At 49.8% G+C, this 70,302-nt stretch overlaps 1 protein-coding gene across 26 annotated transcripts; it reads left to right on the plus strand.

The window, feature by feature from the left end:
- The first annotated feature begins 12,023 nt into the window (after positions 1-12,023).
- On the plus strand, positions 12,024-39,228 carry TPM1 (tropomyosin 1). 26 transcript variants are annotated; one of them, XM_062206068.1, is made up of 10 exons: positions 12,024-12,231; positions 12,890-13,015; positions 13,215-13,340; positions 25,877-26,010; positions 27,982-28,099; positions 29,154-29,224; positions 29,480-29,555; positions 30,520-30,582; positions 30,858-30,927; positions 32,318-32,400. In XM_062206068.1, exons 1-10 carry the CDS (start codon positions 12,118-12,120, stop codon positions 32,398-32,400), a joined length of 981 nt encoding a protein of 326 aa, XP_062062052.1. In that variant the 5' UTR covers positions 12,024-12,117. The 26 variants fall into 26 exon arrangements, with proteins under 26 accessions (XP_062062052.1, XP_062062060.1, XP_062062046.1 ...); XM_062206069.1 differs by lacking the exon at positions 29,480-29,555 and adding an exon at positions 30,004-30,079 and having other exon boundaries at positions 12,025-12,231; XM_062206067.1 differs by lacking the exons at positions 29,480-29,555; positions 32,318-32,400 and adding exons at positions 30,004-30,079; positions 38,367-39,228 and having other exon boundaries at positions 12,026-12,231.
- The last annotated feature ends 31,074 nt before the right edge of the window (positions 39,229-70,302 follow it).

Here is a 70,302-nt window from a genome sequence, read left to right on the forward strand (position 1 = left end):
CCACATGGGTGTGGGGGCCCAAGGACTTGGGCCATCTTCTACTGCTTTCCCAGGCCATAGCAGAGAGCTGGATCAGAAGTGGAGCAGCTGGGGCTAGAATGAACACCCATATGGGATGCCGGCACTGCAGGTGGCGACTTTACCCGCTACACCACAGTGCCGACCCCAGGAGTTTTTTCTTTATAACTATTATAAAACTAAAACATGCTTTTTTTTAAACTTTGGAAAATGCAGTAAGTATGTCCCAAAGTACTCATAATTCCATCATCAAAATAACTCGGAGCTGATGTTGTGGCATACTAGGTTAAGCCACTGCCTGCAACGCCAGCATCCCAGAGCATCTATTTAAACCCAGGCTGCTCTGCTTCTGATCCAGCTCCCTGCTAATGACCTGGGAAAGCAGTAGAAGATGGCCCAAGTGCTTGGGAGACCTGGATGGGGTTCTGGGCTCCTGGCTTGTGACTATCTGGGGAGTGAACCAGTGGATGGAAGATATTTCTCTGTCTCCCCCTGTCTCTCTCTGCCATTCAAAAAAAAAAAAAAAAAACTCTTAAAAAAAATTGCATTTGGGGCTGGAGCTGTGGCATAGTGGGTTAATGCCCTGACCTGAAACACCGGCATCCCATATGGGTGCTGGTTCAAGACTCGGCTGCTCCACTTCCGATCCAGCTCTCTTCTACGGCCTGGGAAAGCAGTAGAAGGTGGCCCAAGTCCTTGGGCCTCTGCACCCGGGTGAGAGACCTGGAAGAAGCTCTTGGCTCTTGGCTCTTGGCTTCAGATCAGCTCCGGCATTGCGGCCAATTGGGGAGTGAACCAGTGGATGGAAGACCTCTCTCTCTCTCTCTCTGCCTCTCCTCTCTCTGTGTAACTCTGATTTTCAAATAAATAAATATTACTAGTTAAAAAAAATGCAGTCAACATTCTGTTTTATGTTCTTTTATTTAAAACATCCCAGGAGTGTTTTGGAGCCTCTGTGCCTTTTAGAGTCTGTAGCACATTCTTTGGACTTTGCCGGCTGAGGCAGATCCTTCCACTTTGAAGGAAAGTGTCAGGACCCACCTGTGGCAAATTTGGAGCATGGTCAAGGTGGGGGCATGAGACACAAGTTGGTAGAGTCGAGAGACCAATTTTACGGATGGCTTGTGAAAGAGCACTAATGACTCCAGCGGGTAGTGTGGAATCTGAGCCCATCACAAGCAGTGACTTGAAAATCCAGGATCTCACGGGAGGCCAGATGCTGGGGTGCTCACTTGTAAATTTCTGAGGCTTAATTTTATGCTTGACAAATAGCGGGTACTTAAAAAACAGTTGGGTTTTCTGAAGGAAATTGACCACTTTATTTTTCAATGAAGTTTTAATTGCTATGAGGCTGTGATTAGGGTACATGTAGAAGTGGATTTTTTTTTTCCTTTAAGAGACTCAAGCAATTGTAAACCCTCCAGAATTTTCTGTAGTATACTCAAGAATGTATTTTTAAATAATGTTAAATGGAAAATAAATGATTGTTAATAGCTTAAGTATATGATTCATAAATATATTCTACTTAAAAAATTAAACATTAAAACAGGGATTTGGCACAGGTAAGCACTGCTTGGGATGCCCATATCCCATAACCGAATACTAGGGTTCAAGTCTTGGCTCTTCTCTCATTCCGGTTTCCTGCTAATGCACACCCTGGGAGGCAGCAGGTGATGGCTCAAATATTTGAGTCCTTGGGTCACTTCAGCCTGGCACAGCCCCAGCTGTTGCAGGCATTGCAGATGGGAGATCTCTATTTGTCTTTCTCTGCTTTTCAGATAAATTAATACGTGATTTTTAAACATGGCTACGCTCACTTTGATCACCATATCTGATCCCAGAAACCACTCCACCTACCTGAAGGAAATGAATTCAGTGATCAGATTGGTGAACAACCACCCAAATCTTTTTGAGAATATGTGTGCATATGTAATCATAAATCCACATGACATGTATTATTTTCAACTAAATTGTGTCACCAGTCGTATGATTTACTGCTTACATTTTTCACTCAACTGAGTGAAAACTGACCAATTTACAGGTAATAAAACCCACATCAATATTTAAGTTCTGATTCACTTCCTTTTTTTTTTTTAACTTAAAAGCAAGATTAATTTAAGTGAGAGACCTCCGAGTGGAGTGGCTCACTTCCTTTTAAAATAACATCTTGGCCGGCGCCGTGGCTTAACAGGCTAATCCTCCGCCTTGCGGCGCCGGCACACCAGGTTCTAGTCCTGGTCGGGGCGCCGGATTCTATCCCGGTTGCTCCTCTTCCAGGCCAGCTCTCTGCTATGGCCCGGGAAGGCAGTGGAGGATGGCCCAAGTGCTTGGGCCCTGCACCTGCATGGGAGCCCAGGAGAAGCACCTGGCTCCTGGCTTCGGATCAGCAAGATGCGCCGGCCGCAGCGGTCATTGGAGGGTGAACCAGTGGCAAAGAAGAAGACCTTTCTCTCTGCCTCTCTCTCTCACTATCCACTCTGCCTGTCAAAAATAAACAAATAAATAAATAACATCTTGACTTCCTACCAGGCCTTCCATGGATTTGAGAGAGTTAGAGTAACAGAGAAATGGAAGGAAGCACCCAGGAAGCTCCACTCTGGAAGTGATCAGCCCAGGACTGCACCCTGACAGCGACACCTGGGGTTGCTGTGGACTGGACGGGCTGCTGTCCAGCTCCAGGATGGCAGACATTCTCGTGACCCGTCATGACCCATAATGCATCTGTCTTCCTCTGACGCATCTGGCTTCCAGAGAACATGGTTCTATCTCTGGCTGGCACCATCTTTAGGGGATAATAAGCTCACTGAGCTCTGTCTGCGCTGAGAAAGAGGTTTGCATTCCCTTAATCACGATCTGATCTAAGACATCCCCTGGGCCTTGTCCATCATCTTCACATATTTTGCAGGATAACCAAAGAAGATTCTGCTTAAGAAAAGCGTGTGTAGACTTTGTCTTGTTGCCTCTATCTGACCTGAGCAGGAGAGGGCTGGACTGAAGCTGGGAGCCGAGGCTGGAATCCTAACAAGTCCAGCTGGCTGGCATCCAGGGAGACAGACCCAGTGGTTTTCTGTAGTCTCCCTACAGAGCAGATGTCACGCTGCTCAGCCAGGGCATGTAGTGGCCTCACTGTTGAGGCAGAAATAGGAAAAGCAAAGGAGAAATGAAATGACTCCCACAAGATTCACCTCCCTTGGGTGGTATTTTAGGACATGACTCAGGCTGCCTTGCCCTCAGCCGTGTCACTGGCATTTAAGTAGCCCCTTGGGTTACAGATCATGGCAGGTGCTGGGAAGTGAAGAAGGCCATGCTAAAAATACCAGCCTCTTCTGGAACTTGGCCGGCTGGCCCCGACCGAGCTCCCTCCTTAAGCAGCAGGATCTCAGGAAGAAGGGGACAAAGCGTTTCCTCAGCCTGCAGCAGGGAGAAAGGCCCGTCTCCCTCCATGTTCATTCCTGAGACGCAAATGGTCCCAGGAGAGAAACAACAAGGAAGTGTCTCTCCTGAGGAATAGCAGCTTCTACTAATGGAAGAAAAAGGGCTCTCTTCAGGAGAACCCAGGATCCCAGGAGGAAGTGCCGGGGTGGGGTGGGGAGATTTTGCCAGTCAGCCCAGAAAGGGTCTTAAAGACAACAAAAGCAAGTCCACTCTCACACTTTGTGACATAGGCACATCCATAGGCCCCTGCACCAAACCATCTCCACTAAAAATTCTCTTGCTGGTAGCAGGTCTGGCAAAGGCGTAGAAACAAAGCTAGAAGTCCTAGCCTTCCATGGCAATCATCTGGAGTTCGTGCGCCACAGCTGGAACAAGCAGAGAGAGAGGCCCCTGGGCTGCCTCCTCCACGGCTGATTTTCCATTGGTTTCACGGTCTGCAAAGTGAGAGTAGAGTCCCGTTCGCCATTCGAGAGGCTGCAAAGGTCACTTCCACACATGTTCCTGTTAAGGGCATCAGCGGAAACTTGAGAACCAAGTATAAAAATATAAAAGATGAACAGGTGGTGTTCAATATGAAAAGAATTCGGGGTTTGCTGAGAAGTCATGATTAAAACCATCCCAAAGCTTAGATGCAGCCCCGGGGCTGGCTCAAGTCTCAGGACTGCAATGCCTGTAGGCACTGTGATTTCTGCTTGGCTGTGGCTAGAGGAACCGCTAGATCCTGTCCTGACACAGATGCTGTCTTTGTTTTCTCCCAAATATACTGCCTCAATTAATTAGTGGTTCATTTCTTTGCCCACTCAAGGGTTTTGAGGGAAGCAAGTACTGATTTTTTTTTTTTTTTAGATTTATTTTATTTTTTGAAAGATAGAGTTACAGAGAGAGGTAGAGGCAGAGAGAGAGGTCTTCCATCTCTGGTTCACTCCCCAGATGGCCACAACGGCCAGAGCTGCGCCAATCCGAAACCAGGAGCCAGGAGCTTCTTCCCAGTCTCCCATGCGCGTGCAGGGGCCCAAGGACTTGGGCCATCTTCTACTGCTTTCCCAGGCCATAGTAGAGAGCTGGATCGGAAGAGGAGCAGCTGGGACTAGAACCGGCACCCATATGAGATGCCGGTACTTTAGGCCAAGGCATTAACCTGCTGCGCCACAGCGTCAGCCCCGCAAGTACCGATTTCTAATGATTAACCTCATATTCTTCTTGAAGTTCCTTGGAATAAAATGAACATATCCACCTTTCCATCTTAGTGACAATATTCTTATTATCCTATCTTGGGCCATAAACATGAGATTGGAAAAAGGGTTTCATTGATCAAACCACATCTTATCACCAGATTGTCCCATCTGCTCCAAGTGGGTGGGTGGGTATAGGAGGCCTGGCTGTAGTCCTGAGCTGGCTCACATGGGAGAAGGCGGCCCTGCAGTCTTGCCTCATTGGCATCATGTTTTAACCCTGTTCTGTATGTGGTCCCACTCCTTTTATCTTCACCTTACAATGTGTTGCTTCTAAAGAAGAAATCACACATGAATGCTAATAAAGGCATGGCAATGAGTGGATAAACAAGAATACTGTTGTGGGAGCTGGGGCATCTGTGACCTCGTCCTTGCACTGCCACTCTCTGTGGGATGGTCTTGTACCAGGGGCTGTCCTCGGATTTTTTGTTTTTTTAATCTGAAAGGCAAAAGAGACAGAGATCTTCCATCCACTGGTTTATTCCCCAAATGCCCATAACCACCAGGACTGCTCCAGGCCGAAGCCAGGAGCCAGGAGCTCAATTCAGGTTTCATATGCGGGTGGCAGAGTCCCAACCACTTGAGCCATCACCACTGCCTCCAAGTTACACATTAGCAGAGGCTGGAATCATGAGCAGACCAAGGACTCAAACCTCAGTATTGCGGTACAGGATGTAGGTGTCCCAAACAGCATCGTGTTTGCTTCGCCAAACATACCCACCTCCAACCCTTGGTATTCTAATGGACAGACTGGGAATTACAGCACTAGTCCTGCTGTTATCGGCAGGGGTTGCAAGAAGAAGGTAATGGACTTGAAAGTGCTTTTTAAACTTTAGGTACACAAGAAAATATTGCTGTTCTTGAGACAGCTAAATTCTACCACCAATCAGGCTTCATTAAGTCTACGCATAGATGCAGCTGTCAGATAGAAGCTAACGTGTAGGCAGGAAAGTGCCCGTGCTTTTCTTTTGCTTTGGGAGGATCATTCTGCCTGGGTAAAACTCTCCAGGTAGCTAGAGTACTCAGGAGCCTCTTTGCAGGATCAACAAAGAAGGCAGCATCCACAAAGGCCCAAGGTCATTTCACAGTGCTCCAAAGCCCCCTGGGGAAGCAGAACATATTTTCCGTGGGGCCTTGATGGTAGCACCAGAGCCCTTGGGAGACAGAGCTGCCTGGTGCATGAGAGAGCGTGCTGTGTCTTGTTCCATGGGACAATGAGCCGTGAGCATAACACGCTGCATTCCCAAACCCAGTGGAAGAAACCATTGTCTCTCAGTTTAATTATAGATTCTTCACTTTCCCTTAATTGCTTGAGTCAGCATTGTTGACTCTGGGGGAGTCACGGTACACAGGTAGAGTTATTGTTGTTAAACACAGTGTGACTATCAGGTAATGAGGATTTGGGCTTGGTCCTCTTAAACAAAACCCTGAGGTACACACTCACATGAATATTTCTATGAAAGGGGTCACATGAGGGACCTCCGCTTCTATTGACTCTCTTTTGTGAACAAATATTGGAAAATGTGGTATGGCAAGTGCAGGTGCTTCTATGGAAAGAAGGGAACAGTGTATTAAAGGTTAAATTCTCTTTAAGAAACTGAGCTATGCAGTCCTCACAACCTTGGGGGACCCCAAGGTAGCTACTTGGCAAAATAGCAACACAGTTGTAAATACACATTTAGAGACCCAGCCCCCAAAGCAGCCAGCATTATGGCACAGCAGGTTAAGCCTCTACTTGCAACACAAGCATCTCATATATATGAGTTCTGGTTCAAGTCCTGGATGCTCTTCTTCAGATCCAACTTATAGCTGATGTGGCTGGAAAGGCAGCAGAGAGTGGCCCCAAAAACTTGGGCCTCTGACACCCATGTGGAAGAAAAAGAGCCTGGAATTCCATCCCAGTCTCCCATGGGTGTCAGGGGCCCAAACACTTGGGCCATCTGCTGCTGCTTTCCCAGGCACATTAGCAGGGAGCTGGATTAGAAGCAGAGCAGCTGGGACTTCAACCAGCGTTCACAACATGCCAGCATTGCAGGGAGCAGCTTACCCGCTGCGCCACGATACCAGCTGCCAGCTTCTTTATTTTCAAGGAATGCAGATTCACTCACATAACCTCAGGAAATGAAGGGGGTTATCCTAGGGATCCTTGGAATTGCACTTTGGGCCGGCGCCGCAGCTCAATAGGCTAATCCTCCGCCTTGCAGCACCGGCACACCGGGTTCTAGTCCCGGTCAGGGCACCGGATTCTGTCCCGGTTGCCCCTCTTCCAGTCCAGCTCTCTGCTGTGGCCCGGGAGGGCAGTGCAGGATGCTTGGGCCCTACACCGCATGGGAGACCAGGAGAAGCACCTGGCTCCTGGCTTCGGATCAGCATGGTGCGCCGGTCACAGAGCGTCGGCCGCAGCAGCCATTGGAGGGTGAACCAATGGTAAAGGAAGACCTTTCTCTCTGTCTCTCTCTCTCTCACTGTCCACTCTACCTGTCAAAAAAAAAAAAAAGGAATTGCACTTTGGTCACATTCTCCCAATTTCTTTCTCTGAGTGGTGCTTCTGTTTATCTCAGTATGTCTGCTCCATTCTCCTTCCTCTTATAACCAGATGTATCTGCTCTCATGTACCTGAGCTGATGCATGGCCTGTTGGGTGGCATATTAGTCAGGAGAAGTTAGCTATGCTTCAGTAACAAACAACCCCTAGAGTTCAGTGGCCTAAGCAACAAAGGCTTATATCCTGCTCTTGCTACAGTAGCCCAGGAAGGGTTAGCTGAGGGTACGGGAAAGCCGCTGGGGAACCAGAATGGCAGAAGAGCCACAATCTTGAAATATGAACATGGTGAGGCACGCACTGTTAAATTAAGCGCCCACCATATAGGTCACACCTGCTCATATTTCCTTGGTCAAAGCCAGTCAAGTGACCACACCTCAGTTAATTGGATGGGGATGTGCTAGCCCACCAAGACCCTGACTGCAAAGAAAACCCAAATATTAATGAGTAAGCTTAATCACCCTCACACATGGCATTTTCACCCCAACACAGAAGCTCCTTTTCATTTCAGCAACCACAGCTAATAATTCATATTTTCCATGTCCCTCAGTTCTAATTGCAATAGAGAGAAGCCGAGTGTCCCAGTGCATCTCCTGGTTGGCCACTGGATCCATCCTTGAGTCATGGCCAGCCAGCTGGGGAAGAGGGATACACACTATGGCGCATCGCTGTCCACCCCTTCTGGTCCTCCGCAGATAGCAGGAGACCTGTCCAGGGCAGAAGAATTAGTTGTTCCACTTGAGCCACAATGGTTCCCTTGGCCTTGGTCTTGAAGACAGGAAGGTCATGGGTGCTGCAATCCAGGAAGCTGAGTTGGACCTGGATGGCTACCAAGGCATTGGGGGGGGGGGGGGGGGCTTGGTGCAGAATCCCAATAGGGATGAAATGAAAATTATTGAATTACAGAACCTGCCATGTTAACCTAGGGATCAACCTACAGATCAATGAAGTGGTACCAAGACATTTTAAAAGTTAGCTCTGGAAGCCGGAGTTGTAGCACAGTGGATTAAGCTACCACCTGTGACACTGACATCCTATGAAAGTGCTGGTTTGACTCCCAGATGCTTCATTTCTAATCCAACTCCCTGCTATTGTGCATGGCAAAGCAGTAGAAGATGGCCCAAGTGTTTGGGCCCCTGCCACCCACGTGGGAGACCTGGATGGAGTCCCAGGCTCCTGGCTTCAGCTTCACAGTCAGGCTGTGGCTGCCATTTGGGGACTGAACCAGCAGATGGAAGGTCTCTCTCTCTCTCTCTCTCTCTCTCTCTCTCTCTCTTTAACTCTGCCTTTAAATAAATTTTAAAAAAAAATTTTTTTGGAAAAAAATAACTAGGTAGCTCCATTTCCACACTTGGATACCACAGGCTCCAACCTCTGAATATAGCCCTTGGTGAGAGAGCCATGGAGGGGAAGACATGGAGAGAAGAAAAATCAATGACCTCACAATGAGGTCCTGGTCATCTGAACCTGGAATTCAAGGCCCTTTACCACACCTTGCCTGTCCAGTCTCATGTCCTGTCCACTCCCCAAAAACCACATCCAACCACCATCAAACATTCATGTTTCTTTCCTTAGCTCCTACAATGGCCATCCTCTCCAACTGCTTTTCCTTAAAATCAGCTTGGAAGCCACAACTTTTCTTAGAGCCCAGCTCATGCAAGACCCCTGGAGGACATGTGTACACCCAGAAGACAAGTTACTCAGTTTTGGTTTCCAGAGCCTAGTAGCTGCCTGATACACAGCTTGTGCTCAATAAATTAATGAATAACAAAGGATCTGGGGCCGGCACTGTGGCACAGTGGGTTTAGCCACAGTCTGCAGCACCAGCATCCCATATGAGCGCCAGAGACCCGGCTGCTCCACTTCCAATCCAGCTTCCTGCTAATGTGCCTGGGAAAGCTGCAGCAGAAGGCCGAGGTCCATGGGCCCCTGTACCCACTTGGGAGACCTGAAAGAAACTCCTGGCTCCTGGCTTCAGCCTGACCCAGCCCTGACCATTGCAGCCCTTTGGGGAGTGAACCAACAGATGGAAGATTGATCTGTTTCTTAATCTTTCTCTCTCTCTCTAATTCTGCCTTTCAAACAAATAAATAAATCTAAAATAACAATAATAATAAAGTGTCTGTAACATTGGGTTATTTAAGGGAGCCTAGCTGTAGTAGGTACAGCAAGGAAAGTCAGTAATACAAAGGCAATTCAAATGAAATTGAAAGAAAAGTTTATTCTTGGTGCAAGAAAAATTTTGAAACCCATGCATAATTTTTCCAAAATATGCATTTTCCATGATCTTTTAGAAGGCCTCTTTTATGTGGTCCCTCAAGGAATTTCTCTGGTTTTATCAATTTAAAAAAAAAATTATTTATTTGAAAGGCAGAGTTCCAGAGAGGCAGAGGCAGAGAGAGATATTCCATTCGCTGGGCCAATCTGAAGCCAGGAGCCTGGAGCCTCCTCTGTCTCCCATGCGGGTACAGGGGCCCAAGAATTTGGACCATCCTCCACTGCCTTCCCAGACTACAGCATAGAGCTAGATTAGAAGTGGAGCAGCCAGGACTCAAACCAGTGCCCATATGGGATGCTGGCACTGCAGACGGCAGCTTTACCCACCATGCCACAGTGCCAGCCCCTCCATCAATGGCTGAGGCCACATTGCAAGGAAATGGCCAGGTTAAGTTTGGAGCTCAGGGGCCGGTGCCGTGGCTCACTTGGTTAATCCTCCACCTGCGGTGCCGGCATCCCATATGGCCACCAGGTTCTAGTCCTGGTTGCTCCTCTTCCAGTCCAGCTCTCTGCTGTGGCCTGGGAAGGCAGTGGAGGATGGCCCAGGTGCTTGGGCCCCTGTGCCCGCATGGGAAACCAGGAGGACTTGGCTCCTGGCTTCGGATCGGCATAGCTCTGGCCCTAGTGGCCATTTGGGGGATGAACCAACAGAAGAAAGACCTTTCTCTCTGTCTCTCTCTCTCACTGTCTGACTCTATCTGTCAAATAAATAAATAAATAAAAAGTTTGGAGCTCAGGATCTAACTCCTGACTCCCTCTTCCTGCCCCTCCATTGAGCCCCTGGCTGGAGAGCAGCTCCATGTAATCCACATATTGTCTGTGTGTTGTCCACAGGCCCGGAACTTTGCAGTGTTCTGGCAGCTGGGTGTTCACACGGCACACAGGAGCTCTCTGGTGAATGTCTGTGCCATACAGCCCCTTTGCACACAGATCTCCTGTCCTGAACATTCCGTCCTTCCTGGGCAGTGGGCTTAGTGGAAAAAACCTGATAAAATCCCCGAGGGGAACCTGATCAAGCTCTGCAGGACTTACAAGTTGTTTGGCCTGTGCAATCTGCTCAGACGCTGTCCCGGGAATATGCAGTGTCCATGCAGTACAGGCTGTGAATTACTCCAGGGGGACTGTTAACAAGACCCTCACCGCCCCTGCCTCTGCTGGCCTCACTCAGGCTGAGCTGGGGTGGCCCCTCCCCTCCCACTGAAGCTCTGAAAAAGAGCAGGTTCCCCTCCCTCCCCCGCCTCTTGGGGATTGGAGTAGTGGAGTTAAAAATAAGAGGTGTAGGGAAGCCCTCCTGCCTCCAGGCAGGCTCCCAGTGCAGAACTGGGCCTCTTCCCTCCCCAGAGTACAGCTGCGGATACAGTGGCTTAGCCAAGATGATATTTAGCCCACGTTTTTGGCCACCCAGCATCGGAGCGCCTTGTCTTGCCAGGGAAGAGGCAGGCTTCCTACAATCAGTGCAAGAAAACTGATTTACAAACAGCTAGGTCTGGAGGGACCTCAGGGGTCCGCTTTCCCCTGAATTCAAAGATGAAGAAATTGCAGCAGGGGAAGAGTTACTTGTGAAGATCACACGCCTGCTGGTGACACAGTAGAGACCAAAGACCAAATGGCCCAAGTTTAAGCTCAATGTTCTCTCCCCTTAAGCTCCCATGGCCCAAGTTTAAACTCAATGTTCTCTCTCCTTAAGCTCCCAGGCACCCACCCTCCTTAAAACACCCCCCCACACACACACACACACACACAGAGAGAGAGAGAGAGAGAGAGAGAGAGAGAGAGAGAGAGAGAATTAAGCCAACAAGCTCCTGTGTCCCTAAAGTGCTTGATTGTCCCTCTTCTTGGGGGAAGCGCACACAGAAGACGGAGGTCCTGTGCCATCCTTGGGCTGCACCCTGCCTTTCTGACCGCACCAGCAGAGTCCCAGGAGAGACCCCTGGACCCTCCTCCCAGCTCTCCCTCCGCTCCTCTGGACTTTCTCAAGACCTGCGCGCTCTGGATGACACCTGGCAGCCCGGAGGCACTGAAGAGCGCCTAGAGCTTAAGAGCCCAGACTGGGGGCTGTGGGGGGTGGGCACAGGCTGCTAGGGAACCCCCGGTGTCCCGCCGAGCGTGCTGGGGTCCGGCGGCCCCAAGGGTTCGACGCGCACCGCCACCTGTCCCGGTTCCGGGAGCGCAGGGCGCGGGCTCTGGAAGGAGGGGCGCAGCGGGCAGGGGTTCGCCTCTCTGCCCCGGGGAGGCCTCAGCGCCTGCTCCCCGGCGCTCAGGTTTGGAAACAGGGCGGCCTCGCCCGGCCGCCGCCTCGCCGGCTCGGGTCCCCATATATAGTCATATCCACCGTCAACCCGGAGGCCGGCGGGCGGCAGCGAATGGGCGAGCGGCCCCCGCGGGAGGAGCGGGGAGGGGGCCCGGGCGGAGGGAGGAGGGGGAAGGGGGCAGGAGGAAAAAGCTTTTCCAAAAAAGTATTGGCTGTCTTGAGGAATGCGGTCGCCCCCTTGGGAAAGTACATATCTGGGAGCAGCAGGCGGCTTCGCGCTCGCACTCCGGCTCGGCAGCCCCAGCGCGCTCGCCTCTTCCCTCCGCTCCCGCCGCAGCCTCAGGGCCCCTCGCCGCCGCCACCATGGACGCCATCAAGAAGAAGATGCAGATGCTGAAGCTCGACAAGGAGAATGCCTTGGATCGAGCGGAGCAGGCCGAGGCCGATAAGAAGGCGGCGGAAGACAGGAGCAAGCAGGTCTGCACCTCCCCGGCCCTGCGAGCGCCCAGCGCCCGCGCTCCGTCGGCCCCGCGATCCCGGCCCCCAGCCGAGGCGGCCGGGGCGCGCGCCTGGGAGGGGAAGGGCACGCACCAGCCTGGGTCTTAGTCTCACTTTTCCGTCCCGTCCGGGGACGCCGGAGTCCCAGCTCGCGTTCCCGCAGCCCCCGAAGTCTGTTCGAGTCCTGAAGGCACTTGAGTCCCGGGACCGGGTGTCACTCTAGGCGGGCGGTGGGTGGGGGGCGTTTTAAGGGAGGGCGTCGAGGTCTTTGACCTTCCGACCGCGGAGAACCGAGCCTCAAACTCGGGCGGAGACTCTGGGGCGGAAGAAGGGAGTCCTGGAATTGTTTCCTAAGCGTCAGAAAGCACCCAAGGGCACACCGGGGCGCTGCTTTGCGCCCCCGGGGTTGGGGACCTGACAAGGCTGAGACCGTGGCCAAAGCCCCGTCCTGGGAGATGGGGAGGGGAGGCGCGGGCTCTGCCCCGCATTGGCTTCAGCTGGGCCCCCTGGAACCCCAGCTCCGCGGCGCCCCTAGCCGGAGGAGCCCCCAGCCAACGCGTGCCCCTGTGTTGTGTGTGTCTAACACCCGGTCCGTGCCGGCCGCCCGCCCGCGCCCGCCGCCGCCCCCCACCCCTAGCTGGAGGAGGACATCTCGGCCAAGGAGAAGCTGCTGCGGGTGTCGGAGGACGAGCGGGACCGGGTGCTGGAGGAGCTACACAAGGCGGAGGACAGCCTCCTGGCCGCCGACGAAGCCGCCGCCAAGGTACCCGGGCGCGCGGCGCGGCGCCCAGCACGACTGGCTAACTGTCTCTCTTCTCTCTCTCTCTCTCTCCCTCCCTGTCCTTCCCTCTCGCGCTCCCGCTGTCCCTGTCCTGGTTCTGTGCACCCACACCCCGCCCCTGCGGGATCACGCTGCCTGCTGCACCACCACCCCCTCCCCATACCCCGCGGCCAACTCCCAGCTGGAAGATGAGCTGGTGTCGCTACAAAAGAAACTCAAGGGCACTGAAGATGAACTGGACAAATACTCTGAGGCTCTCAAAGATGCCCAGGAGAAGCTGGAGCTGGCAGAGAAAAAGGCCACCGACGTAAGTGCACGCTCACACCGCCTCCCTCACCTCGCGCGCCCCAGCGGCTACTCTGGGGGTCACCATAGGGGCCTGAAAGCAATGGAGAAGGGTTGCCTCCTTGTGCTGAACACATGCACGTAGCCGCACCATGGCCCAGAACACTGGATGCCCCTTCGGCTGCTGCTGCTGCTGCTGCACACATGATATTTCACCCGTTTCTCTCTCTGTTTCTCCTCTTCTTCATCCTCCTGGAAGTAGAGGTGGGTGGGTGAGAAGCTGGGAGAATAGAGCACCCGAAAGTGGTGTCTGGAGGTGAACCTTGACTCCGTGGTGGCAGAAAACCTCCTGAGGTGTCATCACCAAGGTTTGTGCACGCAGAGAATGCCTAGTCTCCTTTATTTCCTTTTTGCCATCTTCAGTGAGTGTAAGTTCTGGTGTGTGTGTGTGTGTGTGTGATGGTGAGTATAGTTAAGGTACAAAGGGCCTGGTCGCTTAATTGAAGAAATGACACAGTGGTGAGCTTCCCATGGGCACACAGGGATACGCTGAGCCTTCCTTGCTCCTAAGGAAATCTTAGTCCAGCCCATAAGGTCTGCTTGGGAAGGTGATACTTGCTTGAGTGTGCAGTCCCAGGGCACCAGATCCAGAAAGTGAGCTAGGAGTTAAATATAGCTCAGTGCTTTATATGGTATGGTGAGCTAGCTGCCCCCTGCCCCTCCTGTTTGCCCCACCCCCACCTGTCAACAGGATGACAGGCACCACATAGTTTCAGGGGTGATGCACACAGGGCTAAGCTCCACTAGCACTCTGTCCATTGCCCTTTGAATCTTTGGAACTAAAGAGCTGGCCTCTTCCGCCTTGGAAAGCCAAACCAAGCACGAGATTTCCAACGGAGCCACTTCTTTTCACGCCCGTTGGATTCTGTTCTGGAAGCCAATTAAGCCTAGAGGCCCAATTAGAAAAGAATTCTTTGGGAAGTTGGTAACAATTCCAAGAATGTAAGAACTCCAGGGGAAGCAAGGGCCGGAAGTTGAACCACCAAGGGCCCCTGCAGAATTTTTTGGTAGATGAATAAAATGCAAATTACTGAAGAGTGTCAGTTCTGAAATCAGGAAAGACTTTTTATAGCAAGAAGGGTTTGACCTGTATCTCTGGGTGTGCTTTGTAAATGAGACATCCAGACACGGGATGATTAGAATCTGACAAACAGACACTTTCAGTGAAAATCAAGGCTAACAGAAGAGGTGTTTGGGGAAGTACTGATGTAGCTAAGATGTTCTTAGCTACCTGGCTTTAGAAAAAGAGCTAAAAGACACAAATAAGTGTGCGGCTGCTTTGCCTAATCCAGATCAGATGTCTGCTCCGTATATGGCTGCAGGAGGGATGCGGGTCTCCCCCAATTCTCCAGCAGATTTCTTTTAGTTTTTTCAAAAGAGCCCCTGATAGTTCCAGGAGAGATATTCCTTATAAGGAAAAGAATGCCAAGAATTTGAAAATAGCCCACTAACACACAGGGCAAGAGAAGGAGGGGGAAAACTACTACAACTCTTAAGGGGGAAGAGATAATAATTATTATAACCATGTAGTGCTATCTTTATTGAAAAGTCTTGTTCAAAGGAGCCTTGGAATGGGGTGGGGCAAAAAATAGAAAAGAAGCTATTTAAAGTCAGCTGTGGGGCGGGGCCAGCAGGGGAGGGAGTCCGGGGATCTGTTTTATTTTATATTTTTTTTTGCCCCTGGAAAACTGTCCCTAAATATGGAATACTTGGTTTTGATAGAGTATTGAACACTTTCCCCTTTAAGACCCTTTAGGCTGTTGGGAGCTTAAAGGGATGTTGACAATTTTGGGAAGAAATGCTATATTGAGAGTGATGGCGGAACTGGTAAAAACAGTGCAGACTCAGGAGGACAACACAGAAAACAGGAGGTGGAAGAGAAGTCAGAGTCTTGAGGTGGAATCGTGCTATTTTGGGAATTCAGACATTTCAGTCTTTTTTTTTTAAGATTTATTTTATTTATTTGAAAGAGAGTTACACAGAGCAGTAGAGCCAGAGAGAGAGAAAGGTCTTCCATCTGCTGGTTCACTCCCCAGATGGCCGCAATGGCCAGAGCTGGGCCAATCTGAAGTCAAGAGCCAGGAGCTTCTTCCGGGTCTCCCATGTAAGTGCAAGGGCCCAAGCACCCAGGCCATCCTCTACTGCTTTCCCAGACCACAGCAGAGAGCTGGATTGGAAGTGGAGCAGCCAGGACTAGAACTGGCACCCATATGGGATGCTGGCACTGCAGGCCAGGGCCTTAACCCGCTGCACCACAGCGCCGGCCCTGGCATTTCAGTCTTTTTTTTTTTGACAGGCAGAGTGGATAGTGAGAGAGAGACAAAGAGAAAGGTCTTCCTTTTTGCTGTGGCCGGCCCATTGTGCTGATCCGAAGCCAGGAGCCTGGTCTCCAATGCGGGTGCAGGGCCCAAGCACTTAGGCCATCCTCCACTGCCTTCCCGGGCCATAGCAGAGAGCTGGCCTGGAAGAGGGGCAACCGGGACAGAATCCGGCGCCCCGACCGGGACTAGAACCCGTTGTGCTGGTGCCACAAGGCGGAGGATTAGCCTGTTGAGCCACGGCGCCGACCAAGGCATTTCAGTCTTTAGTCATCAGTATAAACTGTTTTTATAATTCGCAATGAGTAGCACTAGAGACATCTTTTCTACTAACTTACACACACACTGTACAGGTCATTTTCAGAAGTGGGCTCTTCCTAGCAGGAAGGGAGTCACTGAGGGGTGCCGCCTGTGAATCTTGTACTGTTTTACCACCTGAGTGAGGCTGGGCGGAAGGGGAGAGCTGCATTTTCGCTGGCCCCAGTCCCTTCCCCATTTTGCTACCTGGGCATCGGCATTGGTATTTCTAACCACCTGGGCCATACCGACCTGCAGCCAAGGCTGAAAACAATCTTCCTAAACGCTTCGGGAATGACATCAGCTTGGAAATGTACTCACCTGAAACTCATCCCCAGGTGTTTGAGCAGCCGGACATTAAGTCACTTGCTGGCTGCTTGGAGCAGTTGCAAATGTCTAGAAGTTTCTGTGCTGTTCCCGAATATTCCCAGATGCGCCCTCCACCCTCCACCCCTCAGTCTGTGCTTAGGGGAGCTGTCACCTGGCAGCCCGGGCCTGACCAGACAAAGGGGTGAGGCGCCCCCTACAGGCCAGTGGTTGGTGTGTCTCAGCTGGGGCGGAGAAAGTGAGACAGGAGAGCCAAAGGAGCTTCCTCCAGGGGGCTCCCGGCGAGGAGCGGAGCGCTGCTAGCGTGTTTTCCTTCTGCTTTATTTCTCGTTATTCCCGTATGTTAACGCTTCAGGCACTAACTCTGAAGCTCTTCTGTGACAAAGGCGCGGGGGAAAGCGGGGAGACTGCAAAGGCGGAGCTCCCGTCCGTGATGGTTGTCTCACAGCTGTGGCCGGAAGCGCTCTCAGGATTCTGGGGCCTATCTTGGGGTGCCTTTTAAAGGAAGCCCCTTTTTTTGTGGCCGGGTTGTAGCTCAGTGGTAGAGCATTTGACTGCAAATAAAGGAAGAAGCCCCCCCCCCCTTTTCTCCCGTCAAATTTTAAGAAGGTGCAGGGACCCAGTTACTTGAATCACCCCTGCTGGCCCCCAGGGTCCGCCTTCCGCAGGAAGCTGGAGTAGGACCCGGGGATTGAACCCGGGCGCTGTCCGGGGGCGCGGGGTAGCGGGGAGGGAGACACGGCCAAACAGTGTCCCGGAACCGATCAGATTCCAGGAGATCCTAGTCGGATTCCTAGGCAGCACCCCGGAACCGGTCAGATTCCAGGAGATCCTAGTCGGATTCCTAGGCAGGACCCCGGAACCGGTCAGATTCCAGGAGATCCTAGTCGGATTCCTAGGCAGCACCCCGGAACCGGTCAGATTCCAGGAGATCCTAGTCGGATTCCTAGGCAGCACCCCGGAACTGGTCAGGTTCCAGGAGATCCTAGTCGGATTCCTAGGCAGCACCCCGGAACCGGTCAGATTCCAGGAGATCCTAGTCGGATTCCTAGGCAGGACCCCGGAACCGGTCAGATTCCAGGAGATCCTAGTCGGATTCCTAGGCAGCACCCCGGAACCGGTCAGGTTCCAGGAGATCCTAGTCGGATTCCTAGGCAGCACCCCGGAACCGGTCAGATTCCAGGAGATCCTAGTCGGATTCCTAGGCAGGACCCCGGAGACGACAGTTCTTGTGGAAAAGCAAGCGAGACCCACCCCTCACGACAGTGCCCGAGTTTGTGTTACTTGGAGCCCCTCACTGCGTGCGCTGAGCGCTGTGTACTAACTCATACTAACTCGCCGCAGCCCTCTGGGGAACGTGCTGGCAGTAACCCCCATTTTTATAGCTGAAGCCAAGTTACTGGCCCCGAATTACACAGCCAACGAGGGAACCCGTGAGGGAGCCGGCAGGATTTTAAATGCAGGAGGCCTGCGCTCCAAACTGGGGTGACCGCTGAGCACTGTAGGTTCCTGAGGGAGCGCAGTCCAGCCGCGGCCAGCAGGAGGCGCCGTCGCCCTGAGCAGGCGGCTCGGCCACGCGGGGTGGCCACGGCGCCGGCTGGGGTGTGGGGCGTCCCAGCCCCGAGGCCTCGCCTCGAGCCGCGGCAGCCCAGCCCGCCAGGTGCCGCGGCGGCCGCGAGCATGCGCAGTGCCTCGGGCGGGCTGCTACTCCCCGGGGTCGGCGGCGCGCGCTCCGCCCCCCGCCCGCCCGCCCGCGGTTCGCCGCCGCCGCCGCCGCCGCCGCCGCGGGGGGAAGCCGAGACTTCCGGGCTGTGCCTGGGCCACAGGGGGCGCCGCCGTCGCGCAGAACGGCCTGGGCGGGGCGGACCGGCGCTCGGCTGCCGGAGCGCGGCCCCCGGCTTCTCTCGCACCCGCAGCCCGGCCGCCGCCCCGCGCCATGGCGGGGAGCAGCTCGCTGGAGGCGGTGCGGCGGAAGATCCGGAGCCTGCAGGAGCAGGCGGACGCCGCCGAGGAGCGCGCGGGCAGCCTGCAGCGCGAGCTGGACTACGAGAGGAAGCTGAGGGAGACCGTAAGGAGCCCACCCGTCACCGCGGGGCCCTCGGCCAGCCCGGCGACCCGCGTCCCTGAGGCGCACCTGGCGCACCTGGGCCGGCTGGCGCGGGTGCTGGGGAGCGGCCCTGCCCGTTCTCGGCCCTTCCTTTCCGTCGCGCCGGTCTGAAGTAAAGCCTCCCACGGGGGAGGTGTTGAGAAGGTTCTGGAAGCAGGAAGGGGCCTGGGGGTGTGCGCCGCCGGCATTCCTCACCCTGAGGGTGGGAAACCCCTGTCTTCCGGAAGAGGCCGGCCCGGGCCCGGGGATGCTCGGCGTGGCCCCCGGCGCTGCCCGAGGCCTCTCTCCCGGGTCGGCCCGGCGTGCTGGCAGCGGCCGGTTCCGACGGAGGAGCTGGCTTGCGTAGGACGCACCCTGTGACCCCAGCCGCAAGGATAGATGCTCCTTTGTCGCTGAATGCCGGCAGCTCTGGGGTGTGGGCTGCTGCGGCTCCCCCAGCCCCTGGCCGAAGGCCGCTACCTGGCTTCCTTTCTTCCAAAGCTCAGGCATCCCGCAGACGGGTGGTTTAGGTATCTGGTGGCGGCTCTCAGTGCGAGTGTGTGGCTTTAAATCAGGATACTCAAACGCCTGGGGGTTTCACGGTGCTCGCTGATACGTGTCCAGCTGTGCTGAGTACCCGGGGCTGTCCTGAGTGAATCCTCCTGGTTAACTGTGGATCACGGCCGGGTGGCTGGTGGCCAACCTTCAAGACCTGTTTTTCGTAAAGTACAGAGAAGCAAACGGGTCCTCCTCAGAGGACGTGGGAGATAAAATGCAGCCAGGAATGAGAAATCAATAGGCAGAAGATGATCGGCAGTGTTTGCTTCGGAGGGCAAGGCGCTGGGTGATTAATCAGTGGCAGCTCCCGCTCTGGCCAGCAGCTGACCTTGAACCGTGAGAACCAATGGAAGGTGAGGAGCAAGTGTTAGGACTCTGGACCCAGACTGCCAGGATTTGAATTCTGGTCCCACAGGTCACTGGCTATGGGCAGGTGGCCTACCTTCCCAGGGCCTGGGTTCCCTGAGTGTGCAACCTGGGTGATAATAGCACCTCCCTGGAAAGAAATGACGGTGGTGCTTGGCACAAGAGAGCTGGTGCTGTGGACCGCCAGCTGTGGCTGAAGCTGCACTCCGCTGACATCAGCCCGTGGGCTTCCACCTGCAGCTCTGCACCTAGCAGGCGTGGCCTGCAGGAGTGTGGTCTGCTCGCTTCACTGTATCATCAGACACTCAGTGTATGCTCTTAGCCAACAGTTGGGTATTTTTTCTGGAACGGGGAGAGCAGAAGTGGGCAGGCTGGAAGGAATATTTGGTGGGTTGAAGCGGTATTCAGGGCAGGAGGCAGACCCCACCTCACCCAGTAAAGAAAGGGAAAGTGTGGCCCGGGAGGAGAGCCTTGTGCTGACCCCTGGCCTAAGACTGTGACGCTGAAGACAAGCCTTATGGAGGGCGTGTGTTACGTTTATATTGCTCTTCTGGTGCACCGTGTTTATTGTAGTACTGCTTCTGTGTCAGCTAAAAACAGTGCCTTTTTTTTTTTTTTTTTTTTCTTTTCAAGGCTTTATGTCGTGGTTTCAGATATTTTTTGAAAACGGGCTGTCTCAGTAATCAGACCCAGAACCTGAGGACTGGGTCAGACCATTGAAGAGAGAATTTCAGGTTGTGAGCTCTTCCCAACTGGGATTTAAACATAGCTGATTTAGGTAGCTGTTAGACATGGCTTGGGTTTGAGTCCAGCTAGCAGTAACAGTTTGTCTTGACAATAAATATAAAGGCTCAGTGACAAAGCCAAGAGCCGCTGCGAAAAAGATTTGGATAGTTGCTATAAATTCAGATACTCCACGTTCAGACAGGCAGGTGTTCGCCGGCCTGGTTAAACCAGCACTTACCTTGGAAAAAGGAGCCTTCGCTTGGCTCCTCCTCCTCTGCATTTTCCAGGTGTGTGGGCCCTTCAGACCGTTGGAAGGAGGCTACTTTGCTGGTGTAGTGGGTGACTCTAGGTCGTATGACCCACAAGTGTTCTATTTGTTTTTCGTCATTATTTTTTTTCTTTTAAAATAACAAGGGAGAGCCAGTCTCTTTCCTCCTTTTTGGCAGTGGCAGCAAACAAGAGCCTTCCATTGCAGCTAGTAGGTTTGTAATTGGCAACTTTAGTAAATCATGGGAAAGAACTAGTTTTCAAAAAGTCCCAGCCCTTTCCCTCTTTAGTTAGAATGGGTCAGTGTTCCTGGGAGCAGGAAACAGAGCTGTTGGCACTCCCAGGGTGGCTGTGAGTGGAATGTGTGCTGTACTCTGGGTTTCCGCTTTCTTATGCAGGCAAGGCAACTGCCTCCTTCAGGTCTGCTCTCCCTCATTATACAGGCATGTCTCATAAATTATAGGCTTTGGCACAGATAGAGGAGGTTGTGTTTATCTGTTATCCATGGGAGTGCCCTTAATGTCATCAGTGTTTTTTTCCCCTTTCCTTACCATATAAGGGCAGAAGTTAGCTTGGCTGTAGCCACTTGGCCTCACACAGCAAGTTGAGTGAACCTTTTTCTCTGTATAACTACGGTTTGGATGAACCAAAGAAATGTGACCTTTGACCATCCAGTGTTTCACTTTGGCTCAGGCAGAACTTTGAAAATGTATTCCAGAGGATTAATTTTCAGGCTTTAATATTATTCCCATACCATCATTTTGTCTTACTAGCCTTAACTGGAGTACTTTTTTTTTTTTTAGGTGAAGGGTTTTTTTTGTTTTGTTTTGTTTTGTTTTTTGTATTAGCTAAAGCATCTGGATTTTGTGAGAATCTGGGCCTTGTAAAAGTGTGGGTTTCTTTTTTCAGATCTGATTTGGAATAATACCTTTGCAGTATTGAGGTGGGCATGACTGGATTTCTGTGTAGGTAGCCACCACCTGTGGGGGTTGGGGAGCACCTGCAACATATGCACCTCACAAGAACGCGGGGCGGTGGTCTCACACAGATCTGCAGGAAGGCATCGGTAGCAGTACAGCGATACAGGGGTGTCATTTCCCAGTAGCTCGTTTCATGTTAGACACAATAGCACTTTGGCAACGAAAGAAACTGGCATCCCAAGCTGAAGGGCTTGGCTGCAAGAGAGAGCTGAGGCAGTACACTAAGGGCAATTTGCATGCCTTCAGACCGTTCGTTTCTGGGTTCCTGACCCTCCCCAATCGCCTTGTTATTTCTCTCTGCTTGAAATAGCAGACTATCATGGGCTGTGTGCTTGTCCACAGGTGCTGTGATGAAAAGAGCCTTAGAAAATGTCTAAGGAAATAGCAGAACTTGGAAAGAACATACCAGAAATAAAAGCTAGTGAGAGATGTGTGGCCTTTTTGAAACTAGAGCGTAATAAATGAGGGTACAGGACAGAAAGAAGTGGCCTTGATGAAATCATTAAATGAGCCATATCTTGAACAAAACTTTGGGTAGACCAGTTACTGCAGGCACTGAAGGGCTGTCTGAGTGCAGAGTTTCCCCAGGGGAAGCTGTGTAAAGAGGAAGGCACCACATTTGCTATGCTCACATCCTGGCTGCAGCCTGCAAGCGCCTCTGCCTGTCGCTCTGAAACCTTGGGGCAGTAGGCTTGTCCCCGTGTTTCCCTGACCTATATATTACCCACTAATGTTACTTGGTGGAGTTTCCCATTTTGTGCCCTGCTGTTTTTTTTTTTTTTTTTTAAGATTTATTTTTATTTATTTGAAAGAGTTACATAGAAGAGAGAGAGAGAGGTCTTCCATCCATTGGTTTACTCCCCAAATGGCCACAATGGCCAGAGCTGAGCCCATCTGAAGCCAGAACCAGGAGCTTCCTCTGGGTCTCCCACGTGGGTGCAGGGATCGAGGACGTGGGTCACCTTCCGCTGCTTTCCCAGGTGCATTAGCAGGGAGCTGCCCCCACCCTGCCGTTTTTGAAGCTGATTGAGATGACTCCTGAAGTGATGATGCTCATTGCAGTGAGTGATCTCCAGTCCTGGCTGGGCTGTGTCCCTGCAGGCCTTTCTCAGGGAGCTGGGGTTAGAGCAGTGGTAGAAAACCTCCTCTGAAGTCCAGAGAGAATCCAGGGGAGAGCTGCCGGTTCCAGGCTCCTGTGAGGATGTAAGCAACCAGGAGGAGAGTGATGGGCAGCCCGTGGGGCCAGGAGGCTTAGACTTGAGTCCTCTCGCTGATGGCTGTGTCTCCCCAGCATACCAAAGCCCTTGGGGTCAAAGATCCATCCCTCGTCCTCTATAGCTAAGCGCCAGCCGAACAGCCCCCTCCCTCAGAACTTACCAGCTTCTTTGGGTGGTGGGGAGAAGGGAATTGCTTATTTATAGTGTGGATTCCCACCCTCCCCTCTGACCTCCTGAGCCAGAATCTCCAGGGAGGAGACCTGGACACATCCCCTAAGTGGTCCTGACACCCAGCCCGGGAACTTCTGACCTGGGCCCTGTTCTGGGAGCCTCCCAGCTGAGCAGGGAAGGCCCCATCCTGCAGACTAACAGCTGCTCCTCAAGAAGGGCCAGCCACCTGCGGGACTCTGCACGCCCATCCCACCTGTGTGTTCCCACAGGGGCTCCTGCAGGGAAGCCTCCATTTCCAGCCACTGGGTGCTCCGTAGGAGCCCCTGTGGGCTGGTGCTCCTATGGGACCTAACCCCTCAGGTCACAGAAGTTGAGTTTCTACAAAACGCTCCTGGGGGAAGAGCATGAGTGATGTTTACAAAACAGCATTCTGCCTAACACAGAGCCAGGAGCCATGGGAAAGAACAGGGGGTTGGGGAGCATGAAGAGGGAAGATACAGATTAACTGGGGGAACCTTCGAGGTCCGAGGCAGGAATGAACACAGGGTGCTGTCTCCTTCCTCTCTGGTGCCTCAGCTATGTGGGACGCTGAGGACACAGACTCAGCTGTTCCCCAGTCGTTCCCCGAGTGCGAGTGCAGAGCCTGCAGGGTTAGGGCCCAGATCTGAAGCAGAGCAGGGAGCTAAGAACATAGTAGGGTTTTAAAGTCTTGTTGCCATTCCTGATAGGCCACAACGTCTCTACTAGGATATTTACCTCTGTATTAGAAATAAGAGCGAGGGAAGAAAGGACCAAAAAAAAAAAAAAAAGAATGTATGGCCCAGGTACCCTTAAGAGGTTTTGTTGTGGGATTTTCTGCTGGGTTTTGGTTTGTTTGCTCCTTTATTTTGCTCTTCATTTTTGTCTCCACCTTTAGGGTTGTTTGTATCTTTCCCTGTTCATAAAAGGAGTTGCATTTTACTGGATGAGAACTACAGAAAAGTGAAGAAACCTAACCTAACTCAGAAGTATACCCAGTAAAAACAATTTTTTTAAAAAAGCAATTCCCTGTACTTCAAAAAGTTATCTTTGCCACCTTCCACCCTTCTGCAAAGAAAGCAAAAAGAAGCCACGTCGGTCCTTCCTGGCTGGGCCAGCTCCTAGTTGCACATTGGTGATGACTGACTTTGCTGGCCAGTGAGGTTGTTGGTGCTCCTCCCTGGGTTCATTTCTCATTCTCCATCAGTCAATTACTACACAGTAATTTTTATTGAGATAAAACTATATTTAACTGTCTTTATAGAGCCCTTCACTGTGGTTGGAGATGACTTACCTCTCTTCCCCAGATGAAACTCTTACAAATCTAGATGACCGGAGAGCTGAGTGTTTATATGCCTTTGGTTCAGGACTGTGACTGCATCCTCTCTTGTAACTACATGTGCATTTCAGATTCTGTATATTGTGAGTCTGTGAGCTAATTTAATCTAATTTAAATTAGATTGGTTTCACTCATTAATCAGGCATGGAGCCCACTCAGTGCAGAGAACCTGGATGCTGGATGTTAGCAGCTTACAGTTCAGTCAAGAAGACAGGGATGTATGAGAGTAGTTTAAAAGGTTCATGAAAAACACTTTTTAAAAAATGTATTTATTTATTTATTTGATAGGCAGAGTTAGAGAGGGAGACACAGAGATCTTCCATCCTCTGGCTTACTCCCTAAATGTCTCCAACTTCCAGAATTGGGCCAGTCTAAAGCCAGAAGCCAGAAGCTTCTTCTTCCAGGTCTCCTGTGGGAGTGTAGGGGCCCAAGTACTGGGGCCACCTTCCACTGCTTTCCTAGGCACATAAGCAGGAAGCTGGGTTGGAAGTGGAGCAGCCAGAATTTGAACTGGCACCAATATGTGACATAGGCACTGCAGGCGGCGGCTTAACCTGCTGTGCCATGACACTGGCCCCCCAAAATAAACTTTTAATTCCATTACTTATTAATTCCTGTGAACTTCTGAAGTACCTTCCAATAGAGAGAACTAGCATCAGTCCTTAGGTATATACTGTAATTTTTAGAAAGTACGAGAGCCCCCTCACTTGGTAGCATGCACTCATAGTGGGTGAGGATGAGGAAATGCTCCTGGTGAGCAACTTCATCTTCCTGCAGGGTCTGTGACTGGCAGGGATAAAGTGGATCCTCAGTCCTGCAGGTGTGCGGAGGTTCATAGTAACAAACACTTAGGGCAGCAGACAACCATTGCATCCCCAAGAAACATTTTTTTTAAAAACCTTTTTTTTTTAAATTTATTTGACAGAGAGAGAAAGGTCTTCCTTCCGTTGGTTCACCTCCAAATGGCCACTACGGCAGGCGCGCTGTGCCAATCTAAAGCCAGAAGCCAGGTGCTTCCTCCTGGTCTACCATGCAGGTGCAGGGCCCAAGCACCTGGGCCATCCTCCACTGCCTTCCTGGGCCACAGCAGAGAGCTGGACTGGAAGAGGGGCAACCGGGATTAGAACCCGGTGCCAGTGCCGCAGGCGGAGGATCAACGAAGTGAGCCAGGGCACTGGCCTCTCAAGAAACATTTTACTTCAGAGATAGATACCAAGTGACAGTGTCTGTTGCTTTCTCCTTAGGAGTTTGATAGTTTTCTTAGAAAGGGGTGGTGGAGAGGAGGAATTACTGTATCATTAAGGTCTTCAGATGGTGTGTTTTTTTAACACCAGTGAATTTTAGTTCCATTCTAAGGCTCCTTTGAGAAAGTGACTGGGAGACAGGAGAGTCGAGTGAGACTCCTGACTGTGATTCCACTGTACTGCTGTTGTCTTCTGAACGGCTGAGCCTGGGTGAATCTTCTTGCTTCTGCCCCCAGCCCAGTGAGGCATGAAGTGGCTGTGAGGGGGTTCTCTTTAAACAGCCAAGTAAAATGAAGGCATTGGCATCTAAGCAAGAGAGGACCACATGAGGGAGTGTTGGCTGCTGGTTCACGTGTGATGAGAGCCATGTGGATGGATCTGTATTTACCCAAATATGGATGCCCACCGTAGACATCAGCAACACATCCAAGAATCCCAGGGCTGGCCAGGCCCTGTCAGGCACTTACAGGGAGCTCACCACAAGGCCCAGACTTCCCGTCTGCAAGTTTTTCAGTCCCAGCCACTTCCTGAAGGCACCGCCCTCACTTTCTCCCCACCTCTTAAGTGCCTTTCGCTCTGCCTAGGCTGAAGCCGATGTAGCGTCTCTGAACAGACGCATCCAGCTGGTTGAGGAGGAGCTGGATCGCGCCCAGGAGCGTCTCGCAACAGCCTTGCAGAAGCTGGAGGAGGCCGAGAAGGCAGCAGACGAGAGTGAGAGGTGAGGACGCCGCATCCAGCCTTGTTAGCACAGCCTTTCTCGCCGTGGGGTGAGCCGCAGGGCTGCTGACTTCTGAGGTTTAGAGGTGCTACGGTCCCTTGGCAGGGTCCTCGCCTCTGCTGATCCCAGGTGTATTTGGTTGTGTTCATTTGATGTTAGTGGAACCTCCGCTAGGTGCAAAGCACTGTTGTCAGCCCCCAGCTTACAAAGAAGACAGCAATCTCATTCCTGCCATCACAGAGCTCACCACCCAGCCAAGGAGGTAGACGGGTCCCTGGATACGTGTTGGTTCTTTATTCTGTAATGAGCTCAAAGCACTATGAGGTTTTAAAATATATTTAACTTTATTTTAAAATATACCAAAGAGGGCTAGATAAAGGGACTGCAGACTGTGAGGTATCAAATAACCTAACAAATAAGTAGAAGAAAAAGCACAGCTAAAACAAATATCTACAAGACATGTGTGTGCACACCAAACACAGGCAGAAACTCGCCGTTTCTGAGCCCACCTCCACAGTAACCTGGCTCTGCCTGACTTCTCCCTCCAACGTTCACCTGTACAGGTGTAAAGGAGAACCATGGCTCTCATGGATCAGCACACTTTGTGCCTTCCAGCAAGCACTTTCTCCTGTGCTCTGCTCTTAGAGGTAATATGACTGTGTATTGCATGGAGAGACTCCATGAGAAGAGAGAACATCCTGCCGCTTGCGGGATGCAGTGGTAGTGTGGGGATCCAAACGCTGCAGGTGCAGGTCGGTGCTGTCTGTCATCTTGACCATTTCTCCACCTGTGAAGTGAGCCTGTGCTTCTGCCACCATGTATAAAAGGTATTTTTAGACTTGAGCTAAGAATATCCTTTTATCCTGGAGTTTCCAGTTCATTATTCCCCATTGTTTACTACTTCTTCACTAACCAAGAGTTGGGGAATTCTTTAGGTTGGCTGGTGATCTCTTCCAGTGTCCACGTAACAGTAAGTTAGTGGCTGAATAATAGGCTTATCTGTGAACACTACGGGCAGTCTGGTAATGTTAAACTTTGGAGTGAAAGAAACTTCAAGATCTTTTCTTCCATTACCCTGACTTTACAGACGAGAACACAAGAGCTCAGAGACTGACTTGGCCTTGCCCAGAGGCTCACAGCATATTTGTGCCTGAGCCAAGGTTAGAGCCCAGGTCTCCTCAAGTATATTGTAGTACTGCCTCAAAAAATACTGGTTTGCTTATCTTACAGCCTATTGAGTTTTTTTTTTTTTCTTTTTTGTAAATGAATCCCATTTTAACCTGACTTGTTATTCCATAAAGCTGTGATGTATCAGAGGTCATTTAATACTTTCTGAAACATGCAGTAGGAGCCTCGCACACACAAAGCTTCCAAGACGGTGTCAGCTCTGTCTCTTAAGACCCTTAGCAGGAAAGGGGTGTTATGGTCAAAACATGTTTCTCAGAAAGCTTTCAGTGGAACCATATGAATTGCTACCCTTACAGGTCTGAAATGGTCAAATAGCAGCAGTTTCACGTGAGCCAGTCTAATGTCTTCATCTGTGGTTGGTGGGGTTGGAATCTGTTTTACAGAGAGAAGTGCCTGAAGATTACTTTTGTTCCAGCTTTGATCTGTTTTCAGGCTGAGGCTTCCTACAGGAAAAGGACAAAACCCCATTATACATTTAATTGGGAGGGCATGTTGCCTCTTCCTGTTTCCGTGCCTCCCAGGCTGGAACAAGATCCTGACATATGGTACCTTTCATTTACTGTTAGATGCCTGGACAGTTTCACTAGTACCCAAATTCACTTACAGTGAACAGAGGGCTATGTGTGTCTTTTCTTCCATTAGTTCTGGAAAGTCTTGCTTCGTGGCTCAGGAAAGAAAAGTAGCTCTGTGCTCTATTTTGGGCTGCGCAGACCACAGCCGTGCAATGTGAACGGGGAGAATCTGTGCTAAATGCTGGCTTTCCCTGCTTGCCTTTCTTTTCAGAGGCATGAAAGTCATTGAAAGCCGAGCCCAAAAGGATGAGGAAAAAATGGAAATTCAGGAGATCCAACTGAAAGAGGCCAAGCACATTGCTGAAGATGCCGACCGCAAGTATGAAGAGGTCAGATCCTCAGGCCCGAAGCACCTGGGCTCCCGGCGGTGGCCCGCCTTGATTGCTGAGTGACGGCAGAAATGGGTGGTCTTGAGAAACACAATTCCTTTATCTAGAAATGGTTCTTCCTTTGATCCTGCTAGGGGATCCCGGCTTGATTATGAAGCCGACCAGGAGCACTGGGAAGAACCTCAACTCCCCTCACCTTTCCCACCCAAAGACCAGTACACAAAATCTCCAGCAAGGAAAGCGAGAGGTGGGCTGGTTAGGAAGGGAGGGTCTGAGTGACCTGACACGTCCAGTTGGGGCAGCTTAGAGACCAGGGGCCACATGCTTGCGCAGTAGATTGACGGAAGCCTCTCTCCCCTAAGGTGGTAGAGCTCTGTTGTCGGCATTGGGTCACACGTGAACCTGCGCCTGGTCATGTCCCCATGGTAACAGCCAACATGACCACCAAGATTTTCCTTTTTCCTTACGGTGTCCCAGCATGGCTCTCCTGAAGGGGGATGCTGATAGTATCTCCAGGTCTGACTGGGCCCGCTGATGTTAAGCTGCTTCAAAGGATCCCTTCTCTCCTTTCCTGCTCTGAGCACAGATTAGGCTTTGTGGGTTGTCTCACCAGCTCGCCTCACGTTATCTTCTCCCACTTTCTTAACTCCCACAGAAAGAGAGCTGACATCCAGAACACTAAATTGATGGAGCACTTGGGGATATTTTCAGTTCTTTCTTGGCAGCCTCCAGTATAAAATGCATCACACTCATCTTACTGCTATTTCTGAGATCGTGAATTTCATATTTCTCCCTCCTTCGATGCTTGGGGCTGGCTGCTATGTCATTAGGCAGACTGAGGCTTCACATCATGGAGACCCTGTGGTAGCTGACCCTGCTGGGTCGTTTTGAGCAAGGGCCTCTAGTGCCCTCTCTCCAGGCATTCCTATTGGAGAGTCTTCCCCTGAGCCTGCCGCAAGGAGGACCATCTTATCTGTAGACAAGAACCCTAGGGTGGACATGATCTGAACCCCAAGCCCCATGGCGTGTGCGTGCTGTGTTTGTCCTGCTGCAGGTGGCCCGCAAGCTGGTCATCATTGAGAGCGACCTGGAACGTGCAGAGGAGCGGGCCGAGCTCTCAGAAGGGTAAGCGGGACCGGCAGCAGGAGGCCGCGGTGGGGTGCTGCAGAGCGGTGACTAAACAGCATGACTTCTGGCAGCTGCACATTGACCTGTCTCGGCTCCGGGCTCCTCCTGCGCTCACCGGATGTGGATGAGCCATGATACAGAACACGGAGGACTCGTGTGGGGTGTCTGTGTATGAATGCGTGTGGCACTGCATGCCTTACCTGCACACTGATTTTGTGAATGGCCTTGTGCATTTCCTGTGTCCACTAACAGCCAAGTTCGACAGCTGGAAGAACAATTAAGAATAATGGATCAGACCTTGAAAGCATTAATGGCTGCAGAGGATAAGGTACTGATGGCTCACGTATGGTTTTTAGGTTTAACTGCAACCCAGACGTCTTTCAGCTTCCAGTGCACACTGGTTTGTTGGGTGTAACGACTGCACCTTCACTCAGCCCTCTGCTGTTTATATCTCGCTTTAAGTGCTTTCTCTTGGTCCTTTATGCTCCTTTTGTGTTTCCCTTCATAAATGCTCCTTGGGGCAGCCAAAAAAAAAAAAGCCAAATGATCACACTAGCCGCTCATTGGATTTTGCCACCCTGCCTTTGCACTGCTGTGAGGTCAGAGGGCAATGTCCGCGGCTGCACCGAGCGCTTTGGCACCGGATGGTTTGGCTACTTGAAGGCGGCCCGTCAGCTCTGGGACTCAGTTTTCATGTTTTCCCATCCCTCTCCTTTTTCTCTCCTCCTTCCTTGGGCTTGGCTCCCACCCTTTCTGCCTCTGAACGAAAACGTTAGCAAATGTGCCGAGCTTGAAGAAGAATTGAAAACTGTGACGAACAACTTGAAGTCACTGGAGGCTCAGGCTGAGAAGGTAGGCCAGGAGCACGCCGCGGGGGAACGGGCCTCTCTGGCCAGAGGCGCGCTTTCTCTCCCCGAGGCCCTGCTCGCGAACACTACCGCACAGTAGGCGTGTTAGTAATAATGACAGCGTTTTCTGCGGCGATTCCCTGATGCTTACTGCTAACAGCATCCTTTTGATTTTTAGTAGAGAATACATTTCACATGGGGTGTGTGAGTCGTCCATTTAATTTAAACCAAGTGCCAGCGGATAGGTTATCTTGGTCTTATCCCATGTAAAGCAATAGGCAGGAGCGCAGAGGATGTATTGTAGCATGCCATTTGATAGCGGAGGTTCCGTTACCTCCCGAGAGACCCGTAACATCTGTTGGCTGGGCTGGCATGTCCCCTGTACGCGAAGGCATCGGGTAGTGAGCCACAGCCTGACATCTGGAATGCTCTTTTTAATTACAGTACTCGCAGAAGGAAGACAAGTATGAAGAAGAGATCAAGGTGCTTTCTGACAAGCTGAAGGAGGTAATATTATAATAGAGTTTTGGGTGAAGCCAACTGCATTCTTGTGGAGCTGGTAGGGAGTTTTTTAAAGTTACGATGACGCAAATCAGGAACATTTCAAGGCATTCTTAGAGTTCATATGCAGTGCTGGGTCCTGCCTCTCACAGTGGCAGGCAGCTTCAGACCCACTGTATGGCCGAGGCCCTTGAAGGCCATCCCCTCATTGTGCCCGTATTTGTAGCTGCTGGAAATGTAAAATCTCCCTTCACTGACCAAAATAAATTAAATTATTACAGGCTGAGACTCGGGCTGAGTTTGCAGAGAGGTCGGTAACTAAGTTGGAGAAAAGCATTGATGACTTAGAAGGTAAGATCTGAAACAGTGTTTTCAACTTAATCCTTACCATTCAATACTGACCTGACAAAACAGTTTTCCAGTCCAAGTGCATCCCCTTGATATACTCCTTTGCTCTTGCACATTCTCCCTCTCTGTCCTCTGGGGTTTTCACCTGTGGCTCTTCGACTCTCAGACCTGCGTGCGCTGCTCGTGAGGTGACTGGTCAGCCACCAGACTGGGCACGTCCCCCTCTGCAGTGGCAGATGCCACCAGCTTCGCCTCACACTCGTCAGGTGTGGGGCAGACTTATTTTTCATTTTGAGTGAGGAGCTTGTGAGAGTGACTCTAATATATTTTGTATCTTTAATGATAGCTCCTAATTATCAGAATGATGTCAATTTGATTTTTTAAGACACAACCCATCATTTTCCAAGTGTGAATTCACTGTAAGGGTTTAGGTTATTTCTTTGAAGTCATTCATTGTCTTAGCAAAATAGTTTTAATACTGAATGAGAGGAGAAACTCAGCAAGGTTTTGTAGTTGGAAATTATACTCGAGCATTTGTAGGTTTTATTTTGGTAACACCCTGCGTATCTCAACGGGAATCCTGAATTTTGAACTCTGAGACTTGTAGGCGGCTCGCTGTGAAGCAGGGGGGAAATCATCTCCGTCACTGGCAGAAGGGGTTGGGGAGGAACCTGCAGGTTGCTGCGGACAATAGCAGTTTTGAGGACAAGAGGGGATGACAGGTGGTTGCCAGCCTTCCCAAGTGCAACAAAGGCTGTGGCCTGTACCACACAGAACCTCAGGTGCTGGCTCTTCTTGCTTCGCAAGCCTCCAGGACCGCTGTCAGGCAGCGCACACAGGGAGACCACAGCCTTCCTGGAAATGGCACTAAGAAATCCACGTCCCAGTGGTCCAGCTTAGCCAGGAAGTCCGTGGTTTGAAGGTGGCGCCAGATAAGGGTTACAGGCTGTAATCACTAATCCTCCTTCCAAAACATTGCCCTGGGGTATTTTTTCCATTGTTTACAGCTGCAGGTGGCTAACTACTCTGGTGAGGTTAAAATAGAGCTCTGTGAAAGAGACACTTTCCGTTTGCCACCCAGGAGCCAGTCTTTGGTTTTGTTTAAGGTTGAGCATACTTTGCTGATGTACCCATCATATTTGTTATGATTTTCATATGGAGTCTTTTGGTTTTATTTTCTAATGGGTTTTGTTCTCTTTGTTTTTGTTCCGAATTATTTAAAAACCAAATGCACGCCTCCTGCGTTGGCCACCTGCCGCGGCACCAACCCCCCCATGCATTGCCCTTTTCTTGCTGCTGTGTGGGGGATGGCTCCTACGCCGCCCTCGCTCACCCTCCATCTCTTGTCACTCTCCATGTCCTTGCACCTCTGCCTCCCACTTCCTGGTCATAGACGAGCTGTACGCTCAGAAACTGAAGTACAAAGCCATCAGCGAGGAGCTGGACCACGCTCTCAACGATATGACTTCCATGTAAATGTTCATGCACCCTGCCTGCTCGCCTCCATGCCCCCATGCTTATGTGATAAACTCACTGCTGCTGCTTCCTTACCCCGTGAGCTCGGTCTCTGCACCCTCCTGTTCACTCTTGCATAATCTAGGACAGTCCTTGTTTGGTTCTCACATTCTACTAATATAAAGGCCAAATAGACCAAGTCTGTCTACACAAACCCTTCTCCTTTATTTTGTAAATGCTAAAGTAGATTGCTCCTCCCAAGGAACAAATAACCTTGAACGCTGTCCTTTTAATAAACTAGTAAAACTGGAAGACAATGTAGTTGTGCAGGAAACTCAAAGTGTCAAAAGTTAGTTTCCTAAGGTTCAACGAAATACAATATTTCTTTTCATAAAAGAAATGTAAATACAAATAAATCCTAAAATGTCAAGATACTGATGATCCGACAAAAGGGAAATTAGTATGATCCAGTCCAGCCCAAAGAATAGTGATAGAAAAGGGCCTCTCTCCCTCATTTTTAAGAATTGTAGAGCAAAGTAAACTCTTTGTTAAGTAACCAAGACTCTAATTTTCTATATTTACATAAAAGGGATTGAAATCCCTACAGTAACATTTGCCACAACCTTTAAATCAGAGCCATAAAGCACAGTGGCACAATCTGCATGCGGGAGTCAGGGGCCCGGGTTGTGGCTCTGTGAGCAGTGAGAGTGGGGTAGGCAGTCTTGTTCCCAGGAGCAGAGCCTTGCGCATGCGTAACTGATCATGCCTCACTAATCAGATGTAAACATGAAGTTATGCTGCCTCTGTAGAACCTCTGTTCCACAGAGGATCCTGATGCTACTACCACACTGATGCCGTGGAAGCTGGAAATGCTGTTTGCTTTTCCCCTCGCAGAAAAGTAGTGGCTTGAAGAGTGTAACATGTGCCTGCTGCCTTAGAGGTTATAGAATCTCCACACCCTAAAATAGAAAAAAGAAAAAGGCCCTGAGACACGTGACCGTGAGCATGGAAGTGAGAACGTTCCATCGTCTCTTCCCCTACTGGTAGATGGGGGTGGATCCAAGCATCTGTCTCAGAGATGTTTCTCAGTGCTAAAACTGATTGTGCGGGGGAGTCTTAGCAGCTAGTATAATTAAATATTCTCAAAGGCGAGTTTAGCTTATTTTAAAATTCTGTTCATGGGTCTTCTTAAGAGGAACCCTTGCCCTGAGAGGGTTTGGGGTGGGCAGAGGTAGGCAGGCAGAGCTGGGGCGTCCCCCAGTCCTCCCATCCTCCCGAGGGTGCAGCTGGCAGCGGGGTTGCATGTCTGCTGCTTGCCTGTGTGTCAAGTGCTGCTCTCACGTTGTGATTGAGTTGTCCTTGTTTCCATTGTGCCACTCTTTTCTTTTTCTCCCACCTTTTGTCTTCACGCAGATAAGTTTCTTTGCTTCACTTCTCCTGAGACTCCTGCGGCAAGCTGGGTGTCCCAAGTCTCTGAGCTCTGCGCTCGTCTGTCCTCCAGCTGCCCCTGGGTCTTTCTTTAGCACCTGCCCTAGGCCCAGGCACACACTGTGCTTTCTATTGTACAGAAGCTCTTCGTTTCAGTGTAAAATAAACACTGTGTAAGCTGTTCCTGTTTGCTCTTCCTTTTACTTCCTATTTATTGACATTTTCATTTCAACACTGAAATAAAACCACAAATCTGCTTCACGCATATGAAGGTTAATTTTTGCTTGCCTTTTTTTTTTTTTTTTTTTTTTTTCATTCTGTACATTTGATGTCAAGGTCAAGATTTCTGAAGCAGTAGACATACGGGACTTTTAAAAAAAAGAAAGCAAAACCCCATTCTCGCATCCCTCTCTGAGTTTCGGTTTCCATACATGAGAATGGATCCTGGCACCTGTGGGTTTCTCGGGCACTGTGATGGTTCTGATAGGCAGTGTGGTTGAGACCCTCCACACAGGGACAGCACTTTCTGGGAGGCAGAAGATCGGACTCAAGCAGTGCTGTCTGTGCCAGAGCTTATGCTGGTGGGGTTGGCCACCCTCCGTGTTGCCACCTAGATGGCCTGGGTGGGGGTGGGGGGGGGTGTGGCTAACCAGTGGCAGGCCCTCCATGAAGGGCTACACAGCCACCCCCCAGCACTCCGGGGAAAGGTGAGAATGATCTTGGAATCAAAAAGTGGTGAGCGGTGTTGTTCGTCCTCATAGCACAATAGAAGAGTTGAAGCTTTTTCAAAACATTTCTATTGCTTGGCCACCTTCCTCTTGATCAGGAAAATGACATTCTTAGGTTTTCTAAATACTACTGAGATCGAGATTTGTCTTTGTACTCTGCATACATCTTCACACACACATTCTTGAAGAGGGGTCGCACATATGTAATCTTGGTATTTACTGGCTGTTTTTCATTAGTAGATACACTTATAGTAGAGCCATTAAAGTTGATTTTTTTTTTTTTGTCCACAAAAGTAATTGGTAGAAATTGTTCAGAATACAGTTGTGTGTTGTATTTTGGCATCAGCATTTCACTTTACAATCAACAATTAAGTGATTTTTTTAAAAACAGTACAAATTGGAACTTTAAAATGATGTAGACTTTAGTTTTTCTTCACCCATGCATGACAGGCTGGCTGTACTTATGAGCATGGGTGATCATCTGTGTACAGTCTGTGTTAGCCCAAAAGGGCTGATACTACTACTAAGAGCTTAGACCAACTCTGAAAATAGTGGCCATCACTCTACAAAGACTGTAGTGCAGTAGCTTGTTTAAACTGTGGAATCTGGACAGTGACTTGAGTGTGAAGACTTGTGTGATTTCTTGGTTGATCTCTCTGCCCTCCCCCAAGGCTCCTGGGGCCTGCTTCTGACCTTGAGTCTCAGTTTGTTCTTTTTTAAATTCAGAGCAGTGGAAATGTACCCTTGTCTGAAAAATCCTGCTGCCTGCCTGAAACACAATGAGTCTGATCGTCCTGCTGAGCCGATGTGCAGTCAGTTCTGCAGGCACAGCTGGCTTGGGGAAACCCTTCCAGGCACTTGGACACTTTCCCCAAGGTCCCTGTACAGGAGGGCTGGGGAGGCAGGTCTGGAGTAGCCTGAGAAGGTGTGTGCACTCAGAAGATAAACAGCAACCCGAGTTTACAAGGAAGTGCTTGGAGCCCAGGGCTCTGGCCCAGAGTGCCAGTGCCTAGTGGCGGCTGCTGCAAGAGCTGTGGTTGGACCAAACCATAAGCATTGCTCAGTCTGGGCGCCAGAGGCCGTAGACATCTAGGAATCTGCACAGAGCAAGAGGAGAAACCCTTGCAAGCACAGGGACATGTCAGGTCCCTGCCCTTGACCACCTAGGCACACCGGGTCCCTGGCAGCTGAAGTGGAGCAGGCTCAGAGGAGATCTGTTAGGGACCTCTGTTGTGTACGCTGAAGCCACTTTGGCCCTCTGTATTCTCTAGACTTCCTCCAGACTTCTGCCACTGTAGCTGGGCCTCAGCCAGCTGAGACGTCCTGCCTGCCCCTGGCAGCAGTTGCCCGTGAAATGGGATGAACACAGTCATGGGATTTACTTTGTGCAACCTCCACATGCGAAATCCTGGAAGGCCCTAGGGGGTGTGGTAAAGCATTGAGCCGGAACTGTTCTTTGGCCTCGAGGGGCTGGCCATCTTGTGGGGTAGACAGATGAGGGAAGCAAGTCAACCCCTCCAGATCTGCACTCAGAGCCCAGAAGGGAGAGAAGTCTGGTGAGGTGGGGGGCGGGGGGGGGGGGGGCACTGCCTGGAGGAAGTGCCATTGAGCAGGATTTGGAATATTCAGAAAATGTAGCTGAGCAAACAGAACGAGGCAGCAGATACCCCATGCTGGAAAACACGAGCATAGCATCTTACCCATTGCCCACCACCTGAGAGAGGAAGTTAGCACCACAACTGCTCAGTCTCCCAACAGACCTGGGGGGCTGCAGGTGGCACGTTTCTCCCAGGGTAGGGTTGATAGCTTTTTTTAAGATGATGCAGTAGAATTTCACGGTCCATCATTCTGAACACTCGCCGCATGTCCGAGCTTTCTCTGGCGGGCGCCACGCCCGTGGCTACCAGATGGCACGTCCGTGTGCAACATTTCTGTCATGCTAGTCTGCCTGTAGATGCTTGAGCACCCGGCAGGAATGCCCCCCTCTTCAAGAAGTAAGCAGCTAATTCCTGAACAGAGCCCTGTTTGTTCTTTGCTCTGTGAAAAGGGAACACACACTCTGGAAGTTGGATGGGAATTCAGGATGTGTGCCCAGGCTCCTGGTGACTGGGAGGCACAGGGAACTCGGTTTACATTTCAGAAAATGTGAATGCGGCAGAAGCCTCCCTTGGTCCAAGGTGGGGTGGGGTAGAGTCCACCCTGTGAGCAGACAGGAAAGGGTCTGAAAGAGGCAGGTGGAGGTTTCACCAAGGGTCTGCCCTGAGCCCTCACAAAGAGCGTGCCGAGCTGGGCCAGCCTGCAGCTGGGCCTCAGTTCCTGAGCGTGGCCAGAAACTGCTCTTGGCTCAGCTCACAGGTGTGGATTCAGTGAGGAACATCCACTCTCCCTCCTCCCCGAGTCCTGTGGCTCCCCCACCCCCAGGCCAGAGAGATATTCTGCCCTTGAGTGAGTCAGGCCTTTTATCCCCCCGAACCGTGCCGGGGCCCAGGACAGACAACCGTGGGGTTGGGGTGAGCAGCTCAGAATGCGACCAGTCGCCGTCTGCTGGAGGTACCTCTGTGTTCTCTGTTAACTGCCTTTCCCATGTCTGGCTAACCTCTCTTCCTTCTGCCTCTTTTCTGCTAACTGCTTGCTGACCTGTACAGATCAACTCTACCAGCAACTTGAGCAAAACCGCCGCCTAACTAATGAACTAAAGCTGGCCCTGAATGAGGATTAGAACCCTCAGGGTGAAAACACACGGGTTGCATTCTAGGAATGCAACCCACGTGCAGGAACTCTTAAGCCCTACTTTCCACGAATTGGGTTGAAAAACAGTTGCTTTCTGCAGAAATGCAAATTAAAGGAATCGGCCAGAAAGCCGACCTTGCCTGCGTTTTCCTGTATTTATCTGGAGTGATTAAGTTCTCCCTAATCTCCACACGGCTTTTGTGATAAAACACATATGTTACATATATGGGTGAATATCTTTAACAGTCAACCCAGCTGCATACAATAGCTGGTCCTCTGTTTGAACCAATATGTAATGAGGACCAAAAAAATGTTTTCTGTTTTCCACAATTGTGAGTCCTGCTTTTAAGTATATATACATCTATTACAAATATGTAATTTTATATATTGCATATTCGTGTTCGTAACTCCCTCATATCTGGTGTCATGTTTGAAATATTTAATGTAGCTTTTGAAAAATAGCTTTTGAAAACAGGAGCTCATGTCAGGAGCTGGTTATGTGAAAGGTATGCTTTATCCAGTCTAATGGTGGTGTTGGGGAGCGTGTCCTGCTAATAAATAGAGCACTATAAAAATACTGAGAATGTCCTAATGAAGTATGCATGAAATGTGTCGGTCATTTTCTTACAAGCATCAGAAATAAATTACTGCAGAAGTCATCAGAAAACCTATGGATGCCATCGTTGTTTTCTGTGAGCTTGTGCCCCAGCACGACTCCAGACCTTTAACTGCCTGTAACTCTGCTGTCATTAATTTCCCCCGTGTGTGTAGCTGTGCCGCAAGCTGAGTTTGGTTTTTGCCTCTCCCTGTTCCCACGGCACACGGTCAGTGCACCCTCACCAGACACCACGTATGTTTTATTCTTGGCATGGATTGTTGGTGAGGGTGCACCTGTCCGCTCTGAGAATCCACCGTGCCTGTGGTGCCTCTGGGTCGGAGGCGCCCTCCCCCTCCGTAGGTCCCTGTCTGGAAGTGAGTAATGTCTTACAAGCATGCCTAGTTCTAATCGTCTCAGCCTGTGTGTGTGATTGATACTCGCCTGAAGCTCCATGGTGCCCAAAGCACAGCTATTCATGACTGAATTTTCTAATCCCACCACAGAGAAAGTGGCTCATGCCAAAGAAGAAAACCTTAGTATGCATCAGATGCTGGATCAAACTTTACTGGAGTTAAACAACATGTGAAACCTCCCTAGCCGCGGCCACATTCTTTCCGTTCGTTTCTGTTGTTCTGTTTTGTTCAGTTTTGTTTTGAAACACCTGCTTTACCATGAAACTCCTTACCTGCATTTTTATTTACTTTCACCACTGTCACAGAGACGCCTGCAAAATATCAGCCGGGTCGGGGGGTGGGGACAACACACACAGAAAGGGGAGCCCTGGCAGGGCAGTAAGGGTTTGAACATGCCATGTCCCGGGTCGGCGTTGCCACACTTCGTAGAGTTTAGTGCCACAGTAGGCCTAGTCAGCAGGGGACTCCTCACTAGAGCAGGGCGATCCCGCCCCCCAGTGCCAACGACACAGTCAGCAGGAGACCGATGTTGGAAACTCGATCAGGTGTGCACCGGTGCTACTTGAGACAAAAGACGCCCCTGCTGTCTTTTGTTCAACATTGTACAATTTAGAATTCTGTCCAACACTAATTTATTTTGCCTTGAGTTTTACTACCGAGTGAGACTGTGGACCCCATAAACCTGAACTCAAAAAAGCCAAGGGTCTGTGAGCCGCACTGCTCTCCCAAGACTTCCATTCCCTTCTGATCGGCACACTTGCATTGCTCCCGTGACCACTCTCTAGGTAGCATTCCATGTGGATTCCCACTCTGCTGTTCTCCATGTTAGAGTGAAAGATTTAGGCACTACATACAATTGGTAAAGGAAAAGCATTTTCTTAAGAGTTATAACTGTATGTAAACATTGTATAATGATACGAAATAAAATGCACATTGTAGGACATTTTCTAAATGTGGTTGTCCTGTCATTTGTATGTTTTTACTTTGTGAACTTGAGATTGTGTGACTTGACCTACCTTCCCTCACAAGGGTTTCTTAAAACCACATGCGCGAGTCCAGGAGAAGGCGCCATTCTGCTTGTGACGTGCTCAGAAACACTAAGGACAGCCTCATTTTGGTTGAAGTTACAGCGAAGCAGGAAAGGCCCTTTCCAAAATTGGTTTTGCACATTCCTGGTCTATTCTGCAAGGCCTGCAGTGGTTTTCCTGGTTGGGGGGGTTTCTCCCCCTCAGATACCAGCCGATTCTGTAGCAGGGTAGACCTCACAGCAGCTCATGAGGAGCTCATGTCCCAGATCCGTTGCTGCCAGCTTGTGATTATGTTTTCCAGCTCACATTAGTTCTAAATTCCAGTATAACATTGTTTTCTCAAACAAAGGGACTTAAATTACTCTGCAGGATTGGGAGAAAGTGGTGGAATATGTTCTTACTAAAAGTAAACACAGAATGGAAATTAGTAAAAACTCCTTTGGATTCAGATGCAATGATTTGATTCAAAAGTATTAAATAGAGGTTGGCCTTGTGGCAGAGAGGGTCAGGCAGCTGCCTGAGATGCCAGCGTCCCATATGAGCACCAGTTCATGTCCCAGCTTTTCCACTTCTGATCTGGCTCCCTGCTGTTTGGGAAAGTAGAAGATGGCCCAAGTGCTTGGGCCCCTGCCACCGACATGGGAGACCCAAATGAAGTTCCAGGCTCCTGAATTCAGCCTGGCTCAGCCCTGGCCATTGCATCCATTTGGGGAGTGAACCAGCAGATGGAATATGCTCTCTGTCTCCCTCTTTGTCACTTTACCTTTCAAATTAAAAAAAGAATTATGTCACTGTTCTTGCATCTCCCTTCTTTAGAAAAAGATTATTTGGAAAGCAGAGTGACAAACATCTTCCATCCGACGGGATGTCTGAAGCCAGGAGGCTGGAACTCCACCAGAGTCTCCTACATGAATGGCAGGGGCCCAAGTACTTGGGCCATGTGCCGCTGCTTTCCCAGACACGTTAACAGGGAGCTGGATCAGAAGCAGAACAGCCGGGGCTCGAACCTGTGCTCCGATATGTGATGCTGGTATCTCGGGCAGTGGCCTACCCCGCTGTGCCACAGTGCTGTTGGCCTCTCCTGTGTGGTCTGAATCAGTTCTCTCTTCACAGAAAATCCACAGGGCAGCCTGCAGGCCTGGCTTCTAGGTCCTCTGGTAGAAAGCTGTCCCCTTGCCCAAGGCACATGTGCACTGTTGGCCTCAGCCTTCCCACATTCCATTGCCCCTGCCATTCCGCAGCTGGGAAATGAGCCCTCTTGGCCCCCGTGTGGTCATGGGGCTTCCCCCATCAAATCTCTCAATCTGAGTCGCTCCATCTTAGACGGGAGGTGAGAGTGACACCCGGCTCACAGGTGGTCGTTACGGGAGTGTGTAACCCAGGGCCTAGCACGCGGGGAATCTTCAGTAGGCGTCCTGCATAGTTTGCTTAAGACACCGCTTAGGAAGCCTACATCCCATACTGGAGTGCCTGAGTCACCCCTGGCTCTACTGAGTCCAGCCTCCTGCTGATGCACACCCTGGGAGGCAGCAGTGGCGGCCCATGTACTTGGGTCCCTGCCACCTGTATGGGAGGCCTTCGTTTGCATTCCCAGCTCCTGGCTTGCAGACTCTTCGAGAGTGAACTAGCAGACGGCAGCTCTTATCTTCCTTTTGAACAAAGATGATGTGCTCCAATGATCGTCCACCTATGCTCTCAGAACATGACCAAACTCCATCTTTGTGAAGCTGAGAGTAGCTTGGCCCCAACCAGTGGTGATGGCGGTTGTTAACCTGTATATATACAGATAATGTATTTGCTGAAACGTGTGCTCACGAGTGTTACGTAACTTCAGCCCTCTGTACTAGCAGAGGCTCAGAAAGGCTGAGGAAGCCTTGCGGTTCCATACCTGACAAGTAATGGGCTCAAGCTTCAAACTCTGGCCTGTGTGACTCTGAAGCCCTGTTTAGATTTTTTCTAACATTTTACAGCAGAAGAAAAGCAACACGTTGATATGAGTGAAAACAGCTGAAGTAGCAGGTGTAGTGAGGAGGGGAGGCTATGAAGATGTAGGTTTAGCAGCCGGCATGATCAGCTGGGTTCCAGGGATTGGAACCCATTAATTATGAAGCATCATGCCAATTCAAAGAATCGTTTAGATTAATCTAAAAGGGAGAACAACCCGGTCTCCACGGGCACACGCCTTGCGTCTGACCCAGTATGATAACCTCTGAATGTGCCACCCTGTGAGGCCAGAGGGAGGGGATTACGACTGTAACGTGTGAAAAGGCCAAGGCTAGAGGGCTGTGTGGCCACTCCTTGGAAAACCAGGAAGTGCAAAGAGAACGCAAGATCCACCCTCCAAGTTCCATTGTGGGGACATGGCCGGCCCACCTTAGGGAAGGATTGATGCTGGAACCGATGCCCTGGCTGCAATGTTGCAGGACTCCCTAAAGAAGGGGACATGGTAAAAATAGAAACATCTGTTTAAAAAAAAAACAAAACGCTGTAGGTTTGTGTTAAGAAATTCCAGTCTGTTAAGAGGAGAAAAGCAAAGCCCTCGTGGATGCATTCTGAATTTTTTTTAAGACTGGTGTTGAAGAGAACATTTTTTCTACTTCTAGAAATGTCCTTAGCAGAAACAAAAATCTACTTTTTGTGTGTGTTGGTGTGTATCCTCCAGAGTTCACTACCTGGGGCCTGTTTTTTTTTTTTCCTCCAAGAAAGAAACCGTTTTAACTTGAACAGATATTTGAGTGTGTTTTAACTGCTTTTACAACCTGTCAACACTATTTGCAGATACAGTGTTTTTTTTTTTTTTTCAAAAAAAAAAAATACAGTCAGATGTACATACAGAAATTAAAAAAAAAAAAAAAAAAAACTGAATTCTCCAACCAAAACAAAAAGTGTGAGGTGTTGAGGGAGCCGTCATTTCCAGAATTGGAGACAGGGGTTTGGAAAGAAATCAGAACTGTCAGACAGTGCAATAAGTGTTCTTTCCATTATGTGTGCTTTTTGACATTGAGGGTTTTCAGAGCTACATTCCTCCCACAGATGTCATAAATTTTGTGTGTCAAACAATGAATGAAGCTGTGTTGAAAGTTCACTAATAGGAATGTAACTTTTGCCAAAGCTTTGACAAATGGGCACTGACCCAGAGGATAAGGCTGGTTCCTGCTGCCCGGGAGAGTTCTGTTTTCATGGAGAACAAAGAGTGGAGTCACAGCTCCACGGGGCCTGCGGAGGCTGCTGCCCTACACACAGACAGTGATTCTGCACAACGCTGGCCCTTCTGGTCATGGAGGCCACACGGCAGTGAGACCTGCAGGCGTTCTTACTTGCTCAAGGCCAGAGGTGAGCGCTGCAGGCTGCGGCCATGAGCCCAGAGGCAGAGCTCTGCATCCTGGCACCAGGCTCCTAGTGTGAGCGGAGGGTGATGTCACTACTTGGACAGGAATCCCTCCTTAAAGGATGTGCTTTTCTTCCCAGGTAGACCTGGGAGGGGCGTGGGGGACGTGTGCAGCGTGTGCAGGGTGCTGCCTGCTCCAGTCCCCTGACTGCTGCTCAGCCCTGAGACTTTCTCCCCTGCTTTCCCTTATGGAAACTGAAAGTGATTGTTTTCTTTTGAAAGGGAAACCTCCAGCACCTTTGCCCTGCAGGTCACACATTGCAGGGCCATGATACCGGACGTAAGTGTTTGTTGATTAAACAAAGCTGCAGGGGTGGTTCTCCGTTCTCCAGTAGTTCATCGCCTATGCACAGGAGGTGAAGAGTGTTTCAAAGTAACAGATTCCGATTTCACTCTGGAGCAAATGCTGACCTTTGGAAGTAAACTTGTTACTTGGTTCTGAAGCTGTGATTACATTTGTTGCTCTGGGATTCAACACTGCCGAGGTGCTGCTTGGGGGCCTGGTGACAGATGTAAATGAAGGCAGTTCTATCCTCATCCTTTTTTTAGATGTTTATTTTTATTTACTTGTAAGGCTGAGCAATAGAGAAAGAGACTGAGAGGGCTCTTCCATCCACTGCTTCACTCCCCAAATGTCCACAACAGCCAGGTCTGGACCGGGCTGAAGCCAGGAGCCGGGATCTCCATCTGGGTCTCCCATGATGGGTGGCAGGAACTCAGTACTTGGTCCATCACTGAATACATCCCAGGCATATTAGCAGGAAGCTGGATGGGAAGCAGAGGCGGGACTCAACCCCAGGCACTCCAATATTGGATGTGAGCATCCCCAGTGGCAGCTAAACCCACTGGATCGCAAGGCCGCCCCAGCCGTCGTTCAGTCACCAGGCAGAGCTGCTGTGGAATCCACTGCGTCCTGGAGAAGGCTAATGACAGGCAAGGGAAAAGGCTCTTTGTTCAGCAGAGGTGCTCCTCTGCTCGCATTCCGTCTCCCAAGGGGCTGGCCGGGCATGGGCAGGCCAGGGGATCAGAAAGAATTGGCTCCCTCTGGCAGATGCTGTGTGACAATGGGGCCACAGGGGACAGCACACCTTGTGATGGTGTGTCCTGTCCGTTTTCACCAGGACAGCATTTGGGATACTGCCTTTCCAGTGGAACTCTTGTTTCAACTCACAAATTGACTATTGAACTCCCAGGTACCTGCACTGAAAGAAGACAGCCCTTTAGCCTTCCGAAGAGTAGAACATTAATGGGCTGACCACATCCTGCGCTGGCACACCAGCCTCCCCCACCCTATCCCAAGTCTACTCCCTCTGTGAAAACTATAGTCACCAATGAAACTTGCCTAGGAACTACTTGAACCATGCTGTGCTCAAGGACACCATTACCTGAGCGGGCCCCTTCCCTCCTCAAAGGGGTGACGTCCAGGGCCCAGGCAGAAGGGCTTGCCGGCTTTGTGGGGGTGTCTAGCATATCTGCATCTCTGACTTGAGGCCAGCCAGAAGTCAGTACTTGCCGGTTAGCTCAGCCCGAAGACAGCCCATTCCTTGATCTCTTCTCCTGCAGTGTTCACACAAAGCGCTCCTTTCCAGAACACTCTAGGGCTGTCTGCCTAGCACCTGCCCAAGAAACTAAGCAGGAACAAAGGCAGGATAATTTGGCTAGGAGTAGAAATGTGATGCTTCTGAAGAAAGTATGTCCTGGCAAAAAGCTTGCTTGTAGTCCCAAACCCTGGCAAAACTGCTCCCCTGTCTTGAGCTCTTCCCTTGAAAATGCCGGTCTGGAACGCCTCCAGTTTCCTTTCTTCCCTATTGGCAGCAATTTTAGTTAATTAGTTTTTCTGCCCACTTTCAGACATGGACAGGGCTTCTATTAACCAGGAAATATATGGAAATTAAGATTCAGAATTTGGGCCGGCACCGCAGCTCACTAGGTTAATTCTCCGCCTGTGGCGCCAGCACACCGGGTTCTAGTCCCAGTTAGGGTGCCGGATCCTATCCCGGTTGCCCCTTTTCCAGTCCAGCTCTCTGCTATGGCCCGGGAGTGCAGTGGAGGATGGCCCAAGTCCTTGGGCCCTGCACCCGTATGGGAGACCAGGAGAAGCACCTGGCTCCTGGCTTCAGATCAGCGCAATGCGCCAGCCACAGCGCCCTGGCTGCAGCGGCCATTGGAGGGTGAACCAATGGCAAAGGAAGACCCTTCTCTCTCTCTCTCTCTCTCTCTCTCTCACTATCCACTCTGCCTATCAAAAAAAAAAGATTCCGAATTTGGCCTATAGGCTTAAGAATTAAATTCCATTTCCGTTGAAGAAGGATTTGCATTCTTTTCAGGGCTATAGGTTAGGGGTTGTGCGACAATATAGAAAACATGTAAAATAGAGTTCTTGCCCCAGAGGAAGCAACTGAATATGTGTACCCACACTACAAAGTCATCACGGGCTCTGCTCACATGGCACATTGAGAGGAAATGCTACAGGAGTGCGTGGGAAACAGACCTTGTGCTCCTTCCTAGGTGTTCAGCCACTCACGCCAGGGGGAACAGCTCTCTGGGTCCTGCCGTGTAATTTTCTCAAGTGTTCTCCAGCCACAGGCAGGTCTCCACTCACCCTTACCTCTCAAAACTTAGACACAGGAGTTCTGCTCGTGTACACGTGCTTTGGTTTTACCTTTTACTCTCGCCACCCAGTTTTTTGCTCATTATAGTAGGTTTCTTTTGCTAGACTTGCTGAAAAATGCCTCTTACCCACTTTCCCATTCTTTGCTTTATGTCTTTTTTTTTTTAAGTTTGATCTTTCCATAACTTTGCTTTTATCCTAGAGCATCTCTTAATTTTTAGATCCGAGTGATATATATGTATATATATGTAATTACATAAACACCCAAGGAGGAGTTGCTGTAGAACCCCCAAACTAGATCCGCTCACCCAGCACATAGCAAGCTAGTCCCCGACAGTGGGATGCTTGGAAAAAGTTGATTTGCAATGTGCAGTCAGGTTGCCAGTGCTGAATCCCCAAACCCCCTGCCCACCAACAGTTAAAGGCAGGGAATTCCGGAGTTCAGAGCTGGGGGAGAGAAGCTTGTGTGTGAGCCTCTGGTCCAAGGTGCACAAGGCCTTCCTTGGAGTGACCAGTGATAGGGCCAGCACACTTCCTTTGGAATAGCAAAAAGTGGGCTCCAGTCTGTCTGGGTCTGAGGCACTGGGAACAATTGTGTTTGATTGGGGCCTGTGAGTTCCTGTGGAGTTCCCAGAACTGAGGCCGGCATTGAGATGCTCACTGCATTAAGAGTAGGGGCAAGTCCAGCCTTTATGGCTCAGGGTCTTGGCTCTGGCTTTACCTTTGTGTCACTCCCTTAACTTAATGAGTTGGTCTTTACAGAGGAATGCAAGCTGAGGAAGAAATACTGGGGCCTGATAAAGTCTACAAAGTCATTAGGGGTAGGGGGATGGGCTTCCAGACTACAAAGCCAGCTTTCTGTGCCACTGAGGTGATCTGGAAGAAGCCTTGGGTTTCTGGAATGTCAAATGGATGAGACTCACTACTTAGATTCACTTCTTCCAAAGAGTGACTCCCCAGTGCTGCCGCTTATACTGTTGGTGAAGACAGGGACCCTGTCTGCTTGGGCTACAGACTCCAGAAGCCTCAGCCAAGTTCAGAGCCTCTCTAATGGTTTAGGATCCCTGGGCATCTCCAGCGAATCCATTTTCCAGCCTTTCAAGAAGCATGAAAAGTAGGCCAATGTGTGAGAGAGAATTGAATTTCACTGCTGTGTTAATATGACCTGCTGGGGGCAGGGGTTAGGGGCTTTCCAAGTTTTTGTTCCTACCTAAGAAAGATAAAGTATTTCTGATAAACATGGATAATTAGATTTGTAGACCAGCAGAGGTGTGTGATGTATTTAAAGAAACATGTAAATAGCATGTAGCAATTTGCAAGGTCAAATGAAAAGCTGTTTGTCGCATTTGGATATAGATTTGAAAGATAAATAAGCCAAAATGTATATGTAAGATAAAAGCTGCCATATGACTGCATTCATTTCAAGTTTTTAATTTGTCAAGAGCATTGTGAAAACAATAGAGAAAACCTATATAGGTCACCCATAATCTCACCACCATTAAAAAATAATTTTTCCATTTGCCTTGCCTGTGTGTGTCTTTTATTCAAAACTTTATTTTTCATTCAAATATTTTGCATAAGCATCTTCATATATTGCTAACTTATTCTTCCCAATACTATATGGTATTCTATCTGGTTAATGTGCTGTAAATTCTATTTTTGATCATTTAAATTATTCTTAATTTTTGTTCTCATGACTAACATGCAAAGGAGATTTTTTTGTAATGTGGATATCTTCTGATCCATAGGAAATGGAAACATACACTTTTTTTTTTTTTTTTTGACAGGCAGAATGGATAGTGAGAGAGAGAGACAGAGAGAAAGGTCTTCCTTTTTGCCGTTGGTTCACCCTCCAATGGCCGCTGCGGCCGGCGCATCGCGCTGATCCAAAGCCAGGAGCCAGGTGCTTCTCCTGGTCTCCCATGCGGGTGCAGGGCCCAAGCACTTGGGCCATCCTCCTCTGCCTTCCCGGGCTACAGCAGAGAGCTGGCCTGGAAGAGGGGCAACCGGGATAGAATCCGGCGCCCCAACCGGGACTAGAACCCGGTGTGCCAGCGCCACAAGGCGGAGGATTAGTCTGTTAAGCCACGGCACCGGCCTCCAAAACATTTCTTTCTCTCCATTACAACCACCTAAATTGCATTCTTGGCTTCAGCTCCAGGTGTTGTGGGAATCTGGGGAGAGATCAGCAGATGAGAACACTGTCTCCCCGCGCCCCCTCCCCCCCGCCACGTATCTCTTTCTGTCTCTCTGCTTCTTAAATAAATCTTCTTAAAAAGAAATCTAACATTTTCTGTTTCTACCCCACTCCTCCATCACCGTGCACACACACTTGAAGACTTGAAGACCCTTAGTTAGCAGGTACTGAACAGTGACCGATGAGGCAGTTGTAAAGGAGAAACTGCACTGCTAAGGAGACAGCCTAAATAATCGGTGACACTCCAGGCTTTTAAATAATGCCAGACACAGCTCCGGCTGTTGCGGCCATCTGAGGAGTGAACCAGCAGATGGAAGACCATTGTTTCTCTCTTTGCCTCTGCCTCTCTGTAACTCTGCCTTTCAAATAAATAAATAAATCTTTTTAAATAAAAGAATGCCAGAATTTGAAAACCACCTCTGACACTTCCTGGATGTGTGATTTTTTTAGGTAAGCCACTTAACTTCTCTGTGATTGTTTGCCCATCTGCCAAGTGGGTGCATCACAAAATTAGGGACATGATTAAATAAGATACTGCTTGTAACATCTGAGTGCAGGGCCCGCTGTAGCCAGCTCTCCAGAGAGGACAGCTCTGCTGTGCCGCTGGTTCAGCACACCTTGCATGCTTGGTCACCCTCCCCAGCCCTGGCCTCTTCCCTACTCACGTTGCACGGTCTTTTCTCCTTCAGCCTCGCCTCCGCTGTTCATCTCCCCAGGATGAGTTACAGGAAGGGGCCAGTTTAACTTACCACCTGGTTGGATCTTTACCCTGAAATCACAAGGAAAGTAAAGCTTCATTCTCCATCAGAACTGAAAGCCAGTACTGGTGAACAGTAAGGAAGGAGAGGAGCGGCCTCATGGGCTCCAAATGACCAACCATCACCAGCTCCCAAGGGAGTGCCACCCTCCCCCCCACCCAGTGTCACCCAGAGGAAGGCCCAGGTCCTGTGCCCTGAGTCAGATTTCCTGAGAACTTGTCAGTGACGTGGAAAACCCAGCCCCTTGGTTGTCGAGCTTACTCGCAGACCCTGGGAGGGGACCTGGGCACTTGAGAGCCGCCTTCATGGATTAAAAAACTGATCCTCCGCTAGTGAAGTCCTTAGCACCCCAGGTGCTGCTGCCTGGGGGGCTCGTGGCTCCTGCCTCCGTGCCTGCAGCCTTCAGACAAGGATGTTGGCAGCAGGAATCGGGCTGTGAGTGGGAGCAGATCTGGATGGCACGGGTGTAAGCTCCTGAGTTGGCTGTCGTTTTGCAGAGAGAGGATTTCAGCTGTGAGTGTGGGACAGGACATGGGGACCCAGCCAACACCAGGCACAAAAGCCAAGCATCTGCTCTGTGCTTGTGGGTCTGATTGGCCAGGGTATCTGACACCCAGGCATGCCTTTCCTTTCACACTCTATTGTCCTGGGGCTTCAACGGCATTCTTGACTGGGAGCCCAGGAGTGGGGAGAGCCAGTGCTCCAGAAATCCTTACAGCAGGGACTCCACGCCCGAACAGTGGTGCGCAGGGCCGGGCTTCCAGGGGTGTGGAGGGGCTGCTGGCACCCCCAGACAGCTTGGGAAGCATCCCTAGGCTTCAGAGCTGGTGTTAAGTAGAGGCAGGAGGTCAGTTTGCCCCTTATCAGAGCTGGATCACCCTACCAGGGGATTGTCCTGAATACAACAGCAGAAGGCACCCAAAAGAATGAAAAAAAATAGAATTTCTGGTTTGTTTTGTATTTTCTTTTTTTATTTGACAGGCAGAGTTAGAGAGTGAGAGAGAGAGAGAGAGAGAAACAGAGAGAAAGGTCTTCCTTCCGTTGGTTCACCCCTCAAATGGCTGCCACGGCCGGTGCACTGCACTGCTTCCTCCTGGTCTCCCATGCGGGTGCAGGGCTCAAGCACTTACGCCATCCTCCACTGCCTTCCTGGGCCACAGCAGAGAGCTGGACTGGAAGAGGAGCAACCAGGACTAGAACCCGGCACCCATATGGGATGCTGGAGCCACAGGCGGAGGATTAACCAAGTGAGCCACGGCGTCTGCACCTTTTTTTTTTTTTTTTTTTTTTTTTGGTATTTTCTACATGTATTTCATATTCTTTTTAAACGAAGATTTACTTTATTTATTGAAAGGCAGAGTGACAGAGAGAAAGGCAAAGACAGAGAAAGAAATCTTCCATCTACTTCCAAGGCTGGGCTAGGCCAAAACCTGGAGCCAAGAACTCCATCCAGGTCTCCCACGTGGGTGGCAGGGGCCCAAGCACAAGGGTCACCTTCAGCTGATTTTCCAAGTGCATTTGCAGGAAGCTGAGTCAGGAGCAGAGAAGCCAGGACCAGACTGGCATTCAGATGTGGGATGCCTGTGTCGCAGCTGGGTGGCTTAACCCTCTGAGCCACATCAGCAGGCTCTACATTTTATATCTTGAAACCAAGTATTGACAAAGTCATCTTTGGGAAAATTTGAATTTCCTGTCTTATTTCCACTTATTTTACTGTTTAAAGATATTTTATCTTGGCACAAAGCATGTCTTAAGCTGACCACATATCTCATCCTTGCCATGGTTCACCACCATGAAGAGCTGGGCCCCTCTGCAGGTTTCTCTTTCATACCTTGGCTCTCTTGAGGACCCCTCACCTTCCCAACATACCTTTGTGCATCTCCACGTGCGGAGCTGTCATCACCACTCCCACCACCACCAGCCACTTGGGGGAAATGCCAGCCACAGTTCCCTTATGTGCTGTGTTCACCACACTTTTGTGAATCTGCAACACTGATCAGCCCTGGGTTCAATACCAAGTTCTTTCTAGTTCGCCAGGGGATTTAAGGCAGGTCACTTGACTTCTCTGAGTTTCCATTTATCCCACTGTCAAAGCCTTTTCTTCATGGTTGTATTTAAAACTATAAGATAAAACATGCTCACAGCCTGGGACGTGGCAGCCTAGCAATGCATGCGCCCTTTCTTCATTCCTGGTCCATTCTAGAAGGAAGATAGAGCAGGTGCCTTTCCTGAACAGGAACCACCTGCCCCCAGCATCCCGTCTACCCTTGGGAGGAGCCTCCTGCCTCTCCAGCCCCCACTGCCCCAAACCTCTGGAGGGGAGGAGCTTCTCTGGAGAGAATGTTGTTCAAAGATCTTTATTGTCTAAAGTCAATACCAGTATCATTTTTTAATTTTAGCCATTAGCTGAGCACAAGTGGGTGTGGATGAGAAGCCCTTAGCAGGGGCAGGGACAGCCCTGAGCCACAGAATTTCATTCAGCCTGGTGAGCATCAAAGGGCGGCTCCTCCCCCAGGGCTACAGTGGTGGAGCAGTGGAGCAGGGTGAGGAGAAGATGTGGATCTGGGGCCGGCGCTGTGGTGCAATGGATCAAGCTGCCACCTGTATGCCAGCATCCCAAGTGAGCTCCAGTTTGAGTCCCGGCAGTGAGAGATGGCCCAAGGACATGAGCCCCTGCCACCCACATGGGAGACCAGAATGGAGTTCCTGGCTCTGGAATTCAGCTCCTGGATTCTGCCTGGCCCAACCCAGCCCAGGCCATTGTGGCCACTTGGGGATTGAACCAGCAGATAGAAGATCTCTCTCTCTCTCTCTAACTCTGCTTTTCAAATAAATTAAATAAATCTTTTTTAAAAGAAATATGTAAGGCTTCATTCCCTACATTTTTTCCTAAATGTTTTTCTTTTTTGTTTCTAATTTTTGATTGATGCATAGATACACATGTATTTACAGGGTACAATGTGATGTTTTGATGCATGTATACATTGTGCAATGAGCAAATTATAGTTATTAGTATATCCATTACCTCAACCATCTATCATTTCTTTGTGGTGCAAGCATTGAAAATCTTCTACCAGCTATTTTTAAATATATATTGTTGGTAACCATAGTCACCCTGCCACGCAATGGAACACCAGAGTTAATTCCTGCTAACTAACTGCAATCTACCTACTGACTAAACCGCTCTCCATTTTCCACTCCTACCCTCCCCACCCTCTGGCAACCACTGTTCTACTCCCAGCTTCTGTGAGGTCACCCTGTTTTCAGAATCCATATAAGATGAACTCATACAACATTTGTCTTTATTTTTTAAGGATTTATTTATTTATTTGAAAGGCACAGTTACAGAGAAAGAGAGACAGAAAGAGATCTTCTGTCCACTGGATCACTCCCCAAAAGGCTGCAACAGCTGGAGCTGAGCCAGTCCAAAGCCAGGAGCTAGGAGCTTCTTGGTCTCCCACACGGGTGCAGGAGCCCAAGCACTTGGAGCATCCTCCACTACTTCCCCAGGCGCATTAGAAGTAGCTCTGTTTTACAGTTTTTAAAGAATGTGGGCCAGTGCTGCGGTGCAGTGGGTTAAAGCCCTGGCCTGAAGCGCCGGCATCCCATATGGGCACTGGTTCTAGTCCCAGCTGCTCCTCTTCCGATCCAGCTCTCTGCTATGGCCTGGGAAAGCAGTAGAAGATGGCCCAAGTCCTTGGGCCCCTGCACCCGCATGGGAAACCTAGAAGAAGCTCCTGGCTCCTGGCTTTGGATCGACCCATCTCCAGCCGTTGCAGCCATCTGGGGAGTGAACCAGTGAATGGAAGACCTCTCTCTCTGTCTCTGCCTCTCTCTGTAACTCTGCCATTCAAATAAGTAAAATAATAAATAAATCCTTTTAAATAATGTTAAATAATTTTATGCCAACAATATTGGCAACTTATGTAAAATGCACATATTTCTTCAATAACATGAATTTTAAAAATTGACATGGGAAGTCAAAATTATAAAGTCTTATAAATACTTAAGAAATTAAATTCATTATTAAAATCTTCCTGAAGAGATAACTAAAGACCAAAGTCATTTCACTAGAAAGTTGTACTAAACATTTAAAGAATAATAGCATAATAATATGTGCTTTCAGAAAGTGGAAAAGGATTAAATGCTTTTCAACTGCTTTGTAAGATATCAGCATAACCCTGATATTGAAACCTAATGAATATAAGAAAAAAATTACAGAACTATAGTCCTGATTAACACAGGTAACAAAAACTCTTAACTAGGGCCAGCATTGTGGCATAGAAGTAAAGTCTCTACCTATGACACCAGCATCCCATATGGGTGCCAGTTCAAATCCCGCTACTTCTCGTCCAACCCAGCTCCCTGCTAATGTGCTTGGGAAAGATGGGTCCCTGCATTTGGGTCCCTGCACCCACATGGGAGACCTGGAAGAAGCTCTTGGCTTCTGGCTTTGGCCTGACCCAGCCCTGGCCATTACAGCCACCTGGGGAGTGGACCAGCAGATGGAAGATATTCTTTCTTTCTCTCTCTCTCTCTCCCTCTCCCTCTCCCTCCTTCCCTCCTTGCCTTCTTTCCTCCCTTCCTCTCTATAACTCTGCTTTTCAAATAAATCTTTAAAAAAAAAAAAAAAACAGGGCTGGCACTGTAGTGTAGCAGATTAAACCTTCAGTGCCAGCATCCCATACGGGTGCCAGTTCAAGTCCCAGCTGCTCTACTCCAATCCATCTCCCTGTTAATGGTGGCCTGGGAAAGCAGAAGATGACCCAAGTGCTTGGTCCCCTGCACCCATGTGCAAGACCTGGAAGAAGCTCTTGGCTCCTGGCTTCAACCTGGCCCAACCCCAGTCATTGTGGTCATGTGGAGAACAAACCAGCAGATGAAAAATCTCATTTCTCTCTGTAATTCCTTCAATTAAATAAATATTTTTTAAAACACAACTAAATATATAACAAATTAAACTCAGAAGAGAGTAAATATAAAATATGAATCCTATTTTTCTTCTTTCTCTTGTGGGTCTGCTCTGCTGCTGAGCTTTGTACTTCCGTGTGTTTTCATGATGGTGCTTATCATTTCAATTTTTTTTCTTTTTTTGACAGGCAGAGTTAGATAGTGAGAGAAACAGAGAGAAAGTTCTTCCTTCCATTGGTTCACCCCCCAAATGACTGCTACGGCCGGCGCGCCGCGCCGATCCAAAGCCAGGAGCCAGGTGCTTCTCCTGGTCTCCCATTGGGGTTCAGGGCCCAAGCACTTGGGCCATCCTCCACTGCCTTCCTAGGCCACAGCAGAGAGCTGGACTGGAAGAGGAGCAACCGGGACAGAATCTGGGGCCCCAACCGGGACTAGAACCCGGTGTGCTGGCACCGCAGGTGGAGGATTAGCCCAGTGAGCCACGGCGCCGTCTATCATTTCAATTCTGATGCAGGATTCCCTTGGGCATTTCTGGATGGACTGTTCTGGTGCTTATTAATTCCTTCAGGTTTTATTGTCCTGGGAAGTCATTATCTTTCCTTCATTTCTGAAACATGGCTTTCCTGGGTACAGTATTCTTGAATAGCATGATTTTTCAATCGCATTTTCTCCTGAACTGTGAGGTTTCAGCTAAAAGTTTGCTGTTAATCTGGTTAAGATTCTTTTGTAAGGGATTTGATGCTTTTCTCTTGCTGTTTTTGGATTCTCTGTCTTATTTTTTGACAATTTGACTAAAATAGGACTTGGGGTTGAATCTGTTAGGGGTCCTTTGGACTTCCTGAATCTGAATGTCCGTATCTTTCCCAAGATTTGGGAAATTTTCAACCATTATTCCATCGGACAGGTTTTCTATGCCTTTTCCCTTGTCTTCTCCTTCTAGAATACCTAGAATGTGAATGTTTACTTGCTTAGTGATATTTCCAAAGTCTCAAAGGTTTTCTTTATTCCTTTTTAAATTTTTTTTTTCTAGACTGGGTTATTTCAAAAGACCAGCAGGTGTTTAGTGGGATGGTTAAGATGATGGTTAGGATGCCCACATCCCTTCTCAGAGTCCCTTGCACATTTCCCAACTCCAGCCCCTGATTCCAGCTTCCTGCTAATGTGTCCCCAGGAGGCAGAGGATAGTTGAAGTAATTCACTTTCTGCCACCCACATGGGAAACCTAGACTGAGTTCCCAGCTCCTGGTTTCAGCTTCAGCCCAGCCCCAGTTAGCCGTTACAGGCTTTTTTTTTTTTTTTTTTAAAGATTTACTTATTTATTTGAAAGGCAGAGTTACAGAGAGGCAGAGACAGAGGGAGAGAGAGGTCTTCCATCCACTTGTTCACTCCCCCTGATGGCTGCAACAACAAGAGCTGGATTGGAAGAGGAGCAGCCAGGACTTGAACCAGCGCTCATATGGGATGCCGGCACTAAAGGCAGTGGCTTTATCCACTACGCTACATGCTGGGCCCCCATTATAGGCATTTAAGGAGTGAACCAGCAAATGATCTTCTTTCTCTCTCTCTGCCATTCAAATTTAAAAGAAAGGAAGGAAGGAAGGAAGGAAGGAGGGAAGGAAGGAAGGAAGGAAGGAAGGAAGGAAGGAAGGAAGGAAGGAAGGAAGGAAGGAAAGAAATAGTTGTAAAAAAGCCTACCTTCAAGTTCAGAAATTTTTTTATTCTTCCAGTGGAATGCTGCTATTTAGGCTCCCAGCTGTACTTTAATACATTTTGTTCTGTAGCTCTAAGATTTCTCAATGTCTTTGCTAAACGTTTCATTTGTATCAGGAGTTGTTTTACTCATGTCGCTGTATTGTCTGTATTATATCTCGTTAAACTTCCTTTTAAAAATATCCTTTTGAGCCGGCGCCGTGGCTCACTAGGCTAATCCTCCACCTTGCGGCGCCGGCACACCGGGTTCTAGTCCCAGTCAGAGTGCCGGATTCTGTCCCGGTTGCCCCTCTTCCAGGCCAGCTCTCTGCTGTGGCCCGGGAGTGCAGTGGAGGGTGGCCCAAGTGCTTGGGCCCTGCACCCGCATGGGAGACCAGGAGAAACACCTGGCTCCTGCCATCAGATCAGCACGGTGCGCCGGCCACAACACACCAGCCGCGGCAGCCATTAGAGGGTGAACCAACGGCAAAGGAAGACCTTTCTCTCTGTCTCTCTCTCTCACTGTCCACTCTGCCTGTCAAAAATAAAAATAATAATAAAAAAATTAAAAATAAATAAAAAAATCCTTTTGAATTCTTTGTCAGGAAACTTATGAATTTCCATTTTCTTTGCCATCTGTTGCTAGTTATTGTTTTCCTTTGGAGGTGCCATATTACCTTGCTTTTTTTGTTGTTTCTTGTGCACCTCCACCAGAAACATGTTGCTTCTACCAGTCTTACAGGATGGCTTTCATATGGAAATACTGCGCTGGTGATGTGTCCTAAGGTGTTGGTTGGATCCACGTGGTCACTTTAGTGTAGTGTCCGTTTAGCTTCTTCACCTATAATCAATGTTGGTGATATCTATACGTATCTCAGTGACCCTGGGCTATGGGCGTTGTAGGATTGCACCACCAGCTGGGATGCAGCTCCCTTGGGGACGCACTGGCAGCTCTTCTGGGCATGGTGTGCCTGACAATGAGTGTGAGGTTCCCATCAGTTTCTGCGGATCACACGAGTATGGGGCTACCACTGTGAGCCCAGGTGCACATGGGACAGCAGGCTCGGTAGCAGGGTAAGGTAGGGTACCTGGCAGTGATGGAGGGGGCTACACAGGCAATCGGCCATGAGTGTTCCCAGATGGGACACCTGTCAGTGTCTGAGGGCTGAACAAGTAACTTCACAGGGCCCCTGGGGCTACTCGCTCAGGGAGGTCTACCCAGCTGCCTCCCTGGGCGGAGGATGGATGGGCAAAGGTGAGGGTCTGCCTCTCAGGGCCTCTGTGAGCCAAGCTCCTGAGAACAGGCTGCTTAGTTGCTTCCTGGGGCCAAAGAAGGATGGATGGGACTGGCCAGCTGCTCCCCAAGGGCCTTCGTGGCAGGAATGGCTGCTCAGTTGCTTCTCAGGGTCGCAGACGGAGCACTCATCTGCTTCCCTGGGTCTGTCTGGGCTGAGCCGCTCAGGATTGGTTGTCCTGTGGCTTCCTGGGCGGCACGTGTGTGTGCAAGGCTGCCCAGCCGCCTCGGGGGCCCTGCGTGAGCCGAGCCACTCAAGCTGTGCCTCCCAGGTTTTTCTGAGGCCTCCTGGCTGGCCCACAGGCTGGGAGCAGCTGCGTCACAGGGCCTGAGATGGGTGGAGTCTCAAGCTGGCTCCCCACAGCAAGAGCCTGAGTGGGGGAGGTGGGCTGCAGGCTGGGCAGCTCTGTGGTAACCAGCGGCTGCCGCTGGACTCGGGACCGGGAGAGCATCGAGGTTTCTCCATAGGTAAATGACACAGGTGCCTGTCATGTGAGGGAGGCCTGCTGGGGCCCTCCTTCACACTCTTCTGATGAGCAGAGTCCCTGTTGCTTCAGGATTGAGCTCAGGTGGGCAGGCAGGTGCTGTGTGCTTAGCTCCCTTCTCGATGCGGTCGTGCTGTGTCTCTGAGCTCTGCAGTCAACGCTCCCCAGGAGATGGTGCCTTCTTCCCTGCACAGATGCCCAAAGCGGCGGGAGGCACGAGTAGTAGCAGTCCCCTGGCCACCTGGCTAACCTGCGCCCAGAGGCTCAGCCTCTGCAGGTTCCGGCTTGGGTAAAGCGGCCACAGGGCTCCACCTGGCACCAGATGGCCTCCTGGTGGGCCTGGTATTGAACCCGGTACAAGGCCTGTTGTAGCATAGCTCCTTTTTAAATTTTAATTTTTAATTAGCTGTTAACAGATCAGTGTGGTTTGTAGATACAAGGCTAAGGATATAATGATATCCCCTCCCCCACTTCCCACTCTCCTTCCTTCTCCCTTTTTTTTTAGTTTTTAAAATAACATATTTTAAATTTCTTTACAGTAAAAAGTCTTAAAACTTGACTGAATAAGAAGTTTAACAAGTAAAAAAGCAAAAAGACTCTAGTTTTAATGAGAAATAGACAACAGCTATAAACAATAATTGAATGGAAAAATAACCATTTCACCCATATACAGTAAATTTTAAAGTAATCACAGATCATTAAAACTATAGTAGTGTAACATTCTTAATCATTGGCTTGACAAAGGTATAAAACAAAGTTTTCACTTATCTGATTTTATTTTTTTAATATTTATTTTATTTACTTGAAAGAGTTACAGAGAAAGGTAGAGACAGAGAGAGACATCTTTTATCCGCTGGTTCATTCCCCAGATAGCGCAACAGCCAGAGCTGCACCAATCCGAAGCCAGGAGCCAGGAACTTCTTCCAGGTCTCTGAGGAAAGCAGTAGAAGATGGCCTGAGTCCTTGGGCCCCTGCACACACGTGGGAGACCCGGAGGAGGCCCCTGGCTCCTGGCTTCGGATCATTGCAGGTCCAGCTGTTGTGGCCATCTAGGGAGTGAACCAGTGGATGGAAGATTTCTTTCTCTCTCTCTCTGCCTCTCTATAACTCTGCCTTTCAAATAAATAAATAAATCTTTTTAAAGAATCATCCTTTAAAACGGAACAGAAGAAAGTGGAGCAGCCAGAACTCAAACAGGCACCCATACGGGATGCCAGTGTGGTAGGCAGTGGCTTAACCCTGTATGCCACAATGCCAAGCCCACTGCTACCTGTTTTTTTGGTTTTTTGTTGGTTTGTTTTTAAGAATTATTTGTTTATTTGGGAGGCAGAGTTACAGAGAGATGGAGAGTTACAAAGAGAGGTCTTCCATCCACTGGTTCACTTCCCAGTTGGCCATGGTGGTCAAAGCTGGGCTGATCTGAAGACAGGAGCCAGGAGCTTCTTCCAGCTCTTCTACATGTGTGCAGGGGCCCAAGCATTCAGGCCATCTTCCACTGCTTTCCCAATCCATAGCAGAGAGCTGGATCCAAAGAAGAGCAGCTGGGACACAAACCGGTGCCCACATAGGAAGCTGGCTCCGCATGCAGAGTCTTAACCTACTATGCCACAGCACACAGTGCCGGCCCCACACCACCTGTTTTTGTACAAGCTGGGGCCTGAGAATGATTCTTGAATTTGTAACTTGTTGGGAAAACTCAGAAGAGCAGTTGGTGATGCATGCCTGACAGTTAAAATCCAAGGTTCAGTGTCTATAAATACAGCTTTATTGGAGCAGAACCACATCCTCTCTTTTATGCAGTGTCTGTGGCTGCTTTGACAGCAGAGCTGAGGAGGTGTGACGGCGACCGCATGACCCTCCAAGTCTGAGATACTCTAGCCCTTTACCGAAGGTTTGGGGACTCCACGGCAGAGCTGTCCCTGCGCTATATTTATCTCATTGGCTTCTTCCAGTGTTCTTTGCTTTCTTTTTACACAATCACTAGCAACCATCTCTTTTTAGCAGGGAAATGACACTCACTTTAGGAAATGCATAGAATCCCAGAAAGTGATAACGTAAATAGAAACCTTACTCATAAAATTGTTTTGAATAGTTTCGTATTTCTATTTAAAGTAAGTATGTGGGCCTAGAGAAATGAAAATGCCCCCTGACTTTCGGGGGGTCAGAAGCAGGGACTGTGTTGCCCCAGAGGCACCTCCCCCTATCCTGCCTTGTCTCTGCTCAGAATTCTGGGAGCTCAGGCCCGTCAGCACTGCTGTGCTCCGGGCTTAATCTCAGCGGCTCAGCTTGCGGTGGGCAGACCGTCTGAGTTATGAGCCAAGCAAGGGAGCTCTTACCCAGAGTCAGAGAAGGAAGTGATCTGCTCTGGACAGCCTGGGAAGTCAGCTCTCTGCAGCTACTTGGTGTCCCTAATTCAAGAGGGCATGGCTTTTCTCCCATCCCCCACCCTCTGCTCCCAAGTTGATGGATAAATATGTGGTTGTCATCCCCCCCCAATTCATATCCACTCATGGATTCTCTCCCCAAAACTCCTGGTTTTGTAGCTTCAGAGATAAGAAAACTGCGGTCCTGTCACCAGCACAGGGCAATTTCCAAGTCAGATGCCACCTCTCGGTGGGGAAACTGATGAAGGCTGATCTCGTGTGATTCTCCCTGCTCCCTGGAATTCTAGATTCCCCTGGATTTGCCAGAGGGGTGTTGTTGGCCTCACTGGTGTGAGCCGTGATGCTGCCTTTTGCTTCAGAGTGTCACAGCAGGGTAACACAGGAGCACTCAGATCCATGACAGCTCGCCAGCCTGTTACTCCACCTGCCATGCCATGGTGGGGAGCAAGGGTTCAGTCACCATTGTCTTGGTGTCTTGGAGGGTGTGTCATGCTTAGACAAAGAATCCCCAGTCTTTCCTTTATGTGCAGAGTCTCTGTGTTTGCCCAGGGACATTGCATCAAACCTGGCAGAGCTGGCAGGAAGACCTGATTTTACAGACGTGGCCCAGGAAACCAGATTGTTGGAGTAAGTGGCTCAGGATCGCACAGCTAAGGAGCAGCAGGATTCGCATTATACTCTAGGGTCGCAGCCATCACACCCAGAGCATTTCCTGTGCATACCACACCCTATTCCTGCAGCTGGTACAGGTGGGGCTGTGGGTAAAGCTATGAAGGCGGATGACTGGTGCGGGGGACCAGGTCATTGAAAGCAAGGGAGGGGAGCTGCTACATGCCAGACGGAAGCTCCAAGGACTGCCCACTCCGATCTGTGACACAAGCTACTGATCTTCCTTTATAGTATGCCAAGTATGAAAACACAGCTTCAAGACATTTGCCCTAGACTTTGCTTGCAGAGTGCCTGCCCAGAGCTCCCATGGTCCTGTGGACTTTGCTTAGTTTGTCTTATTTAATACAACAATGTGAATAGGCAATATGATGCCCCTTTGCACTGATAGCAAAATTCAAGCTCAAAAGGGATACAGAAGTAGCACACCCCATGCTTGCAACACCCACATCCCTTACTGGGTGTCTGGGATGGAGTCCTGCCTCTGTTTCTGATCCAGCTGCCTGCCAATGTGTACCCTCCCTGGGAGGCAGCAGGGGATGGCTCAGGTACTGGGTTCCTGCCATCCATGTGGGAAACCAGGATGGAGTTCCTGGCTCTCAGCTTTAGCCTGGCCTTAGCCCTGGCTATTGCATGCATTTGGGGAATGAACCAGCAGATAGAAGATATCTCTCTGCCTTTCTGTCTCTCTCTCTGTGTCGCTCTGCCATTCAAACAAATAAAATAATAACTAAATACCTGTTTTCAAAGGGATCCAGAGCTGGGAGGCAAGAGCTTCATCCTGAGAGGCGGGAGGTGCCCGTCCCAGGTGTCCAGCTCAGTGCCTTCCCTGGGCTCTGGAGGGGCTAGGGGCATCCCCTAGAGCTTGAGAAAGGAGGTGGAAGAAATGGCTTTGTGCAGCTTCAAGGGGCCTCGGGAGGGTAGACGTTGCTGAGGGTCTCGCTGTGTGAGCGCAGTCAGGAAGGGGAAGTGGACATGGCAGCACAGGCTCACTGCCCATGGCACGGTGGCTGCAGTGCAGACACAGGCAGTTGGGAGAGCAAGAGAGAGAGCTGGCTCTGGGGGGAAAAGTTGGGGCCAACCAGATGGCAGAAGAAGATTGCAAGATACCTGAGTGACCGTCTGCTGGTTCACTCCCCCCATGTCCACAACAGCTAGGGCTGGTCCCAGCCAAAAGTCAGGGAACTAGATTAGAAGCAGAGCAGCCAGGACTCAGAGCAGCATGCCGAAATGCGATGCTGGCATTGCAGACAGTGGCCTGACTTGCTGTGCCCCAACAATGACCCGTGTGACCAGTCCTGATACCAGCTGAAATCAAAGCGTGGCAGACGTACAGGAGCAAGAAATCAAAGATGCTAGAAGTAAGGGAGGGGTAGGAGGGACAGGCCAACATCGCAGCAAGAGCTTGCTTTCGTTTTGAAGATTCATTTTTTTAATTTATTTGAAAGATGGAGTTACAGAGGTAGACAGGGAGACAGTGAAGGGGACAAGGCGGGGAGAGAGAGAGGTCTTCCATCTGCTGGTTCACTCCCAAATGGCTGCAATGGCCAGAGCTGGGCTGATCTGACGCCAGGAGCCAGGAGCTTCTTCCAGGTCTCCCACACGAGTGCAGGGGCACAAGGACTTGGGCCATCGTCTACAGTTTCCCAGGCCATAGCAGAGAGCTGGATCGGAAGTGGAGGAGCTGGGATTCGAACCAGCGTCCATGTGGGTTACCAGTACTGCAGGCAGTGGCTTTACCCACTATGCCCCAGTGCCAGCTACTACAGCAAAGGCTTTCAACAGCTACAAGCAAAGCTATGCAGTCAACAGGCCACTGTGGCACAGGGACCGCGGCTCACAAGCATCTTTTAAAAACCTTTGAAAACACAGGGTGGAAAAAAAAAACTGTATTGGCTCTAAAACACAAAGAGGAAAGTATAAAATGGAGAGTCATGAATTCTAATTAAATGTCTAGAAGACATAATTACGTCAACTTCATTCATTTGTAATTGCAGTGTTTCCAAATCCTCTGTTTGGAAATAATACTAAGGTTTGATTTTCTCTATAAAAGTTTCTTATGTGTGTACAACAGCCCAGAGAGCACAGCCAATTATAAAATAAATGAATGGGTTGTAGCTAAATAATTTCAAATTAAAGAATAATAAAATATCTTTAATCCTTACCACAGCAAAAAATTACATTTAATATGATATATGTATATACAAGAATATTTCAAATATTGTATGGAGGGATAAGGCATTTCATGCAGGCATTAAAACATTGCCTGGGCCGGCGCCGCGGCTCACTAGGCTAATCCTCCACCTAGCGGCGCCGGCACACCGGGTTCTAGTCCCGGTCGGGGCACCCGTCCTGTCCCGGTTGCCCCTCTTTCAGGCCAGCTCTCTGCTGTGGCCTAGGAAGGCAGTGAAGGATGGCCCAAGTGCTTGGGCCCTGCACCCCATGGGAGACCAGGAGAAGCACCTGGCTCCTGCCATCGGATCAGCACGGTGCACCGGCCGCAGCGCGCCAACTGCGGCGGCCATTGGAGGGTGAACCAACAGCAAAAAGGAAGACCTTTCTCTCTGTCTCTCTCTCTCACTGTCCACTCTGCCTGTCAAAAAAAACCAAAAAAACAAAACAAAAAAAAACATTGTCTGGCCGGCGCCGTGGCTCAACAGGCTAATCCTCCGCCTAGCGGCACCGGCACACCAGGTTCTAGTCCCGGTCGGGGCGCCGGATCCTGTCCAGTTGCTTCTCTTCCAGGCCAGCTCTCTGCTGTGGCCCGGGAAGGCAGTGGAGGATGGCCCAAGTGCTTGGGCCCTGCACCCGCATGGGAGACCAGGAGAAGCACCTGGCTCCTGGCTTTGAATCAGCGCAATGTGCCGGCCACAGCGTGCCGGCCGTGGCGGCCATTGGAGGGTGAACCAACGGCAAAGGAAGACCTTTCTCTCTGTCTCTCTCTCGCTATCCACTCTGCCTGTCAAAAAATAAAAAATAATAAATAAATAAATAAATAGAAGACATTGCCTGGGGTGCATGCATCCCTATTGGAGTGCTGCAGTTTGAGTCTCAGGTCTGATCCTGATTCTAGCTTCCTACAAATGCTCACCATGGGAGGCAGCAGCAGATGATTCAAGTAGCTGGGTCTCTGCACCCACTTGGGAGTCCAGAATTGAGTTCCCAGCTCCTGGCTTCAGCCTGGCCCAACCCTGGCTGTTGCAGACATTTGGAGAATGAACCAGTGGATGGAAGATCTCAAGATATCTCTCTCAATGCCATTCAAATAGATGAACTTTTTTTAAAGTTTGTGGAAAGTGGAATTTAAAAATCATTGTATTTTTGGTCCAAAAAGATTTGAAATCCATGCATAAATTTTTTGTAAGAAGCATTTCCCTTGGGGCCGGCACTTTGGCTCAGTGGGTTAATGCCCTGGTCTGAAGCGCAGGCATCCCATATGGGCGCCGGTTCGAGACCTGGCTGCTCCACTTCCGATCCAGCTCTCTGCTATGGCCTGGAAAAGCAGTAGAAGATGACCCAAGTCCTTGGGCCCCTGCACCCACGTGGGAGACCCGGAAGATGCTCCTAGCTCCTGGCTTCGGATCGGCGCAGCTCCAGCCATTGCAGCCATCTGGGTAGTGAACCAGCGGATGGAAGACCTCTTTCTCTCTCTGCCTCTCCTCTCTCTGTGTAACTCTGACTTTCAAATAAATAAATCTTAAAAAAAAAAAAGAAAAGAAGAGCATTTCCCAATGAACATTTGAAGCCCTCTCAAGTTCTAGTGCTCGTTGTGATGCTGACTTCATAATCAAATACCCTAGGGCCTGTTATGGTCATAAACCATCCCCGGTCAGAGACCCTGAAATCAAGGTTCAGGCTGCCCTGAACCAAAGTTCCGAGGGTGTCATAAGGGCTATGTCTGGGTGGTACCCAGATTAGGTGAACCCCAGAGCTTTCCAATTCAGAGCTCATTGGTAAGCCAGTGCTTTCAAGGCTGGAGGGCCGTTCAGTTGGGTGAGCTTCCGATGGCTGAGTTGGAGCTGTCTGGATGGAAAGAGTGCATGCTGAGTGGAACCAACTGTTAGGTTGGGGCTGTGCTAGGGTTCATGCAATCACCAAAGAAAACGGGAAGCAGACTGCGTGGGTAGTACATTACGGCTTGGCTGGTGGTCAGGCGGCCTGGGTGTGAGAGCAGGGGCCTGGCCCAGCTGGCTGGCAGCACCTCTTCACTGTGGTAGGTCTCCTGCCTGCAGCTGGAATGTGCTGTCACCCACGAGGCACTCACAGTCAGCCCTGCAGGCATCTCTGGTTTTCCTCAGTGAGGTCACCCTTACACTTGAGAAAAGGAAGGGGGAAAACTGCCGTCTCTCTTCCCCCTTCACTTTCTGTCTTTAATGCTGTTCCCGGTCGTGGCCTGTCCTCCCTCTCTCACCAACCATGTTTCCTGTTCCCTCACTTCCGCTGTTCTCCAGGGCCAGGGTTCTTGACTGCGGGCTCCTGTCTGGGAGACAGCAGAGGTGGCCAGCGGATGCTCCCCTGCAGACTCCTTCCGGGCTGGGGTCAGAGCTGTGGGTGATACAGAGAGGATGCCCCCAGCCTCACCACTGGAGAACCCAGGCTTTCTCTTCTCACCCCATCCCCAAGGGCTCCAAGCAGATGACCTCACCCCTCACATGGCCTGTGAGGAGGCTTCTCTATGGCCTGAGGGAGATGTGTGTGCCTCTGTTGTAGGTGTCAGGGACCAGAAAGGCAGAGCCCAGAGAGCAAAGGTGACAAGTGACCCTCTTCCAGAGAGCAGGCCTAGCTCTCCTTCCCTTAGACCCACACCCCTGCCCACTCCCACGCCTCCTTCCATGGCACAGAGCACTCAGGGTCACTGTGGTTTTCACAAAATGAACTCACGCTCATCCAGCACTTTCTTGCTCCCTGGGAACATTTACATATTGTATCTGATGTTGGCAGTGATGCTGGGGCGAGGTAGCCCAGACATCAGAATTATCCCTGTGTCTTGGCCAGTTTTAGTGGCTACTGAGTGGGTGAACCAAGCTTGGTCCTTCTGACTCCCAGCCACTCCCAGTGAGTGGACTTGGAGCAAAGATGCACAAGGAGTGAGAATGCATGACTCTAGAACCAGAACTTCTGTAGTACCCATGCGTAAACTCTCAGGCTCTTAAAATGCTAGTATCATGTGAAATCATTGGCTTTTAGGGGGAAAGGTCATTGCATTTATGGCAATATTCAGTGAATTTATTCATTCATGTATTAATGTATACATTGAACACTACTCCATGTCCAGTAGATGTAAGCCAATTGGCCAAAAATCAGTGCACCCAAATAACTCAATCCACTGAATCATCAACTTGATCAATTCATCAAATGATTGTTTCACTGATTTTACCAGATGTGCCCATTGTAGTTGTAACAGCTTGAACAGTGATGTTTTCATAATTTAAATGCTGACTCAACAGGGCAAGGCATTTGGCACAGTGGTTAAGACAGAGACACCCATATCCCATATTGGAGTGCCCGAGTTCCTGGCTCTTCTTCCACTTCTAGCTTCCTGCTAACACACACCCTGGGAGGCAACAGATGACGACTCAAGTATGTGGGTCCCTGCCGACCATGGAGGAGATCCAAACGAAGTTGCTGGCTCCTGGCTTCAGCCGGGCCCAGCCACAGTGGTTGCAGGCACTTGGGGACTGAGTCTGTGGATAGATTGTCTCTCTCTCTCTTCAGTACATCTGCCCTTTCAAATAAGTAAACCATTTTTAAATGGTGACTGAACAGAAGTACACGCAAATTAGCATTGTTCCCACATGGAACCCTTTTCTGGGCAACATTCCAGTCTTCAGCTCTACGGTAAGATCGTCGTGGCCACTTCTGCTTTCTTTACATGCCTTTGAATGTAAGTGTACATTTTCAAACTTGAAATACTTGAAATATTTTTTCATCAGTTCCTCCAAAGGCATGTAAACCTTAACTGTAGAGAGGCAGCGCAGGGAAGCAATGACACACGAGAGCCCGGGCCCAGCGGCTGCCTGCCTGATGGGGAAGCCCAGCTCTGTTTCTTCCAGCTGCGGCACCGTGTCCATGTTCCTTAAACATACGTGATGTGATCTTGTAGGGAAAATACACAAAGCAGTAACAGGGTCTTCCTGGGTGTTGGGATTGAAACTTGACCTGCCTTCCTGATCATTTTCTAGAAATTTTAAGATATCCTTTTAACAGTTTTAAGAGTTCAGTTAGGGGGCCGGCGCTGTGGCGCAGCGGATGAAAGCCCTGGCCTGAAGCGCCGGCATCCCATATGGGCACTGGTTCTAGTCCCAGCTGCTCCTCTTCCGATCCAGCTCTCTGCTATGGCCTGGGAAAGCAGTAGCAGATGACCTAAATCCTTGGGGCCCTGCACCCGTGTGGGAGACCCGGTAAAGGCTCCTGGCTCCTGGCTTCGGATCGGCACAGCTCTGGCCGTTGTGGCCATCTGGGGAGTGAACCAGCAGATGAAAGACCTCTCTCTCTGTCTCTACCTCTCTCTGTAACTCCGTCTTTCAAATAAATAAAGTAAATCTTAAAAAAAAAAAAGAATTCAGTCAATGTTGTGGTACAGCCAGTTAAGCCGCTGCTACACCACCAGTGTCGCATGTCAGAGTGCAGGTTTGTGTCCCAGCTATCCCACTTCCTATCCAGCTCCCTGCTAATGCTCTTGGGAAAGCAGCAGAGGATGGAATGAGTACTTGGGCCCCCGCCACCCACGTGGGAACCAGGATGAAATTCCTGGCTCCTTGCTTCAGCCTGACCCAGCCACAGCTGTTGCAACCATTTGGAGAGTGACCCAGCAGATGGATGATTGATCTCTCTCGCTCTCTTTCTCTCTCTATGTGTGTCTTCCTCTCTCTGCAACTCTGCCTTTCAAATCAGTAAAATAAATCTTAAAAAAAAAAAAGACACTTAAGTGTCCACTATGTAAGAGGAGCTATGCAAGATGACTTCATATATTTTTATTTAATTATCCTTATAGACCCCTAAGATGGGTGATATTGCCACCATCTTACTGACCAAAAAACTGAGGTTCCAAATTCCACACTTTAAACGAGCCTGACCTCCCATCTGTCAGACTTCAATGCTCACACTCACTTTTATTTCCTCTGGCTTAACCTCAGTGTCCTCTCCTATGAAATGGGTACAACATTTGCATCTTAAAATCTTGTGGCAGTGGCTTAACCTGCTGTGCCACAGTGCTGGCCCCATTGTTTTTACATAATATGCATTTTTCATCAATTTTTTGAAGATCCACCAGTGTGCATAGATTTCAAAACAATTTTTGCACTAAAATAAACTTATCATTTAATTGCATTTTCTGTGAAGTTTTTGAAGTATCCCGTGTATATGTAGAGCCCTGGGGCAGCACAGTTCCCAGTGCACACCACCCATACAGCAGGAGCTACTCGTTATTATTCTCCTTCGTGTAGGGCTGTGACATCTACCGTAGACTTTCAGGCCTGTCGTTGCATTTTCTCTCTTTTTCTGTAATTCTGCCTGTCTTCTTCTTCCTTCTCCTCCTCCTCTTCTTCTTTTTAAGATTTATTTATTTATTTGAAAGGCAGAGTTACAGAGAGGCAAAGGCAGAGAGAGAGAGAGAGTCTTCTATCCACTGGTTCACTCCCCCAATGGCTGCAATGGCCAGAGCTGGGTCAATCTGAAACCAGGAGACAGGAACTTCTTCCAGGTCTCCTACGTGGGTGCAGGGGCCCTAGCACGTGGGTCATCTTCCACTGCCTTCCCAGGCCATAGCAGAGAGCTGGAATGGGAGTGGAGCATCCAGGACTCAAACTGGCGCCCACATGGGATGCTGGCACTGCAGGCGGCAGCTTTATCTGCTACACCACAGTGCCGACCCCTGTAAATCTGCCTTTCAAATAAACAAGTAAATCTTTAAAAAATAAAAAAAATGCACAGATTTCAAAATTTTCTGTACCAAAATAAATGAATGTTTTAACTCCGTTGTTCTATAAACTTTTAGATGCAACTCACTGTGTCATATTCCTTTTGTCGTCTCCACGGCCCTGTGAGGCAGGTGGCTGCTGCTGTTCCCATTTTGCAAAGGGTTGTTGGAGGACATTCCAAGGTCACAGAAACAAATGTTACAGTGGGAGCCTTGGCTGTAGATGGCTTCTGAGTCGTCCACATTCTTCTCGCCTAGGTGTTCCTGGGGGATACCCTGCAGCGAATGGGGATACCTCACTGGAGGCCACGAAGGCCGCCTAGCTCAGCAGGAAGCGGGCGGGGTGGGAAGGGGCGGCCTTGAGAGGTCAGGCGTCAGATTCACACCTGCGGGCCTCTTGCTTTCTCAGGACCACGGGGCACCACAGTGCACTCCCAGGACACTGCTGCCACCTGCTGTTCACGCCTGGTCCACCCAACCCCTTCCCTCCAACCCGGTCACTCTTGATCCTCTCACCATCTCCCTTGAGCTCTTTCCTAGTGACCCATTCAACAGTCTGGATGGGACATTTCAGCCATCAATACAGAGGCAGGAAGGGCAAGCACAGGTGGAAAGACTTGCCTAAGACAGCGGAGATGCGCTTCTGAGCCCTGCGGGCTTATAGTGAGGTCCTTAGGCCCTTACAGTCTAGTCTCATTTGTAAGAGAAAGAATAATAGTAACATCTGCTTCATATGGTTGTCTTTGAGATGAAATAACATTGATTTTTATATCTGCATTTTCCCTTTATACCACGAAAAAAATATATATATATGTAAAAGGCAGGCCAGGATGGGACACGATTAACATCTGGGATTGCCTAAGATCACCTCTGCTCACACTATCAACAGTTTCCTGGGGCTGGCTCTGTGGTGCAGTGGGTTAATGCCCTGGCCTGAAGCGCCGGCATCTCATATGGGTGCCGGTTTGAGTCCTGGCTGCTCCACTTCCGATCCAGCTCTCTGCTATGGCCTGGAATAGCAGTAGAAGATGGCCCAGGTCCTTGGGCCCCTGCACCCATGTGGAGACCCAGAAGAAGCTCCTGGCTCCTGGCTTCAGGTCAGTGCAGCTCTGGTTGTTGCAGCCAATTGGGGAGTGAACCAGCAGATGAAAGACCTCTCTCTCTCTCTCTCTCTCTCTCTCTCTCTCTCTCTCTCCCTCTCCTCTCTATGTGTAACTCTGACTCTCAAGTAAAAAAATCAATAAATCTTAAAAAAAATTTTCCTTTATGGTTTGCCATTGATTTTGAATTGAACAAAGTTTCCATCATTATCTCCACCTTTTATTGAGGGGATCTGAGCCCAACTAATGGAAAGAGGCTTGTTTTTGTTTTTGTTTTGTTTTAAGATCTATTTATTTCTTTGAAAGGCAGAGTTACAGAGAGGCAGAGAGAGAGAGAGGTCTTCCATCCATTGGCTCACTCCCCAAATGGCTGCAACGGCTGAAGCAGGACCAATCTGAAGCCAGGAGCCAGGAGCTTCTTCCGGGTCTCCCATGCAGATGCAGGGGCCCAAGCACTTGGGCCATTTTCCACTGCCTAGCAGAGAGCCAGAGTAGAGCAGCTGGGACTCAAACTGGCACCCATATGGGATGCTGGTACTGCAGGCGTCGGCTTCACCCACTATGCCACAGTGCCGGGTCAGGAAAGAGTTTTAATAATTAAACCTATCTCTTCTATCTGAAGCTATTCAAGTATTTCCACGATTCTGATATACAGGTTTCATATCATTGCTTTCATGACAAACAGGCAGCCTAAAACTCAGAAAACTGGAGTGGGCTTTTTCCACTCAGGTTGCTTTGGGAACTGGTGCAAATGGCAGAGGTAAGAGGTCAGGCTGCCTTTGAGCAGCTGAAAACATCCCACTGCAGTCTGCTTGCCTGAACTCCTTCTGACTGAGTCTGGACGCCAGACTTTGGACCTTAGTCCACTTGATGTTGCGAATCTAATATTCCTTCCTGAATCTTCAGCTGGCTTGGAAGTTTAGCAAAAGCTGAACCTGTCTGTCAGTGAGTTCCAGTGTGTCCATGTGAACTATTTCAGGACCGTCCACTCTTGTCGCTGCCACAGGCCTTGGTGTGATGTGGGTCAGGTGCCAGCCTGGCTGCTCTCATCCTCTAAAAGGGACGCTGGGTGCCAACTCATGCTCCCATCTCCTTCTGGAGGCATCGGGCTAAATGAAGATACCGTCTGCTCCCTGGGCTTCTCTTTTTGGTGCCAAAATTTTCCTACTAAGGATTTGGTGCAGTGGTTAAGTTGCCGCTTGGGCTACCCACATCCCTTGTCAGAGTGCCTGGTTCAAGTCCCACATCCACCCCATCTCATCCAGGTTCCTGCCAGTGTGCACCCTGGGAGGCAACAGGTGGTGCTTCAAGTAGTTGCGTCCCTGGCACCAGGAGGCCCAGACTGAGTTCCAGGCTCCTGGGTGTGACCTGGCCCAGCCCTGGCTGTTGTGGGCATTTGGAGAGTAAACCAACAGATAGAAGATCTCTCTCTGTCTCTCTCTCTTTTTCTGTGTCTCTGCCTTTCAAATAAAGTGAAACTAAATAGGTAAAAATGTAAAAGCATCCCTTCAAAGTTGTCTTTCCTCTGTGAAAATAAGAACAGCACTAAAGGGGCCGGCGCTGTGGCATAGTAGGCTAAGGCTTCACCTGCAGCACC

This window comes from Lepus europaeus, chromosome 11 (genome assembly GCF_033115175.1).
Source record: "Lepus europaeus isolate LE1 chromosome 11, mLepTim1.pri, whole genome shotgun sequence".
Classification (NCBI taxonomy): domain Eukaryota; kingdom Metazoa; phylum Chordata; class Mammalia; order Lagomorpha; family Leporidae; genus Lepus; species Lepus europaeus.

What these genes read in the sequence shown, in the direction of transcription:
- TPM1 (XM_062206068.1), top strand. Translation starts at nt 12,118, where the DNA reads ATGGACGCCATCAAGAAGAAGATGCAGATGCTGAAGCTCGACAAGGAG. An exon ending in CGGAAGACAGGAGCAAGCAG is followed by an intron (nt 12,232 to 12,889) that starts GTCTGCACCTCC and finishes CCCCACCCCTAG; the next exon opens with CTGGAGGAGGACATCTCGGC. An exon ending in CGGGCCGAGCTCTCAGAAGG is followed by an intron (nt 29,225 to 29,479) that starts GTAAGCGGGACC and finishes GTCCACTAACAG; the next exon opens with CCAAGTTCGACAGCTGGAAG.